The sequence below is a fragment of the Trachypithecus francoisi genome, unplaced genomic scaffold (genome assembly GCF_009764315.1).
Source record: "Trachypithecus francoisi isolate TF-2019V2 unplaced genomic scaffold, Tfra_2.0 Lachesis_group11, whole genome shotgun sequence".
Lineage (NCBI taxonomy): Eukaryota > Metazoa > Chordata > Mammalia > Primates > Cercopithecidae > Trachypithecus > Trachypithecus francoisi.
In genome coordinates this window covers 86,096,245-86,168,333 of record NW_022681456.1, presented here as the reverse complement: position 1 = coordinate 86,168,333, position 72,089 = coordinate 86,096,245, and the positions used below count along the sequence as shown (strand labels likewise).

At 40.2% G+C, this 72,089-nt stretch overlaps 2 protein-coding genes and 1 long non-coding RNA gene across 3 annotated transcripts in view; 1 reads left to right on the top strand and 2 right to left on the bottom strand.

The window, feature by feature from the left end:
- Window positions 1–16,524: 16,524 nt before the first annotated feature.
- LOC117090207 lies at window positions 16,525–50,594 on the bottom strand. Its single transcript, XR_004439931.1, has 3 exons — window positions 50,545–50,594; window positions 48,274–48,400; window positions 16,525–17,697 (listed from the first exon to the last, which is right to left on the bottom strand). It is a non-coding gene; the product is annotated as an uncharacterized LOC117090207 (long non-coding RNA).
- Window positions 50,595–61,397: 10,803 nt separating this feature from the next.
- LOC117090205 (testis-specific H1 histone) lies at window positions 61,398–62,686 on the top strand. Its single transcript, XM_033222257.1, has one exon. The coding sequence runs from the start codon at window positions 61,700–61,702 to the stop codon at window positions 62,630–62,632; it is 933 nt and encodes a 310-aa protein (XP_033078148.1). The 5' UTR covers window positions 61,398–61,699; the 3' UTR covers window positions 62,633–62,686.
- A 6,733-nt stretch (window positions 62,687–69,419) lies between these two features.
- ZNF641 (zinc finger protein 641) overlaps window positions 69,420–72,089 on the bottom strand; it is a 10,871-nt gene continuing 8,201 nt past the window's right edge. The window contains exon 6 of the mRNA XM_033222256.1: window positions 69,420–72,089. This exon is cut by the window's right edge and continues 987 nt beyond it. The gene's annotated coding sequence lies outside the window, so the exon portion shown is untranslated.

Sequence of the window (72,089 nt, the reverse complement as noted above, 5' to 3'; positions counted from 1 at the left end):
AAGCGGAGGTTGCAGTGAGCCAAGATAGTGCCACTGCACTCCAGCTTAGGTGACAGAGCAAGACTCCATCTCAAAAAGTAAAAATTTAAAAATAAAAATAAAATAAAATAAAATAAATAAAATATTTTAAAATTTTCTAGTGGAACTTTTTAAAAATTGTTACTTATTTATGGTTTTATTATGTTGAGATCAGAGAGTAATTTTTGTAATATTTCTACTTTATTTAACTTAATATTTTCTTTTTTTTTTTTTTTTTTTTTTTTTTTTGAGACGGAGTCTTGCTCTGCCACCCAGGCTGGAGTGCAGTGGCCGGATCTCAGCTCACTGCAAGCTCCGCCTCCCGGGTTTACGCCATTCTCCTGCCTCAGCCTCCCGAGTAGCTGGGACTACAGGCGCCCGCCTCGTCGCCCGGCTAGTTTTTTGTATTTTTAAGTAGAGACAGGGTTTCACCGTGTTAGCCAGGATGGTCTCGATCTCCTGACCTCGTGATCCGCCCATCTCGGCCTCCCAAAGTGCTGGGATTACAGGCTTGAGCCACCGCGCCCGGCCCAATATTTTCTTTATGACCTAATATATAATCAACTTCTGTGAATTTCCTTCTTTACTAGAGAAAAGGTGTAGTATCTATTATTAGGATGTACTCCAATATGTCTCCATATGATCTACTTACTAGTTAAGTTGTGTAGGTGTATTAGTCTCTTCTCACATTGCTATAAAAAAACTACCCAAGACCGCATAATTTGTAAAGAAAAGAGGTTTAATTGGCTCATGTTTCTGCAGGCTATACAGGAAGCACGGCTGGGGAGGCCTCAGGAAACTCATAAGCATGGCAGAAGTTGAAGGGAAAGCAGGCATGTCTTACATGCTGGAGCAGGAGGCAGAGACAGAAAGGGGAAGGCTACCTACTTTTAAACAACCAGATCTCATGAGATCTCAGTCACTGTCACAAGAACAGCAAGGAGGAACTCCCACCAGGCCCCCACTAGAACACGGGATTATAATTTGACATGGGATTTGGGTGGGGAGACAAATCCAAAACATATCAGTAAATCTTATACATATTCTTACTTGTTTTTTGTCCACTAGAGAAGAGTTTGTTAAAATCTTCTATTATGTGTTTCAATCTATGTTTCCTACAGATTTTACTTTATAAATGTTATATTAATAAATATATATATATATATTTGCTTTGCTTGCTATATATTTTCCCAGCCTTTTTTGTTAGCCTTTCTGAATCATGTTGTTTTAGGTGTGTCCCTTACATATACCATAGATTTAGGTCTTGCTTTGTGAGCCAATTTTAAAATATTTTTCTTTTAATAGGTAATTTAAATTCATTCACATTTATAAATAAGGCTGATAAACAATTATTTTATATGTCTTTCATGAGTATTATGTTTTTTCTGTATGTAAATGTTTTCTTTGTTCTTTTATTTAGAGGTTATTTTACCTTTTATTATATTTTTTCAGTTTTTAATGATAGTCTGATTCTCACCTGTTGCCTATGCAACTATCAGTGAGTCTATTCTACTCTTTTTTCCTTCTCCTTTCTCTTCTCCTTTTTTGCATTATTCTTACATCTTTCTAGTTTCCTTTGTTTTATCCTTAGTTTTACAATTAAATATGTTAAATACTCCCCATCAGGTTTTTTGATGATGTTTTACTGTTTATCCTTGATTGAATAAATCTCCCCCAGTAGGTCTCTCAGAAAGCACTCAAATGTACTGTATCCCCTGAGATTTTGCATGTTCAACATGCTTTTTTATAACATTGATACTTGAAGTACAACTTGGTTAGATATCAATGTTGGCTCACAATTTCTTTTCTTAAGTTTCTTGAAAATGCCACTCCATTTTTGCCTTGCTTTGTAAGTTGCTCTTGAGAAATTTAATGCCTAATTATCTTGTCTTTTCAGCTTATTTGGTCTTTCCTTCTGCTGGAGGCCCTGAGTATTCCTTCTTGATCTTTAAAGTTTACACTTTTTCTACTAGCTGACCATTGGTACTCTAAGGTTCTTTTGGTATGTAAATTCAGATTTTTCAAAATTTCTATAAGGTTTTCTTTAATTGTGATTTTAAATAAGTGTTCTATTTCATTGTCTTACTTTTCTTTCTTTCAGAGACTACAATTACACGCATGTTGAATCTTCTTTAGCATCCTTCCATTTCAGTACTTTTCTAACTCTTTTGTATTTATTTTACCTTTATTTTCTTGGCTGTTTTCTTGTCTTACCTTTTATTATGTTTTTATTTGAATCTATTATACTTAAGGCAACTTGTAACTTTATCCTTGTATTTGAAGCGATTTTGCCTTTTTCTTACATTCCTCTTCTGAGTACACACAGTTCTAGTTTCAATTAGCCCTATTTTTTGTCCATTTCTTAAGTTTTACAACTTCTGATTTAAGCTGATTTTTAATATTAAAAAATGATCGTTTGAGGTTATTTAATTCAGTTTAAAATGTTGTGCTACAGTTTTCTTCTGCTTTTTGCTTGTTTGAAGGGAATGACTTTTTTATAAGCTGAAATGTTTTGATTCTTATTTTCTGTGTTTATCCTGTAGTAATCATGTCTGTATTTAGACTGCTTCACCTATTCATTTTGTGGATTTATGGTGATTTACAAGATCACTAGCTGAAAAACATCTTCTCCTATCAGTGGAGTAAAGTATAAGTTTTGTTTTTGTTTTTGAAATGGATAGATTTTTATTTTTGGTGGTCATGGTGGGAGGAAATGAGGAGTTTGAGTATCCTGTTTATTTTGGTTTTTCTTTTATTTTTTTGTCTTTTAAGACTCTAAATTTCTCCCTTTTATCTGTTTTTCCTTTTACTCATATTTATAAAAGGTCTTTTCTCCCATATAAGCAATGCCTTTCAAAGACTGTCACTCTCAATTGCATGCATTTTTGAGTTGCTTCCTTGTAATCATTGCTGTGATCCATCAGTGCACACATCCTCTCTCCATTTCTCTCTCTCTCTCTCTCAACACAATGAGTTTATATTTAATATGGCATTTCTCACCATGGGGATGCTACTCAGTCAATATAAAGGTTTTAGTTTTGGGCTTTTGTTTTACATTAAATATCTTCTCCATTTCAATGCTAATATAAAGGTTTTTTACATTAAATATTTTCTCTATTTCATTAATAGATATATTGAATACATTTTCTAAATATTTTGTCTCTAAGGAAGTGAAACTTTCCATTTTTGACTGGCTCTATTTGATATACAAGTACAATATTAACTTGGGAGATAACAAAACAAGTATTTAATTAAAATATAAAGAAAAGACTTCTCAACAATTTAGTAGGCAGTGATTATAACTGAACGGTGGTGATTTTCTAATATTTTGGGAAGAGTTTTTTTTTTTCTTCCTATTTCATGTGCTTTCAAAACTATGAAATATTACTTATGCAAATTCCAGTCATCTTACTTTTTGATCTCTTTTCTAACTGTCAAATATAAATTATAGGTTGCATTTTTCAGCACGTTATTTGTTGTGAAGAAAACCTTTTTCCCCATTTAACGTATATCAATTGGTTCCCATTTATAGAGAAACATCTTAGAATGTGAAATTAGCTCCATTTGCTGTTTCTTGGGAACTTTCAGACACTGAAGCTCAGTTTTAACCTTAACAGTACAAAGGCTTTTAGGGTGAGATATTTACATTTCATCTGTCTATTTTTCTTTCATGCATAAACTCAAATAAGCATAATTGCCTGTAATGCTGAGAATCATACCAAACAAGAGTGATTTCCTCTGGCTTCCCCTACTTCAACAACAATCAACACCGAAAAATATGAAATGAGGATGTACAGTAATTATGTTAAAACGTTGGAATATCAAAGTGGCGGGATCTTGAGGACTTAAGGTTCCAAAAAAATGATATAATTCTATGTGACGTGAAATACTCCCTTCCTGGAACTCTGGATATGAGGTTAAGAGGTTCACTTGACACCTGCTTCCTTGAAGCAGCCATTATAGGAATGAGAAAAGAACAGTCTCCAAAATGCATTTCCCACAATCCCCTAACTCCTTTTCAGTATTTTCTAACCTAGAGTGGCCTTTCTTTTGTGGAAGTGATTTTAGATAAATCTTAGGTACTCCACTAATTTCCCTCTTCTTTTTTTCCACACACTTCTTCTAAATGGCCTTTATGCACCATAAAAGCTGCCAAAGGAGCATGAGTGATAGATATGTTTGGATTTGATATTTCTTTTTCTACTTAGAGCTATTTTGAAATTTGTGTCTTTTTTTTCTATTCACTGGTCCTTCCTTCCTTCCTTCCTTCGTTCCTTCCTTCCTTCCTTCCTTCCTTCCAATCCTATGTTGCTTTTGGAGTACATTTGGAGAGATTCAGTTTTAGGTAGCCATCATTATCCTTGGCTAGCCAGAATCCAGCCATTTTGGTTCCTATTTTTGCTACTGAAAAGTTTCTTTTGGTCTAATTATGTTTTCTCTTTATATTTGGTATTTTGAAATTTTACCAAATTGTTTATTTATTTTTATTTATCCTGTTTAAGATTTGTAGTTCCTCTTAAATTTAAGGACAAATGTTTTTCATTAACTTGAAAAAAATTACGCAGCCATTACCTTTTTTAATAGTTCCTTTTTCATTCTTTTGGTCATTACCACGTGTTAATTTTTTCTTTTTCTATCTTGTACATCTCTTAACTCTCTTTCGTTTTAGTTTTTATCACTGTTTTTTGAGTTGCAGCTGGATAATTTTTTAGAAACAACTAGAAATTTTCTAATTGTTTCTTGTTCTATGTGTAATGTACTGTTGAAATGTCTGTTAAGTTTTTTATTTCAAAAGTTATATTTTAGTTCTATAAGTCCTATTTGTTTCTTCTCAATATACCTAACTTCATTGGTAGTATCATGTTCCTTTCTCATGCTTTCAACTTCAGTCTTGCTTTCTTGAAACATCCTAAGCTTACTTGTTTTGTAAAATTAAGTCAAAAATTTTCACTGTCTGAGGTGTTTAATTTGGTGCTTCTTGTTTCTTTTAACTGTTGATCAAAGTAGTTGTTTTGTAACTCTGGATTCTTAGTTTGTGGTTGGCTGGACTTTAGATATAAAAGTCCTGTGCAGTCTGTTTTGTGAGAGGCTTTATGTTTGCTTCTGCCAGCTACCCCAGAAAGATACCAACTCAGAACTTCCTTATAATAATTATTTGGCTTAACATTTCTGGGACCATACATGAAGTGTAAATTCGTGGGAGAAGGTTTCTGGTTAGACATTTTCAAGGGAGATTTCTTTCCCCCAGAACACTGGCCAACAGGGACAAGTTTCCACATTGTTTTCCTCTGTCAATGGCAAGATGGGAAGTCATCTACCTCTTTCTTTTTTTGGAGATAGGATCTTGCCCTGTTGCCCAGGCTGAAGTGCAGTGGCACAAATGTACTTCACTGTAATCTTGAACTCCTGGGCTCAAGTGATGCTCCTACCTCAGCTTCCTGAGTAGCTAGGACTGCAGGCATGCTGTCACAACTGGCTAATTTTTAAAAAAATGTGTAGACATGGGGTCTCTACAAATGTTATGTTGCCCAGGCTGGTCTCCAACTTCTGGCCTCAAGTGATTCTCCTGCCTCGGCCTCCCAAAGCCCTAGCTTTATAGGCATGAACCATGATGCCCAGCAAATTTTGGCCATTCTTTAATTGGGTGTATAAGCCTTTGAGTGTACAAGCTTCAGTGAGTATCTCATTTTCAACTCCTTACATTATGTAGGTCTATGCCTTTGCCTCCTCTTCTAGCATAATTATCTGTAACCTCTTATTTGTTAAAATCTGCAAACATTTTCTGACAAAATGGCGTTAGCACCTGTCATTCTGACTTTCAGCTTTTTCTCTTTTTACCCACTGAGGACTTTTCTTATTTTCTTGAAAGCTCAGCAAGCATTTGATAGGATTTAATAAATATTTTATATAGCATTGCCAGGGTTTTATAGTTATGTGGAAGGCAGGATGGAAAGACAGTTTAGTAATGGAAAACTTTCCCCAAATCCTTTTCTTTATTGAGATATAATAATTGATGAATCAGTACCAATAAGTTTATTATTTGCTAAAGTCCATTGTTTACCATTAGGGTTTACTCTTTGTGTTATATTTTCTGTGTTTTGACAAATATATAATGGCATGTATACACTATTGTAGTATCATACAGAATAATTCCTATTCATCCTCCACCTATTCATCCCTCTTTTCTTCCTGCTAAATACCAACAACCACTGATATTTTTTAACCATTTCCATGTTTTGCCTTTTCCTGAATATTATATAGTTGGAATCATACAGGATGTAGTCTTTTTAGATAGTCTTCTTTCACATAGCAATATATATTTAAGAATCATCCATATATTTTTGTGGCTTCATAGCTAATTTCTTTTTATTGTTGAATAATATTCCACTGCAAAGATGTACCACAGTCTGTTCATCCATTCACCTACTGAATGACATCTTGGTTGCTTCCAAGTTTGGATAGTTGTGAAAAAAGCTGCTATAAACATTTGTGTGCAGTTTTCGTCTCATTCAGTAGATACCAAGGAGTGTGACTGCTGGATCATATGGTAAGAGCATGTTTAGTTTTGTAAGAAATTGCCAAACTGAATTCCAAAATGGTTGTACAATTTTGCATTCCCACCAGCCATGAATGAGACTTCTCATTGCTCCACATCCTTGCTAGCATTCGTGTTGCCAGTATTTGGGATTTTAGCCATCCTAATAGGTATGCAGTTGTATCACACTGATGTTTTAATTTGCAATTCCCTAATGACAGATAATTGAACATCTCTTCATACGCACATTTTCCATTTGCATATCTTCTTTGGTGAGGAGTCTGCTCAGATTTTTGTCCACTGTTTGATTAGGTTGCTTTCTTATTGTTGCGTTATAAAGGTTTTTTTATATTTTGGACACCAGTCCTATATCAGATACATGTTTTGCAGATATTTTCTTGCACTCTGTGACTGGTTTTATTCTCTGAGCACTGTCTTTCACAAAAGCACAAGTTTTTAATTTTGGTGAAACACAACTTAGCTTTTTCACTTATGCGTCATGCTGTTGGTGGTGTATCTAAAAAGTCATTGTCAAAGCTAAAGTCACCTAGATTTTCTTCCATATTATTTCCTAGTAGTTTTATAGTTTTGTGTTTTATATTTAGGTCTATAATTTATTTGAGTTAATTGTTGTGAAAGGTGTAAAATCTATGTGTAGATTCTTTTTTTTTTTGGCATGTGGATGTCTAATTGTTTTCAGCACTATTTGTTGAAAAGAATATCCTTTCTCTGTTTAATTGCCTTTGCTCCTTTGTCAAAGATCAATAGACTATATTTGTATGGGTCTATGTCTGGCTCACTATTCCATTTCATCAGCCTATTTCTTTTCTTTCTTTCTTTCTTTTTTTTTTTTTTTTCTAATACCACACTTCTATTTACTATAGTTTCATATTGTCTTTTTTTTTTTTTTAAGTTCCAGGGTACATGTGCAGGATGTGCAGGCTTGTTACATAGGTAAACATGTGCCATGATGACTTGCTGCACTGATCAACCCATCAGGTAGGTAGATATTAAGCTGCACATGCATTAGTTCTTTTCCCTAATGCTCTCCCTCTATAATGAGCTTTGAAGTTGGGGAGTGTCAGTTCTCCAATTTTGTTCTCCTTCAATGTTGTGTTGGCTATTTTGGGTCTTTTGCCTTTCTGTATAAACTGAAGAATCCGTTTTTTATACTTGCAAAATAGTCTGCTGTGTTCTTTTTTTCAAAATTGTTTTGGATACTTTAGTTCATTTGCATTGCCAAATACATTTTAGAATTCATTTTCTGATTTCTACAAAAATTTGTCTAGTATCTTTATGGAGATTGTGTTGAATCTATATATCAGTTGAGGAAGAAAGGATATTTTAAGAATAGTTTTCCAATTCATGAACACAATATGTCTTTTCACTTATTTATGTCTCCTTTGATTTCCTTTTTTCTTCGTAGTTTTTATCAAAAAGGTATTGTAGATGTCTTGTTAGACACAATTAATTTTGTACATTGACGTTGCTGAACTGACTTATTTTGCAGACTCTCTGTCAACAACCATGTCATCTGTGAATAGAGACAGCTTTCATTATCTCTCTCTCTCTCTTTTTTTTTTTTTTTTTTCCTGAGATGGAGTCTCGCACTGTCACCCGTGCTAGAGAACAGTGGCGCGATCTCGGCTCACTGCAATCTCCACCTCCCAGGCTCAAGCAATTATCCTGCCTCAGCCTCCCGAAAACCTGGGATTACAAGAGCCCGCCACAATGCCTGGTTAATTTTTTGTATTTTTAGTAGAGAGGGGGTTTCACTATGTTGGCCAGGCTGGTCTAAAACTCCTGACCTCGTGATCCTCCTGCCTCGGCCTCCCAAAGTGCTGGGATTATAGGTGTGAGCCACCACGCCCTGCCTCATTTATTTTTTTCTAATTTGTATCCCTTTTCTTCCTCCCTCTCCCCACCTTCTCTCTTTCTGTCACTCATATTTTTCTTTTATTTTTATTCCTTTTCTTCTTTTGGCATTATTTTACAGGCTAGATCTTCTGTATAATGTTAAATAAGAGAGGTGATAGCAGATATTTTTGCCTTTTCTCAGTCTTAGGATAAAAAGATTCAGTCCATCATTATTAAATATGATATTTTAAGGTACTCTTAAAATATCTACTACTGCAGATTTTTTAAGGTATTCTTTTTCAGTTCAGAAACGTTCCCTTCTACACATAGTTTCCAAGAGGTTTTGTAATAACTGGGTGCTGAATTTTTCTGCCTACTTTTGTATTTAACTTTTTTTTTTTTTTTTGAGACAGAGTCTCGCTCTGTTGCCCAGGCTGGAGTGCATTGGCACAATCTTGGCTCACTGCAAGCTCTGCCTTCCGGGTTCTCACCATTCTCCTGCCTCAGCCTCCCCAGTAGCTGGGACTACAGGCACCCGCTACTACGCCTGGCTAATTTTTTGTATTTTTAATAGAGACAGGGTTCACTGTGTTAGCCAGGATGGTCTTGATCTCCTGACCTCGTGATCCGCCTGCCTCGGCCTCCCAAAGTGCTGTGATTATAGGTGTGAGCTACCATGCCCAGCCATATTTAACTTTTTAAAATAATTTCATTTTATCTTCACTATTGGTTTATCATTTATACTTCTTCACAGTTTTTAAGTGGCTGCCCTCGAATCTTTTTTATTATACTTTAAGTTCTAGGGTACATGTGCAGAACATGCAGTTTTGTTACATGGGTATACACGTGTCATGGTGGTTTGAGGCACCCATCAACCCATCATCTTCATTAGGTATTTCTCCTAATGCTATCCCTCCCCTATCTCCCACCTCCTGACAGGCCCCGGAGTATGATGTTCCCCTCCCTGTGTCCATGTGTTCTTATTGTTCAACTCCTACTTATGAGTGAGAACATGCCGTGTTTGGTTTTCTGTTCTTGTGATAGTTTGCTGAGAATGATGGTTTCCAGCTTCATCCATGTCCCTGCAAAGGACATGAACTCTTCCTTTTTAATGGCTGCATAGTATTCCATGGTGTATATGTGCCACATTTTCTTTATCCAGTCTATCATTGATGGACATTTGGGTTGGTTCCAAGTCCTTGCTATTGTGAATAGTGCTGCAATAAACACATGTGTGCATGTGCCTTTATAGTAGAATGATTTATAATGCTTTTGGGTATACATCCAGTAATGGGATGGCTGGGTCAAGTGGTATTTCTAGTTCTAGATCCTTGAGGAATCACCACACTGTCTTCCAAATGGTTGAACTAGTTTATACTCCCACCAACAGTGTAAAAGTGCTCTTATTTCTCCACATCCTCTCCAGCATCTGTTGTTTCCTGACTTTTTGATGATTGTCATTCTAACTGCCGTGAGATGGTATCTCATTGTGTTTTTTATTTGCATTTCTCTAATGACCAGTGATGATGAGAATTTTTGCATGTTTGTTGGCTGCATAAATGTCTTCTTTTGAGAAGTGTCTGTTCATATCCTTTGCCCACTATTTGATGGGGTTGTTTGTTTTTTCTTGTAAATTTATTTAAGTTATTTGTAGGTTCTGGATATTAGCCCTTTGTCAGATGGATAGATTGCAAAAATTTTCTTCCATTCTGTAGGTTGCCTCTTCACTCTGATGATAGTTTGTTTTGCTCTGCTGAAGCACTTTAGTTTAATTAGATCCCATTTGTCAATTTTGGCTTGTGTTGCCATTGTCTTTGGTGTTTTAGACATGACGTCTTTGCCCATGCCTATGTCCTAAATGGTATTGCCCAGGTTTTCTTCTAGGATTTTTATGGTTTAAAGTCTTATGGTTAAGTCTTTAATCCATCTTGAGTTGATTTTTTTATAAGGCGTAAGGAAGGGGTCCAGTTTCAGTTTTCTGCATATGGCTAGCCAGTTTTCCCAACACCTTTTATTAAATAGAGAATCTTTTCCCCATTGCTTGTTTGTGTCAGGTTTGTCAAAGATCAGATGGTTGTAGATGTGTGCTGTTATTTCTGAGGCCTCTGTTCTATTCCGTTGGTCTATATATCTGTTTTGGTACCAGTATTATGCTGTTTTGGTTACTGTAGCCTTGTAGTATAGTTTGAAGTCAGGTAGCACAATGCCTCCAGCTTTTTTCTTTTTGCTTAGGATTTTCTTGGCTATGCAGGCTCTTTTTTGCTTCCATATGAAGTTTAAAGTAGTTTTTTCCAATTCTGTGAGGAAACTCAGTGGTAGCTTGATGGGGATAGCACTGAAACTCTAAATTACTTTGGGCAGTATGGCCATTTTCACGATATTGATTCTTCCTATCCATGAGCATGAAATGTTTTTCCATTTGTTTGTGTCCTCTCTGATTTCCTTGAGCAGTGGTTTGTAGTTCTCCTTGAAGAGGTCCTTCACATCCCTTGTAAGTTGCATTCCTAGATATTTTATTCTCTTAGTAGCAATTGTGAATGGAAGTTCACTCATGATTTGGCTCTCTGATTGTCTGTTATTGGTGTATAGGAATGCTTGTGATTTTTGCACATTGATTTTGTATCCTGAGACTTTGCAGAAATTGCTTATCAGCTTAAGGAGAATTGTGGCTGATATGATGGGGTTTTCTTTTTTATTTATTTTTATTTTATTTTATTTATTATTTATTTATTTATTTATTTATTGAGACAGAGTCTCGCTCTGTTGCCCAGGCTGGAGTGCAGTGGCGCGATCTTGGCTCACTGCAAGCTTCGCCTCCTGGGTTCCCGCCATTCTTCTGCCTCAGCCTCCTGAGTAGCTGGGACTACAGGCACCCACCACCGTGCCTGGCTAGTTTTTTGTATTTTTAGTAGAGACGAGGTTTCACCATGGTCTCTATCTCCTGACCTTGTGATCCGCCCGCCTCGGCCTCCCAAAGTGCTGGGATTACAGGCGTGAGCCACCGCGCCCGGCCTGATGTTGGGGTTTTCTAAATGTATAATCATGTCATCTGCAAACAGGCAATTTGACTTCCTCTCTTCCTATGTGAATACCCTTTCTTTCTTTCTCTTGCCTGATTGCTGCAGCCAGAACTTCCAGTACTATGTTGAATAGGAGTGGTGAGAGAGGGCATCCTTGTCTTGTGCCGGTTTTCAAAGGGAATGCTTCCAGTTTTTGCCCATTCAATATGATATTGGCTGTGGGTTTGTTATAAATAGCTCTTACTATTTTGAGATATGTTCCATCGATATCTAGTTTATTGAGAGTTTTTAGCATGAAAAGGTGTTGAATTTTGTCAAAGGCCTTTTCTGCATCTGTTGAGATAATCATGTGGTTTTTGTCATTGGTTCTGTTTATTTGATGGATTATGTTTATTGATTTGCATATATTGAACCAGCCTTGCCTCCCAGGAATGAAGGTGAATTGATTGTGGTGGATAAGCTTTTTGATGTGCTGCTGGATTTGGTTTGCCAGTATTTTATTGAGGATTTTCGCATTGATGTTCATCAGGGATAGTGGCCTGAAATTTTCTTTTTTTGTTGTGTCTCTGCCAAGTTTTGGTATCAGGATGATGCTGGCCTCATAAAATGAGTTAGGGAGGATTCCCTCTTTTTCTATTGTTTGGAATAGTTTCAGAAGGAATGGTACCAGCTCCTCTTTGTACCTCTGATAGAATTTGGCTGTGAATCCGTCTGGTTCTAGACTTTTTTTGGTTGGTAGGCTATTAATTACTGCCTCAATTTCAGAACTTGTTATTGGTCTATTCAGGGATTCAACTTCTTCCTGGTTTAGACTTGGGAGGGTGTATGTGTCCAGGAATTTATCAATTTATTCTAGATTTTCTAGTTTATTTGCATAGATGTATTTATAGTATTCTCTGATGGTAGTTTGTATTTCTGTGGGATCAGTGGTGATATCCCCCATATCATGTTTTATTGCATCTCTTTGATTCTTGTCTCTTTTCTTCTTTATTAGTCTGGCTAGCAGTCGATCTAGTTTGTTGATCTTTTCAAAAAACCAGCTCTTGCATGCATTGATTTTTTGAAGGGTTTTTCGTGTCTCTATCTCCTTCAGTTCTTTTCTGATCTTAGTTATTTCTTGTCTTCTGCTAGCTTTTGAATTTGTTTGCTCTTGCTTCTCTAGTTCTTTTAATTTTTATGTTAGAGTGTCAATTTTAGATCTTTCTGGCATTTAGTGCTATAAATTTTCCTATACACACTGCTTTAAATGTGTCCCAGAGATTCTGGTATGTTGTGGCTTTGTTCTCATTGGTTTCAATAAACGTCTTTATTTCTGCCTTCATTTCATTGTTTACCCAGTAGTCATTCAGGAGCAGGTTGTTCAATTTCCATGTGGTTGTGTGGTTTTGAGTGAGTTTATTAATCCTGAGTTCTAATTTGATTGCACTGTGGTCTGAGAGGCTGTTTGTTATGATTTCCATTCTTTTGCATTTGCTGAGGAGTGTTTTACTTCCATTTATGTAGTCAATTTTAGAATAAGTGTGATGAGGTGCTGAAAAGAGTGTATATTCTGTTGATTTGCAGTGGAGAGTTTTGTAGATGTCCATTAGGTCTGCTTGGTCCAGAGCTGAGTTGAAGTCCTGAATATTCTTGTTAATTTTCTGTCTCGTTGATATGTCTAATATTGACAGTGGGGTATTAAAGTCTCCCACTATTATTGTGTGGGAGTCTAAGCCCCTTTGTAGGTCTCTAAGAACTTGCTTTATGAATCTAGGTGCTCCTGTATTGGGTGCATATACATTTAGGATACTTAGCTCTTCTTGCTGCATTGATCCCTTTATCATTATGTAATGCCTTTCTTCATCTCTTTTGATCTTTGTTGATTTAAAGTCCGTTTTATCAGAGATTAGGATTGAAACTCCTGCTTTTTTTTTTTTTGCTTTCCATTTGCTTGGTAAATATTCCTCCATCCCTTTATTTTGAGTCTATGTGTGTCTTTACACATGAGATGAGTCTCCTGAATACAGCACACCTATGGGTCTTGACTCTATCCAATTTGCCAGTCTGTGTCTTTTAATTGGGGCATTTTGCCCATTTACATTTAAAGTTAATATTATGTATGAATTTGATCCTGTCATTATGATGCTAGCTAGTTGTTTTGCCCCTTATCTGATGCAGTTTCTTCATAGTGTTGATGCTGTTTACAATTTGGTATGTTTTTGCAGTGGGTAGTACTGGTTGTTCCTTTTCATGTTTAGTGCTTCCTTCAGGAGCTCTTGAAAGGCAGGCCTGGTGGTGACAAAATCTGTGAGCATTTGCTTGTCTGTGAGGGATTTTATTTCTCCTTTGCTTGTGAAGTGCCAAGACCAGCTCAGTTGGGGAAACCCTAACCCAGTGGCGCTAGAGGAATTAAAGACACACACACAGAAATATACAGGTGTGAAGTGGGAAATCAGGGGTCTCACAGCCTTCAGAGCTGAGAGCTCTGAACAGAGATTTACCCACGTATTTATTAACAGCAAGCCAGTCATTAGCATTGTTTCTATAGATATTCAATGAACTAAAAATATCCCTTATGGGAAATGAGATTAACTAAAAGTATCCCTTATGGGAAATGAAGGGATGGGCCAAAATAAAGGGATGGGTTTGGCTAGTGATCTGCAGCAGGAGCATGTCCTTAAGGCATAGATCGCTCATGCTATTGTTTGTAGTTTAAGAATGCCTTTAAGTGGTTTTCCACCCCAGGTGGGCCAGGTGTTCCTTGCCCTCATTCCGGTAAACCCACAACCTTCCAGCGTGGACGTTATGGCCATCATAAATATGTCACAGTGCTGCAGAGATTTTGTTTATTGCCAGTTTTGGGGCCAGTTTCTGGCCAGGTTTTAGGGGTCCTGTTCCCAACGATGAAGCTTAGGTTGGCTGGATATAAAATTCTGGGTTGAAAATTCTTTTCCTTAAAAATGTTGAATATTGCCCCCCACTATCTTCTGGCTTGTAGGGTTTCTGCAAACAGATCCACTGTTAGCCTGATGGGCTTCCTTTTGTGGGTAACCTGACCTTTCTCTCTGGCTGCCCTTAACATTTTTTCTTTCATTTCAGCCTTGGTGAATCTGACGATTATGTGTCTTTCAGTTGCTCTTTTCAAGGAGTATCTTTGTGGTATTCTCTGTATTTCCTGAATTTGAATGTTGGCCTGTCTTGCTCAGTTGGGGAAGTTCTCCTGGATAATATCCTGAAGAGTGTTTTCCAACTTGGTTCCATTTTCCCTGACACTTTCAGGTACATCAATCAAATGTAGATTTGGTCTTTTCACATAGTCCCATATTTCTTAGAGGCTTTGTTCATTCCTTTTTATTTATTTTTCTCTAATCTTGTCAGCTCGCTTTATTTCATTAAGTTGATCTTCAATCCCTGGTATCCTTTCTTCTGCTTGATCAATTCAGCTATTGATACTTGTGTATTCTTATGAAGTACTTGTACTGTGTTTTTCAGCTCCATCAGGTCATTTATGTTCTCTCTAAACTGATTATTCTTAGTTAGAAGTTCATCTAACCTTTTTTCGAGGTTCTTAGCTTCCTTGAATTGGGTTAGAACATGCTCCTTTAGCTCAGAGGAGTTTGTTATTACCTACCTTCTGAAGCCTACTTCTGTCAATTTGTCAAACTCATTCTCCATGCAGTTTTGTTCTCTTGCTGGCAAGGAGTTGTGATCCTTTGGAGGAGAAGATGTGTTCTGGTTTTTGGAATTTTCAGCCTTTTTGTGCTGGTTTCTCCCCATCTTTTTGGATTTATCTACTTTTGGTCTTTGATGTTGGTGACTTTCAGATGGAGTCTTTGAGTGGACATGCTATTTCTTTCTGTTTCTTAGTTTTCCTTCTAACAGGCCACTCCACTGCAGGTCTGCTGGAATTTGCTGGAGGTCCACTCCCAACCCTGTTTGCCTAGGTATCAATAGTGGAGGCTCAGTTGGAAATGCAGAAATCACCCGACTTCTGCATTGATCTCACTGGGAGCTGCAGACTGGAGCTGTTCCTATTCAGCCATCTTGCCAGCAATCTACCCTAGGATTTTTAATAAACACATTTAATTAATCACAATCTACCTTCAAATAGTATTATGCCACTTAATATGTAGTGTAATAACTTTCCTAATTTCTCTCTCTCATTCTTTATGCAATTGTTATATGTTTTACTTTTACATGTGCTCCAAACCTAGAGTAGATTGCCTTTATTTTTGCTTTAGACAATAAATTATCTTCTAAAGTTATTAATAACAAGAAAAAATATTTTATATTTACTTTGAGTTTAGCAGTTCCCAAAGATCTTTGCATAGATTCAAGTATCTGTCTGGTATTACATTCCTTCCTCCTGAAGAACTTCCTTTTTTTTTTTTTTTTTTTTTTTAATTTTTTGAGACAGAGTCTCGCTCTGTCACCCAGGCTGTAGTGCAGTGGCATGATCTCGGCTCACTGCAAGCTCTGCATCCTGGGTTCACACCATTCTCCTGCCTTAGCCTCTTAAGTAGCTGGGACTACAGATGCCCACCACCACACCCAGCTAATCTTTTTTGTATTTTTAGTAGAGACAGGGTTTCATGGTGTTAGCCAGGATGGTCTCAATCTCCTGACCTCGTGTTCTACCTGCCTTGGCCTCCCAAAGTGCTGGGATTGTAGGTGTGAGCCACTGCACCCGGCCAAGAACTTTCTTTAACATTTCTTGTGGCATAGGTCTGCTTCGTTTCTCTTTCATTCTGAGAAGTATTTTCACTTGGTGTAGAATTCCATGTTAACATTTTTTTCTTTTAACATTTTAAAGATGTCACTCTACGTCTTAGTTTCTTGTGATGACTATGCTGTAAATTTAATTTTTTTTTCCTTTAGGTAATGTGTCTTTTTTGTCTGACTGCCTTCAAGACTTTCTCTTTCTCTTTGATTTTCACATGTTTAAATAGGATGCATCGTGTGTGTGTGTGTGTTGGTATTTATATCACTATGATTCTCTGAGCTTCTTGGATCTGTAGTTTGATGTCTTTCATTATTTTTTGAAAATTCTCAGCTATCGTCTCTTCATTTATTTTCTACTCTGCTCTCTTTCTCTTCTGGAATTCTAATTGCATGTATGTTAGGCTGTTTTATATTGTCACATAACTCATATGTTCTGTCCTTTTTTTATATTCTTTTTCTTTTTTTCTTTCAGTTTTGGTAATATCTGTTGACATATCTTCCAGTTTACTAATTGTTTTCCCTTTGGCTATGTTCAATCTACTTATGAACCCACTGAAGGCCTTCTTCACCACTATTACCATACATTTCTATACATTCAAATATTTTCTAACATTTCTTTGGCATTTTCTTCATTTCTAACTCCCTACTGAAATTACCCACTGGTAGATGAATATTGCTTATTGTTTTCATTTCAGACTTTTCTACTTTGGATCTTTTCTACTAGAATCCAGCTGCTGTTTTGCAACTAGTAGATGACCTTGAGGATTCTAGCCTATTATCACCTCTGCCTACATTCCAGTGGTGAAAGCAAGCCACGTGGTCATTCAATGGGCTGTATAGATCCCTAACATAGATAGAGATTATTATTCTGTTACAAGGAGAAAGAAAACAGTCTATTAAATTAACCTATGGAGTTGCCCATTTTAGAAACCTAGGAGTTACCTTTGATTCCTCCATTTTCCTCATTCCCCACAATTAATCAGAAAGTCCCAGTGAATCTTTTGTCAAAGTACATATAGAATCCATACATTTTCTCTGTGCCATCCTAATCCAAGATATCATCATCTCTTCCCTGGGCTCCTAATTGGACCTTCTCGCTTTTACTCTTCCTTCCTCCTATCAATTTTCCCAACTAAAGCGAGAATTATCTTAAAATGTAAATCAGTTTACATTGTTCATTCACTTAAAAAACAATATTCTATTGCATTTGAAATGTTAACAAAAGAGCAATGAGATCTCTTGTGCAGACAAAAGGAGAACTTTATTTTCTAAAAGCAACCTGCAGATTGAGGAGACAGCCTTCAGTGCAAAACAAAAGTGCACTCTAAGGAGAGGACTGGAGAATTACACATTATAAAGATGAAGACTGCAGGCTAGGAGAGGAGTCAGGGGAGTGAGGAACAGAGTCTTGATTGGAAAACCTTTGATCCCCCAAATCACCAGTCTCTCTTAGTTGGCTGATTCCAGGTAATTGGCTGGCACCAGGTGACCTGTTGGTGGTCAGTTGGGGAATTTCCAGCTGTAGTTGTTTTTGACATTGTTTTCAGGAACTGTTCTTTGACTTGACTGCAAAAATACTTTTCACAGATACAGAGTGTATGATCACTCCCTCACTCTGCTATAGCCTCTTGGTTCTGTTTTTAGCTTTTGAGCCACAGGGAGTCTGCCTTGTCTGTCAACTGGGGGCATAATTTAATACATTTAAAATAAAATTTAAACTTCTAATAAGAGCAAGGTCATCCTCCCTCTGCCTCTCTTTCCAACCTCATCTCATTCTAGTTTCTTCTTTATTCACATTTCAGAAACTTGATCTCTATAAGCTCTTCCTTATTTCATAGCTTTTGCATATGCTGTTTCATCTCTCTAGAATGCTCTTTCTCTAACTTTTGCCAAGCCTTGTTCATTCTCATGCCTTAAGTCTTAGCATGTGTGTCACTTTCTCAAATAGGCCTTCCCTGACCTTCCTCTCTAAAGCTGATTCCCTGCTGTTCTCTAACGAGCTCTTTGTTTGGTTCTATCATCATTCTAATTTGTCTGTTTACTTATCTCCCCCACTAGACTGTGAGGATCATGAAAGAACGGGCCATTTCTGTGTTGTTTGCTGTTGTAGCCCCACAGTTGGCCTTGACCTTGGTACTTCGTAAGTTTTTTAAAAAAGTGTTGAATGAGTGAGTAAATAGGCAGATGAAATAATGAGGGTATAATCCAGGGCAGCAACCATAGGGAAAGAAAAGAGAGAACACTGGAAACTTTTAAGGCTCCGATTAAATGCCCAGTCTTCTCTGAGGTCTCTCCTTATCTTTTCAGCCAGAAATTGAGTATAGTGTCCCACTTCTGAACCTCTGATTTTGTTCCTGCCTCATTTGTTGTGTTTAACATTCTCTACCTCTTGTAATGATTGTTTTTAATGACAGCTCTTTCCTGCCAGGATTTTACCCATCTCAAAGGAAAGATCATATTTTACTCATCTGTCTCCCATAATAGTCAACACTCTGCTTGGCACATAATAAGTTGAATATATGCTTTGAATGAAAGAATGAGGGAATGACTTGAACACTTTTGTATTCTAAGGTGTGGAGAAAGGGTCTGCATAGATTGGGTCCTTGGATAACTTCCCTGTGATTCAGCCTCTCAGGGAGGGGCCCAACCTTCTTGAAATAAGCTTTTCAATCTTATTACAAGGGTTATTTTTCCATGGTATGAGCTTGCTATACTTCACTTTCTGAAGGAGACCAAAAAAGACACAATGTATTGACTTTTTCTGGATTTGATAATCTCAATTTATAGTGCAAAGCATTGCCCGGCACATGCCTGTTAGGCCAATAAAAATGATTTCGAACTTCCAAACTTTTCTCCCTGGAGAAGCAGAGTAATAGTCTTGATCATACTCTAAGGAGGCACTTGGGTCCCAGCCAATCTCTGCCCAGTTGGGCCCCTCATCCTTCCTCCTTCTCTGGTATCTGGGGAAACAGGCCTGAGGGGAGGGGAAGGTAGTGCTGAGCTGGGACCCTCAGGGTCTCCTTAGCATTTGCCACTTAGATAATCCCAGCGGTTCCATGTGTGGAAATCTCTACAGGCAGCTTTACATCAGATCAATTAAGGCCAGCTTGAGGTTTGCTTTTACTCTAAATGAGTCTCAAGAGTTTAGTTAGGAAGATACCTACAGGGACTGCTCAGTGACAATCCAAGGAGGATCACTGGAGCAGCTGGGATTTATTAAAAGAGTGAGCAGAGGGCCCATGTCCAGGAGGTGTCCCTGCAGATCTTGTTCCAAGCATCATGAGTAAAATGGCAACTCCAGCACCAGCTCTCCCTGCTGTGTAACTTAAGTACTAACCCTACGAAGTCCTGTCTATTCTCACCCTAAATCTTACCCTTGCAGTTATTTCTGGATTAGTCAGGGAGGGTTGGTCCCTGACTCTGGGACATATCTATTAACATACACTTCTCATTTAATCTATCCCAATCACTGATTGGGATAAAAATTAAATCCCCCTCTGGGAAAAAAAGACATTCATCTCATTGCAACCTGCATCATAGAATGTTTCTAATAATAAAAAATGGACAACAATCCAATTATTCTACAAGAGATAACTGTTAAATTAAATATAGAACACCTATATAATGGCATTTTATGCATTCAATATATCTATCATGAGTTCTTTATACCATGGATACATACTTACCTATAATTTTAAGTAAAATTCAGGATGAAAATTCTACATATCATGTGAAAAAGGTATGTCAAATCACATTTAGGCAATGGAAATATACCAAAATGATAACTACAGAAGTCATGAATATTTTTGAATTGTTATTCTTCCTTACAGTGTTTTTGTAGTTTCAATGTATTACTATCATAATCAGGAGAAAACACATTAAAATTGTAATAGGTCCACTCTACACAGATATTTCTAACATAGCACCAGAGAAAAATGGCCAATCAATCTATTCATCTCCTAGGGCTGCCATAACAAACGACCACAAATTTCATGGCTTAAAGTGGCGGGAATGTATTCTCTCACAGTTTTGGAGACTAGAAGTCCAAAATCAACGTGTTGGCAGAATTGCTTCCTTCTGGAGACTCTGAGGGAGAGTCTATTCCATGCTTCTCTCCTGGTAACTGCCAAAAATCCCTGGCATCCTTTGCTTTATCATTACCTCAATCTCTGCCTCTATCATCACATGACATTCTCCCTGTGCAGCTCTGTGTGTGTTCAAACTCCCCCCTTCTTCTAAGAATTAGTCATTGGATTAGGGACCGCCTTTATTTAGTTTGGCCTCATCTCAACTTGATTGTATCTACAAAACAATACTTCCAAATAAAGTCATATTTACGGAGAGGTTTGCTGGCAGAATAATTCCTAGACCTCACTCCAGTGTCCCCCTTGGCAGAACCTAAATGGAAGCCAGAGGACAAAGGAGCTCCCTGATGTAGAACATACAGATTAACTACCACAGGGGTTCCCAGTCCCCAGGTCACAGACTGGTACTGGTCAGTGACCTGTCAGGAACCGGGCCACAGAGCAGGAGGTGAGTGGTGGGCAAGTAAGTAAAACTTCATCTGTATTTACAGCTGCTCCCCATCACTCACATTACCACCTGAGCTGTGCCCCCTGTCATATCAACAGTGGCATTAGTTTCTCATAGGAGCATGAACCCTGTTGTGAACTGCACGTGTGTGGGGTCAAGATTGCATGCTCTTTATGAGAATCTAATGCATGATGATCTGTTTCTATTTCCCATCACCCCCAGATGGGACCATCTGTTTGCAGGAAAACAAGCTCAGGGCCCCCACTGATTCTACATTATGGCGAGCTGTATAATTATTTCATTATATATTGAAGTGTAATAATAATAGGATATTAACAGAATAATAACAGAAATAAAGTGCACAATAAATGCTTGAATCATCCTGAAACCATCCCCAACCCAGTCCAGAGAAAAATTGTCTTCCACAAAACTGGCCCCTAATGCCAAAGAGGTTGGGACTGCTGAGCTACTAGAAGCATGGAGCAGGATGGAAAAGAGTGGAAAATGGATTTTTGAGGGCAAAAGAAAGTTATCCAGCACATTGAGTTATTATGTAGTGTCATGTATATTTGTATGTTTGGGCTTAGGCCTCAGTGCTTCCCCAGTGGTTGGCTAGAGGCTGCCCTCAGTTCCTTGACATGTGAGCCTCTCCCTTTGGCCTCATCTAGTATAAGCACACAAGAGCCAGTGAGAGAAAATGCCACTGATGTGAGAGTCAGAGTCTCTTATGGCCTAATCATGAAAGTGACATTTCATCATTTTCTGCATCCTATTTATTAGAAGCAAATCATTAGGTCCAGTCCACACTCAAAGCAAAGAGATTAAACAAGAATGTGAACAACATTTCCTTCATTCTCTTTAATAGGTTTCTAATTTTGCTCCCCCTTCTCCTGATGACCAAATGCTTACAAGGTATCTGGACCCCTTTCTAGTCCCAGAAGTTCAATCTTAGCCTAAACCGTACATGGTGATCCTAGTTCCCTTGTGAAGGATTACTTTGAGTACATCATGTATCTCTCAATGAGGATGCTTTTTTTTTATTATTTTATTTGAGACAGAGTCTTGCTGTTGCCCAGGCGGTGTGCAGTGGCATAATCTCGGCTCACTGCAACCTCTGCCTCCCAGATTCAAGTGATTCTCCTGCCTCAGCCTCCCAAGTAGCTGGGACTACAGGCATGTGCCACCACACCCGGCTAATTTTTTGTATTTTTAGTAGAGTCGGGATCTCACCGTGTTAGCCAGGATGGAGGATACATTCTTAAAAATGCCTCATTAGGTTATTTTGTCCTTGTGCAAACATAGAGTGTACTTCCACAAACCTAGACAGTATATCCTACCACACACCTAGGCAATATGATATCCCTATTGCTTATAGGCTACAAAACTGTCCATGTTACTGTACTGAATACTGTGGCAATTGTAGCACCCTGGTATTTGTGTATCTAAGCATATCTAAACATAGAAAAGGTACAGTGAAAGTATGGTATTATAATCTTATAGGACCACCATCATATATGCAGTTTATCATTGATCAAAATATCGCTATGTGGTGTGTGACTTATAAGACCATGATGAAATTCTAGTAAAAGTATGTGAGACTAATCTGGAAGGCTCCTGGGAAAATTTATTCTCACTCTTAAAAGGGACACAAACACAGGGATGATTCCTGGTTCTCTGAATGTAGTGTTTTGCATTTGATGCCCACAACCATGTCACTCAATTTGGAAACATAAGGGCATCCAGTCTAAGAAGGCAAATCAATACCCCATGAAGAGGGCACAGCAGAAAGATTTAGAAAATACCTGGATTTTGATGAGGTTATTGAGTTGCTGACTTAACCAGCCCTGGATATCCTCATCGCTGTAGTCCTTGTGATGTAATTTAACAATGTACTCATTGTTTTGTCACTTTTGGTTGGATTCATACTGCATGCAACTGAAAGGATTATAACAGTTGTGTGCCTTATTTCTTAAATAGCAGCTGTTATACCCAGAGTATCTAACTATTATTGGAAGTTGTAACCATGGGAAAGTTATTTAAGCTCTTTTTAACTCTGTCTTCTCATCTGCAAAATGGGAGTAATAATGGTACCTATACCAAATATTTTTGGGGAAGAGTAAATTCATCAATATATGTATGCAAACTGAACAATGCCTGGCACATTACAGGGGTGTGATAAATGTGAGGTATTCTTATTACTTACGTCAGACATTAAGTGAGGCTACTTATACAGTATTTTTTTCTGCAGGCAGACATCACTACTTTTATTTTACTGTTGAAAAAACTGGGGGTCAGTTGAAAAAATTACTGTCACATTAGCAGGCCAAACAAAAAACAAGGGGTCAGGTAGATAAAATAATTTACTCAAGGTCACACAATAACCATACTATGTGGGAACCAGTATACCTCCAGTTTATAGATATAGAAATTGAGATATAGTCACATAACTGGTAAATTGCAGAGCCAGAATTTCAACCAGATGTTCTAGTTCCAGACTTCATGCTTTTAACCACTATTCCATGTACTGCCTCTGCAGGTATATCATAATTTATTAAACTATTCTCCTACTGATGAATAATTAGGTTTTTAAACTTTCACTGTTATAAGTAAATGAACATCTTGTACGCATATGCTTGGAACAGATGAACAACTATTTCTGTATGATAAATTCCTAAAGGTGGAAGATGATCTGCTTTTTATTACTCAAGAATGCCTTGCATAATCAGTGGAGCAAAAATTAAAAATTAAAAAAAGTTTTTAACATGACCTAGAGTAAACCATTTGAGCTGTACAGGAGAGAGATTTTTGTGTATGTTCTAAATTAGACTTGGACATGCAAATTAGGAGCAGATCTGTTCTTCCAGCCCCCCTGCTCCCCTTTTTTTTGGTTGATGGAGTCTAGCTCTGTCACCCAGGCTGGAGTGCAGTGGCGCAATCTTGGCTCACTGCAACTTCCGCCTCCTGGGTTCAAGTGATTCTCCTGCCTCAGCCTCCCGAGTAGCTGGGATTATAGGCGCACACCACCATGCCACCCAGCTTTTTTTTGTATTTTAGTAGAGATGAGGTTTCACCGTGTTACCCAGGCTGGTGGCGAACTCCTGAGCTCAGGCAATCCGCCCACCTTGACCTCCCAAAGTGCTGGGATTACAGGTGTGAGTCACTGCCTGGCCCTTCCAGCCTGTTTTTTTTTTTTCCCACCAAAGCTGTGACTAGAGTCACCCCAAAACTGAACCTAAAAATGTGTGCTTGCTTTTGTCTTGAAATGCCTGAATGTGAGAGGCTTGCTGGAATAACCTGACCCCATGGGAAAATAGGGGCAATGAGGTAATGAGCTTTGGATGAAATTATGGGAGCAATCCACCAAATCCCCAAGATCCTAGTAAATCAAGAAAGGAATTCAGTGGTGCCAGTGGCTTTGATGCAGGACAGGGGAACCCTAAAATTGCAGTTTAGCCCAGGAGGGTTCTTGGCTTCACCAAAGGAAGAATTCAAGGATGAGCTGGTGGTGTTAGACAACAATATTTTATTAAATGGTACTACTTCTAGCAGAGCAGGGCTAACTCATAGGCCATGTGCCCAGAATCAGCAATACATGGGCTCTTGGCAACTATACTTTTATTCACTTATACCCACTTTCAATTACATGCAAATTAAGGGGTGGTTTAATGCAAATTGAGGAGTAGATTATTTAGAACTCTCTACCAAAGGGGTGGTAACTTCCAGGTCATTGCCATGGAAAGGGGTGGTAATTTCCAGTAACTGCCATGGCATTTGTAAACTGTCATGGTATTGGTGGGAGTGTCTTATGCTAACGAGCAATGAGAGCTGCTAGGGACTGCTTTCAGTCACCATCTGCTGGGTTTTGTCCAGTTTCTTCACTTTATCCTGTCTGGACTAGATCCTGTTTTGGTCAGCAGAATTGTGACCAGAAAACAAGTTCTGCCAGTCTCCTAGCTCACCTTCGTGTAAAGATGAGATGAAGAAAAGGACAGGAAACAGGGTTGCCTAGGCAGTCACATAGATAGGAAATATCCTGTCTAGAGAGAGAGTTGGGTCACGAAGGCAGATGCCAAATAGAGGCCTCAATGTATCTCTCTGGGTTGGGGTGACTTTAGAAAAGGAGGAGACCAGTTTAAAGCCAAATATCATCCCCAGAAAAATATATATAGCATCTATATGGAAATCACCACATCCGTGGAGGCCACCAGTAGGAAACAAAACCAAATTGAGTCCAAGAATAACTAGGAATATTTTTCTATCTTCAGGAGATCCGTTACTGCATAACAAACTCCTGCTTCCCTTCAATTTCCCCTTCTAGGGCCTGATGTCAGATGTGTTAGGGTGTTGAAAATGAAGGCAAAAGCAATATCTCAGAGGCAGACCACTCTCCATCCAAAGGGCCCACTAGAAGGTGCTAGAGTGGGAGAAAGGGTGAATGAACAGATCACGCCTTCCCTCTTCTCTGAGCTATTACAAGACTGATAGGCACTGCAGGGTAGGAGAGGTATCAGCTGTTTTTATTTTTCATTTTTATTTTCTAAAGATAGGGTCTTGCTCTGTGGCCCAGGATAGAGTGCAGTGGTATGATCATGACTCACTCGTTGAGCTCCTGGGCTCAAGTGATCCTCCTCCATCAGCCTCCTGAGTAGCTGGGACTACAGGCATGGACCACCACTCTTGGCTAATCTTTTAATTTTTTGTAGGGATTGGGTCTCACTGTGTTGCCCAGACTGGTCTCAAACTCCTGGCCTCAAATGATCCTCCCACCTTGGCTTCCCAAAGTGCTGGGATTACAGGCATGATCAGCCTCAGAAGCCAGCTTTGAATTGACTGTAAGATAAGAATAGACTGTAAATCTCTGCAAGTAACCAGGCAGTTATGCAATATTCATCAAAGGATCTGTTATCCAATAGAAAGGATTATTTGGCATATCACAGTTGGTGGCAGTAACTAGAGAAACATAAAACCATTTCACGATTCATACTTGTGCCTCATAGTATGAAATTGTTCAATAAACTAGTTACATATACATATGATATAGTAAATTCCATAGATATTTTAGTGTAACATTCTATATTAATACTATATTAATCTAATATTAATTATATAATATATGTAATCTATATTATTAATAACACTATATTAATCTAATAGAGATATTAGATTCTAGTTGTGGCCAGGCATGGTAACTCACATCTGTAATCCCAGCACTTTGGGAGGCCAAGGCAGGTGGATCACTTGAGGCCAGGAGTTCAAGACCAGCCTGGCCAACACAGCAAAACCCTGTCTCTACTAAAAATACAAAAAAATTAGCCAGGCATGGTGGCACTTGTCTGTAAGCTACTCAGGAGGCTGAGGCAGGAGAATTGCTTGAACCCGGGAGGCGGAGGTTGCAGTGAGCTGAGATTGCGCCACTGCACTCCAGCCTGGGTAACAGAGAGAGACTCTGTCTCAAAAAAAAAAATTTCCAATTGTATGTTTAATGAACTTTTTATTTAATAATACTTTTAAATTACAGAAAAGTAGCATATGGAAGTAGAGGGTATAATTTGGATATTAGGGGCTGGGAATGAAAGAGGGGAGGAGGAGAGGTTGGTTAACAAATTCAAAATTGGCAGGGCATGGTGGCTCACGCCTGTAATCCCAGCACTTTGGGAGGCCAAGGAGAGCAGATCACGAGGTCAGGAGTTCGAGACCAGCCTGGCCAATATGGTGAAACCCCGTCTCTACTAGAAATACAAAAACTTGCCAGGTGTGGTGGTGTGCACCTGTAGTCCCAGCTACTTCAGAGGTTGAGACAGGAGAATTGCTTTATCCTGGGAGTTGGAGATTGCAGTGAGCTGAGATTGCACCATAGCACTCCAGCCTGGGTGACAGAGTGAGACTCCATCTCAAAAACAAACAAACAAACAAACAAAATCAAATTCAAAATTACAGATACATAGGAGGGATTAGTTCTGGTGTTACGCATAATTGTAGGATAAATATGGTTAACTATAATTTATTGTATATTTTCAAAAATCTAGAATTTCGTATGTCCATAATACAAAGAAATGATAAATATTTGAGTTGATATACTAATTACCCTGAGTTGATTTTTACACATTGTATACACGTATTGATACATCATTCTATACCCCATAAATATGTATAATTATTACATGTCAACTGAAAATAAAAGACAGCATTTCTGAGTAAAGGGGGAAACAACCCTGAGCAATGACATTTTGCAGATAAACAGATAGAGGTGTAGTATTTGATTTTGCAAAGCTAAGAAAAATAATTCCAGTACAGCAGCTACATGGGGGAATGGGACCAAGAACCAACTGTGATGTACACTGTAAAATCCTCTGGAAATTAGGAATGAAGGGTGTGGGGGTGAAAGTTAACAAAGAAGAATTGGTTGAAAATTTTTTTAAATTTTTAAAAAACATTTAAATTCCTTCATCCCTTCCCCTATTGCACATAGCTGTGAGAACAATCTGTTATCCACCCTAACAGAAAATTGAAAATTTATTCTTTTGAGAAACAGAGTAATTTTGTTGCAGATACACCAGGTCTACTTGAAGATATTAATATTATGTGCAAAACAGAGAGATGAAAGAAACATACACCTTTTGAGTGCTAAGATTTCCAGATCTCTTCTCCCATTTGAATTGCAGAATGTTGGTAATCAGGTATTTAACCTCCAGGTAAAGGACTGGGAGAGTCTTAACTGAGGAATCAGAACAGTTCAAGAGGAAAGACCTAAATATATTTATATTAGGGCTTCTCAATAAAAGAATCTACCTGATTAACCAATAAAACAGTTCAAAGTTGATAGGTTTCACCAAAGCACTCAGAATTCCAATTCATATTACAGTCTTCCACTCTAATTGTAAACAGACAACCAAGTATCACCAGACAAATGAGGAAAGCCTCCAATATAAAAGATAAAGACCAAATCAAACTAATAGAAAAAAAAGCACTTTGTAGGAAACAGAGAATATGCAGAGAGAAGAAAACAAAAGTCAAAACTGAAAGATACTCAGAGAGATAAACTGCATCCACAAAACAAGTACAGGATGCTATACGAATGATATTTATAAAACAAACAAAAAAGAGTTCTTAGAATTAAACATGATAAGAGAAATGGAAATCTCAATAGAATAGTTGGAAAATAAAGTTAAGGATATCTCCTAGGAAGTAAGAAAAAGAGCCAAAGAGACTTCCATATGGGAGGAAACTATCACCACAATATAGCCATGTGTTGTTTAACAATGGGGAAAAGTTTTGAGAAATGTGTCATTAGGTAATGTTGTCATTATGCAAATATCATAGAGTATACTTACCATGTCTTTTAGTACTTACAATGTCTTTTAGTACTATTTGTCTTTATTCTTAGTGCATATATTCTGTTAATCAAGAGGGGCCACAATGTCTGATTTAGTCCTATATTTAAGTTGGATATTCACTTGGAATATCCAGCCTTCTCTCCCCTTGTAAATGCTGACAGTTGACACCACTACCCACACCCTATTTCTTCCCAAATGCACAATGAAATTTTGTAGACTTAGAAAAACTCTTAAGCTAACTCAGCCTGCTGCCAATTTTTGTATAAGAATAGTTTTACATTTTTTAATGGTTGAAAAAAATCAAAATAATATTTTATGATACATAAAATTGTATGAAATTCATATTTCAATATCCATGCTCAATTGTTTACATTTTGTCTCTGGCTGTTTTTGTGCTACAATGGCAGGTTTGAGTAGTTGTGACAGTGACCAGGTGGCCAGCAAAGTAATGAATATTTACTAACCGGTCTTTTAAAGAAAAAGTTTACTGTAAAACTTTTTCAGTGTGATGATGACTTAAAAACTCAGCATCACAAGATGGGTATATATCTGAGCGTATCTCCTCTTTTAGCACCCTTCTGAGATCATACTCCAGAAATACACATTTACAAGCAAACACACACTCCAAACTGTCAGAAAATCACCTCCCATAGCCTCACACCATCAAAGCTTTTTGTCAAATTTTATCATGACATTTCATGGCAGTCCCCATTCTTCAGCCTTATTATTTCTGAATCATGAACTTATACTGTTTTTTTTAATAGAAACAAAGATAATTAAAACTTACTTAGGATTTGACTATAAGAAAATGCCATCTGGGGATGTCATATTCCAGTCTCTAGAATTATTGTCAGTGGGACGAGAGGAAAACTAGGAAGGTGGATGATTCAGAAAAGAAAAAAGTCACTAGAAACTAGTAATATCTTGATTTTCCTCATTACTATTCTATCTTCCCAAAGGTAGTACTAGTAACAACCCTAGAAAAATGAAAGCTAAAATGTATTTTTTCATCATTAACTTGAAATCTGAATCTATTTTCCATAAAATTTAGTTTAGAAAGGTATTTTGCTTTTGAGAACTTCTCTTGGTGGGCCTTGAGAACATTGAGACTTAGGGTTGTCCCAACCTGAATTTGCCTCAGAAGGTGAGATTAAGAAGTTTTGGGTGGATACAGAGGGATAGAAGTGATAAACTATTCTCTGCCCCATTCATCTATATTGGGATTAACCTACTGAAATGTTTCCCTTCGTTTACCTGGGCTGTCTCTGTTCCCACAATCTGGGATGCAGATACTGTAACCCCTCTTTTTAGGGCAGTTCTTCAGGTTAGGTATCAGTTTTCTCTACTGTGGACTCAGTGATGCCAACCAACCCCATCAGAAGGACTTCCTGGTCCTGTTTCTAGATTGCAACCAGAAGACCATTTCTTGTTACTATAGCATTCAGGATTAAGACTTCTTGTTAAACTGAGTTAAATTTTGCATAACCCTAAGAAACAAGAGGAAGGGGAAGAGGCAAAGTCCTGTTTTCAGGTGTTGTTAGTGACATTAAAGTCACTTCTGAAAGATTCTGGCCTAAAGCCTAGGATCCATTGAGATACACAGTACAGAGAGTTAGCTGAAGGACCTTGCAATCTCTACTCGACTTTGTTGCCCTGGCTTCTACTTCCAGTTTCATCCTTTACTATCATGACCTCTGCTGTCCTACCATAGTTTATAACTTCAGGCAAAGAGGCAGATAAGTATTCGGAAGTTCCATAGCAGATAAGCTATGGAACCTCAGGAAAGAATCGCTAACCTGTCTTGCAAAGGATTAGGGGTCCAAAGGAAATATAAATCCTCCGAAGACAAAGAAGGGATGCTAGCCCCATCATAAACTCCTTCCTCACTGTTCACTACTTTGTTTTCTGGCAGATAATTCTCAAAAACCACCTACCAGTATTCTGTATACCGAATTTGTGTGTGTTTCCTTATAAACAGAGGCAATGAGCCCCATTCCTTCTCTCCAGCTCTGCCCTTCTAAACTCCCTATCTCCCTGATCACCCAAGTGCCCTATCTCACCTACTTTGTGAACTTCCAAGACTCTTACAGATTCAAACTCTTGGAATTCCAGGATCTGTTTCTGACTGTGGTTCTGGCCTCAACCTGCCGAGACCAGCTCCGTCAGGAAGACCGTAACCCAGCAGTGCTAGAGGAATGAAAGACACACACACACAGAAATATAGAGGTGTGAAGTGGGTAATCAGAGGTCTCACAGCCTTCAGAGCTGAGAGCCCCGAACAGAGATTTACCCACATATTTATTAACAGCAAACCAGTCATTAGCATTGTTTCTATAGATATTAAATTCACTAAAAGTATCCCTTATGGGAAACTAAGGGATGGGCCAAATTAAATGATAGGTTGGGCTAGTTAACTGCAGCAGGAACATGCCCTTAAGGCATAAATTGCTCATGCTATTGTTTGTGGCTTAAGAATGCCTTTAAGTGGTTTTCCACCCTGGGCAGGCCAGGTGTTCCTTGCCCTCATTCCTGTAAACCCACAACCTCCCAGCTTGGGCGTTAGGGCCATTATGAACATACTTCAGTGCTGCAGAGATTTTGTTCATGGCCAGTTTTGGGGCCAGTTTATGGCCAGATTTTGGGGAGCTTGCTCCCAACACAACCCCTTAAGGTACAGCTTCTAGAATTGAGTCACAGCTCATTCAAAAAAGCTACGGTAGGAAATCTTAGAACCAAAAGAGTTCCCATAGGTTGAACTCCTGATTCCAGGGGGAATATTCCTGAGTTTTACCACAGGGTACCCTTCTGTCTCCAATGTCTGTCCCTGAAGGCATTATGTAGCTCAGATTACAACTATAGGCCAGGAGACAGCCAGCTTCTAAGAAAAGAGATACAGATTTTCCTAAGTGTACCCTTGTACCTACAGGAGCTCTGTGGAAATTAAACACCATCTCAGTCTAGGTGCTAACATTCCCAATTCCTATCATATACTCCTGCAGACTATCCTGTCAGGGAGAAAGATGTTGCCCAGAACTTCCTCCAAAAGTGTCTATTTGTGCTCTTACTTTTTTAGTTCCTCAATTGCAATTCAGGTACTTTTGGGGACCTGAGTGAAACCAATGTCCCTTTTACCTTGTGGTAGGTGCTTAACTCCAGTAAAAATTTCATTTGTTTCATTTGTTTTCTACCACAGCCTTATGAAGTAAGTACTATTACCCCTTTAAACAGATAGAGAACAGATAGAGAAGTAATTTGATCATGTTAGTTTTAATTATAGAGTTTAATTACAGAGTTAGGACTTGAATCTAGGCTTTTCTAAGGCCAAGGCCTCTGTTTGTTCCATTTGCCATGAGGCTGGTCATCACTCAATTAGGAATTCAATTTCTAAAGGGATCCAGGAAAGAAAGAATGAAATCTTCTAACTCCATCATTCCAGAGGCTACTTTAGATCTGATGATAACTATCATTAAGAAGAGGAGGGCTGCTCTAACTATGAAGTATCCATTATTTTTTCCTTTTACTTTCTTTTTTTTTTTTTTTCTTTTTGAGACAGAGTCTCACTCTGTCACTCATGCTGGAGTGCAGTGGTGCAATCTCGGCTCACTGCAAGCTCTACCTCCTGGGTTCACGCCATTCTCCTGCCTCAGCCTCCTGAGTAGCCAGGACTAAAGGTGCCCACCACCACGCCGGGCTAATTTTTTGTATTTTTAGTAGAGGGGATTTCACCACGTCAGCCAGGATGGTCTCGATCTCCTGGTCTTGTGATCCGCCCCCCTTGGCCTCCAAAGTCCTGGGATTACAGGCTCCCTTTACTTTCTCAATAAACTTCTATCACTTTATGGATTTGGAAGAAGAAGAAGAAGGAGAAGGAGTAGAAGGAGGAAGAAGAAGAAGGAGGAGGAGGAGAAGGAGGAGAAATGGGAGGAATCAAATGGATTTTAGGATACAGTTGAATGTTTAAGTTTCCTGGGTTCCATGCTCCTTGTCATTGGCAATTCAAATAGTTATTCCTCCCTTTCTGAGACTCACAGGAAGGGTAAGCTCTCTTTGTTTAGCTATCCTACAGAACACATTACTGAAGAGCAGGAGACCTCAATCTGTCTTAGAAGAAAGGCCAGATTCTGGCATCATCTTTCCTTGACACTGCCTTCCTAGCATCTATTTGCCCTCAGAGGTGTGAGAAGCTGATCTCCACACTTCATTGTCTGATCTGGAGGTAAACCATGGCAGGGGAGCCCTGGGTTCTAGTTTCAATGCTGTTGCTGTGTAGTGGTGGACCTTGGGCAGGCAGAGCCCTTTTATCTCAGTTTTCTGTGAAATGAAGCAGCTGACCAAGATGTACTGTGGACGGTCAAGCCATGTGCCAGGACCACAGATCCTCTGACTCACGCGGTATATTCTCCCTCCCAAGTCCCTGTCCCACAGTGGGCAATCATTTTCCTCTCAAAGCCCTTTATCATATTAAGTTCAACAAACATCATATACCTCCTGTCTATTTTGCACCGAGCACTGTTCTGGGCACCTTTACATGTTTGGGCTTTCCAGTTTGCACTCTCAAGGAAACAAACAAACAAAAAGACAGAAAGAAAAACCTGACACATCCCCTCCCCGCCCACTTTCCCACCTACACACCTACATACCACCACACTAAGGCCAAGGCCTCTGCTCTTTCCATTTGCCATGAGGCGGGTCATCACTCAATTAGAAATTCAATTTCTAAAGGGATCCAGGAAAGAAAGAATAAAAGGCCCAGCCAGATTCTGGAACAGCTTTGAGGAAAGAGACAGAAGGAGAGTAGGGTCAGTTCTTCAGGAGGGTGAAAAATAGGAGGCTACCAAATTCTACCCCAGATTATCTATAGTCTCCCATCCATTTCTCATTCCTTTACGTCTCAGTAATAAGAAGCAGGGCAGTCTTTTCCCTCAGCGGTCAATGACTGAGTCAACATTTTGAGGCAGAGCCGCCTCTCAAGCTCCAGGACACAGGACGCCTTGAGACTACATTTCCCACAGGCCACAGCCCAGCCTCCAGTCTCCTAAGTCTTCCTAGAAAGGTGCGCATGCACCAATCATGCGCTGGTGCGCCCGGTGTCCGCTATCCGAGCACAGGGCAGGGCCGACCTAGCCAGGCCTCAGGGTGCGGGAAAGGGGTGCGCCGTGAGATAGAAGCTTTCTGCTTCTACCCACTCCAGGCGCCCAGTCACTCTCCAGCACCTCTTAAGCTAGCCCCAGGGCTCTGTAAGGTACCCAAGGACAGGAGTCACTGCTTGCATCCCCTCAGCCGTGGGGCAAGAAGAAGGAGCCAGAATCCAGGAAAGGGGCTTTGGCGAAACTGCACGGAAATTATTCCTTCCGTTTACGTAATTTTAGTTTTAAGTGTAGCAGCCGGGGAGAAAATTGTGAAGGGGAGTGAGACAAGTATTCGATTTCTTAGCCAATTGTAGTGCACAACTGACGTTGCAGACCTGAAGAATCCGCCGCATTGCCATGGCAACAGTACGGGGACTGAATCTCTGGTTTATTTCAATTTCATATCTACCCGGTAGACGCCCACCAAATACGATCTAGCCCCTGCTCTCAAGGAGACGAAGTAAGGAGGACAGTCAGTCAATCGATAAATATTGATTAAACTCCTACTGTGCAGGCAACCTACTGGACACGGAGATACAATTATAAACAAAACACTGCTCTTGCTCTCAAGCAAACTATTCTAAGTGATGACTGTTGCGATGTGTGCTACGGGAATAAAACGCAAGGACGCCTAACTCAGATTGTTGAGGTGGTGGGAGAGGGTCAAGGAAAGCCGCCCAGAGAAAGCGATGGGTGTGAATTAAGTCCTGAAGTGTCCTAGATTTAGAAAAAAACTTCGATCTTCCTTACCTGCACACAAAAGTAAAATCCAGATGAATTAAAGAGCTAAACATTTTTAATTGTAAAAATATTAAAAGAAAATATGGGATAATACTATTTATAATCTAAGGTAGGGAAACAAGTCACAAAGCTAAAGAAGCCATAAAGGAGAAGACTGATAAAATTGACAACATAAAATTAGAAACGTGTCAGTAACAGAGATACCATAAACAAAATTAAGAGACAAAAGAAAGGCCAGGAGAAAATATCTGTATTAAGCATCAGAGCAAAGGATTAACATCCAGAAGTCCAAAGATACCAGAAAACATACCTATAGGCATGTTGGATCTACTACTTGTTGCAAAAGAGATTGTGTGCCAGGGGAACATGTGAGGTATATTGGTAACAGGAAGTTAAGAGGGGGATTGTTTTGTCGTTTGGGCTTGTGTTAAATGTTGAGGTGAGTCTTTCAGAAAGTGAAGCAATTCCATGATTGCATATCTTAATTATTATCTAGGAGGTATCCAATGGAGCTAAAGTTGTAAATAGGTAAAACAGCAGCAGGCCCTCATTTTTTATGGTCATTTTGGTGATTTGCACAGTGTTCTTGTTTTTATCTTTGCTCAGACATAATTACAGAGTGGTCATATTTTTGTCTTACTTTATCACAGTTACAGAATAACCTTGTCTGATGTTGGTGTTCTCTGTTACTGTTTAAGTAGAAAACAACTGGACCAGCTCCTATCTGACACTATCATTTCTCTGTCTCCCAGAATATAAAGAGCTCCTACAAGTCAATAAATAACCCAGTGAAAAACTAGAGGATAGGAAGAACAATTCACAAAAGAAAAAGTAAAAATAAACAGATGAAAAGATGCTCAGTTGTACCAATAAGGAAATGCAAATTAAAACAATAAAACACAGCCAGGCATGGTGGCTCATGCCTGTAATCCCACCGAGGCTGAGGCAGGAGGATCCATTGAGGCCAGGAGTTTGAGACCAGCCTGGACAACATAGCAAGATCCCACTGAGAGGACTGCTTGAGCCCAGGAGTCCCAGGTTACAGTGAGCTATGATTGTGCCACTACACTGTAGCCTGGGCAACAGAATGAGACCCTGTCTCAAAACAAACAAACAAACAATAAAACACTGTTGGGAGTAATTTAAATTAGCCCAGCCTTTTTGGAGGACAATTTGGCAATATATAACAAAATATAAATGTATATACCCTTCGAGTAGGAATTCCATTTCTAGAACTCTCTCAGAGAATTATATATGCATATACACAAAGAAGAATATAAAAGGATATCCAGTGTAGCATGTTTGCAGTATTAAAAACAGGAAAAAATCTAAGTAACTGTCAAAGGGCAATAATTAAATAAACTCTGGAATACTATGCAGTAGTTTAAGTTTGATCTTTAAAAAATTTATTTACTTTTTTAAATACATGAAAGTTAATATTTATGTGTCTAACAACATAGTAAAATACTTACAATGTTTAGTAAAAAATCCAGCATTCATAATTATACATCAATATGATTTCAAGTGTCTTTTTTAACTTTACAAAGTAAAACAAGATTTAGAAAATACTTCTAAATTTGCATAAGGTATTGAATGGTGAAGCTATGAGCTATTTTTTCTTCTTTGTAATTTCTGGTATTTCCAAACTGTGATTAATAAGCATGCATTTCTTTTAAAAATGAATGAAAGCGTGTTGTAAAAGTAGCAGCCTGCATTACATAAGCAGGGACTAATCCAGACTATCTGACCTGGCTTGTCAAAGAATAGTAGCTATAGAGAAAAGAGCTCACATTGGAAAAAAGTTTTTCCAAAACTCCCTAGACTCTATGACCCACTTCAAAATTACATGAGGGCTTGCAATAGGGAGTCTGGTTACTCGTGTGCACAAATGCTGCCAGATTCCAAACTGATTTAATGACCTTGGTGACATATTAACACTGCTTTAAAAAGCCTTTATTACTTTTAATTACCAACCAATGTGAACATCAGGTGCCCTCGTATTTTATTCCTGAGACTTACCCCACTCCTGATCTTTTTCTCAATTTTGATCTTTGCCAGGGAAGGACAAGGATTGGGTGAGATTTCAGGAATGAGGTCAAGGAGGAATATATGATATATTCATATGATATATAATCTATTCATTATAAAAATATTTAAAACTTTCCTATACTTCACTTTCGCTGAAGCTTAATTTTCGTGTTTTCACTTCTTTCTGGTGTATCTTATTTTATCAGCTCAAATGCAAAATTCTCAAAATCAAATATAATCATTTCTTCTCAGAATGAGCCATTATTTCATAATTAATACAGAACTTTGAAATGAATATAACAAAAGCATAGGCCTATACCATATCAATGTACCATGACCAAAGCATGGTTGGCCTTTTAAAATGTTGACAAAACTGTATCCCACAGTTGCAGATCTCATTTGACCTTATTCGTGTAATTTCCCCAAAAGTAACTTTATTTTCTTTCATATGGTGACTATAGATTACTACAAAACTAAGAATGAGCGTACAAGTCTTAGCCCATATAAACCATTAACATGAAAACTACAGTAAAACTTATTTTAGCCCATATAAATTGTTAACATGAAAACTACAGTAAAACTTACTGGGTTTGAACCACAGTAAAACTTACAGTAAAAATTCCCTAAGTTTGTTTACTGTGAAAGAATGAAATAAAATCTGCAGGGAATGGGCTAATACATAAATAAATACATGTAGATAGAAAAGAATATTTGTAATTACTTTTTAAACTATTGGGGAATATTCAAATTTAATGTGGATTTCCAATTACAACCGACATTTGTTATGACGAATGGGTGCTAGGATATTTTATTAGTTGGTTCTTGAAGAACTCAGACAATGTTGTGAAAATTGGGCTCTAAGAATTCTTTCACTTGAAATTTATGGAAAGTTGTAAAAGTCTCTGACTTATAATATTAACTTGGTTACATTTATTGATGTCCTTAATTGGGTTAATAAAAGTTGGACTATTGCAGCACTGAACTAATATCCATGTTATTGGATAATATCCAATTATTGGTTATATTATTGGTTAATATCCAAAGGCCTTTGCAATGATCTACATGTTATATACCCCTAAAATTCATATGTAGAAATCTATTCCACAGTGTGATGATATTTGGAGGTGGGATCTTTGGAACGTAATTAAGTAATGAAGGTGGAGCTCTCGTGAATGGAATTAGAGCCCTTATAAGAAGAGGCCAGAGAGCTAGTTCCCTCTCTTTCTCCCATGTGAGGCTACAATAAGAAGTTGGCAGTCTGCAACCTGGAAGAGGGCCCTCATCAGAACTCCACCATGCTGGTATTCTGATCTCAAACTTCCAGCCTCCATAAATATTATATTAATATTTAATAAATAAATATTAAATTAATTACATAAATATTAAATAAATATCTGTTGTTTATAAGCCACCTAGGCTATGGTACTTTGTTTTAATACCCAGGCTGACTAAAACAGTGACCTTGGAGTCAAAGAACTGGATTTATTTCCTGACTTGTTGGCTTTGTGAGTTTTAGAAAGTTATTTAACTTGTCTGTTCCTCAGGTTTCCTTACCTATAAAACAATTTTAATAATACTTATAAGACATTGTTGGAAGACTTATATATGATAACCCATGAAATCCAATAGAAAATATACCAAATAGAGATATTTTTGGCAAGATGGCCGAATAGGAACAGCTCCAGTCTCCAGCTCCCAGCGCCAGCAACACAGAAGATGGGTGATTTCTGCATTTTCAACTGAGGTACCGGGTTCATCTCACTAGGGAGTGCCGGACAATCAGTGCTGGTCAGCTGCTGCAGCCTGACCAGCGAGAGTTGAAGCAGGGTGAGGCATTGCCTCACCTGGGAAGTGCAAGGGGGAAGGGAATCCCTTTTCCTAGCCAGGGGAACTGAGACACACAACACCTGGAAAATCGGGTAACTCCCACCCCAATACTGCGCTTTACCAAGGGTCTTAGCAAATGGCACACCAGGAGATGATATCCCACACCTGGCCAGGAGGGTCCCATGCCCACGGAGACTCCCTCATTGCTAGCACAGCAGTCTGCTATCTAAAGGCAAGGCAGCAGCAAGGCTGGGGGAGGGGCACCTGCCATTGCCGAGGCTTAACTAGGTAAACAAAGCCCTAGGAAGCTCGAACTGGGTGGAGCCCACAGCAGCTCAAGGAGGCCTGCCTGACTCTGTATACTCCACCTCTGGGGACAGGGCACAGCTAAACAAACAAACAAAAAAAAGCAGCAGAAACCTCTGCAGACGCAAACGATCCTGTCTGACAGCTTTGAAGAGAGCAGTGGATCTCCCAACACGGAGGTTGAGATCTGAGAACGGAGACTGCCTGCTCAAGTGGGTCTCTGATCCCTGAGTAGCCTAACTGGGAGACATCCCCCACTAGGGGCAGACCGACACCCCACACCTCACACAGCAGGGTACACCCTTGAGATGAAGCTTCCAAAGCAAGAATCAGACAGGTACACTCGCTGTTCAGCAATATTCTATCTTCTGCAGCCTCTGCTGCTGATAACCAGGCAAACAGGGTCTGGAGTGGACCTCAAGCAATCTCCAACTGACCTACAGCTGAGGGTCCTGACTGTTAGAAGGAAAACTAACAAACAGGAAGGACACCCACACCAAAACCCCATCAGTACGTCACCATCGTCAGAGACCAAAGGCAGATAAAACCACAAAGATGGGGAAAAAGCAGGGCAGAAAAGCTGGAAATTCAAAAACTAAGAGCGCATCTCCCCTCCAAAGGAATGCAGCTCATCGCCAGCAACGGATCAAAGCTGGACGGAGAATGACTTTGATGAGTTGAGAGAAGAAGGCTTCAGTCCATCAAACTTCTCAGAGCTAAAGAAGGAATTACGTACCCAGCACAAAGAAACTAAAAATCTTGAAAAAAGAATGGAATAATGGATAACTAGAATAATCAATGCAGAGAAGGCCATAACGAACTGACAGAGATAAAAACCATGACACGAGAAATACATGACAAATGCACAAGCTTCAGTAACTGACTCGATCAACTGGAAGAAAGAGTATCAGCAATTGAGGATCAAATGAATGAAATGAAGCGAGAAGAGAAGTCTAAAGAAAAAAGAGGAAAAAGAAAGGAACAAAGCCTTCAAGAAGTATGGAATTATGTGAAAAGACCAAATCTACGTCTGATTGGGGTGCCTGAAAGTGAGGGGGAAAATGGAACCAAGTTGGAAAACACTCTTCAGGATATCATCCAGGAGAACTTCCCCAACCTAGTAAGGCAGGCCAACATTCAAATTCAGGAAATACAGAGAACGCCACAAAGATACTCCTCAAGAAGAGCAACTCCAAGACACATAATTGTCAGATTTACCAAAGTTGAAATGAAGGAAAAAAATTTTTTGTTCAGGGCAGCCAGAGAGAAAGGTCAGGTAACCCACAAAGGGAAGGGAAGCCCATAGACTAACAGCAGATCTCTCGGCAGAAACTCTACAAACCAGAAGAGAGTGGGGGCCAGTATTCAACATTCTTAAAGAAAAGATTTTTCAACCCAGAATTTCATATCCAGCCAAACTAAGTTTTGTAAGTAAAGGAGAAATAAAATCCTTTACAGATAAGCAAATGCTTAGAGATTTTGTCACCACCAGGCCTGCCTTACAAGAGACCCTGAAGGAATCACTAAACATGGAAAGGAACAACTGGTACCAGCCATTGCAAAAACATGCCAAAATGTAAAGACCATTGATGCTAGGAAGAAACTTCATCAACTAACGAGCAAAATAACCAGCTAATATCATAATGACAGGATCAAGTTCACACACAACAATATTAACCTTAAATGTAAATGGACTAAATGGTCCAAGTAAAAGACACAGACTGGCAAACTGGATAAAGAGTCAAGACCTATCAGTTTGTTGTATTCAGGAGACCCATCTCACATGCAGAGACACACATAGGCTCAAAATAAAGGGATGGAGGAAGATCTACCAATCAAATGGAGAACAAAAAAAAAGGAGGGGTTGCAATCCTAGACTCTGATAAAACAGACTTTAATCCATCAAAGATCAAAAGAGACAAGGCCATTACATAATGGTAAAGGGATCAATTCAACAGGAAGAGCTATTCTAAATATATATGCACCCAATGCAGGAGCACCCAGATTCATAAAGCAAGTCCTTAGAGACTTATGAAGAGACTGAGACTCCCATACAATAATAATGGGAGACTTCAACACCCCACTGTCAACATTAGACAGATCAACGAGACAGAAAGTTAACAAGGATATCCAGGAATTGAACTCATCTCTGCACCAAGCAGACCTAATAGACATCTACAGAACTCTCCACCCCAAATCAACAGAATATACATTCTTCTCAGCACCACATCGCACTTATTCCAAAATTGACCACATAATTGGAAGTAAAGCACTCCTCAGCAAATGTACAAGAACAGAAATTATAACAAACTGTCTCTCAGACCACAGTGCAATCAAACTAGAACTCAGGACTAAGAAACTCAATCAAAACCGCTCAACTACATGGAAACTGAACAACCTGCTCCTGAATGACTACTGGGTACATAACGAAATGAAGGCAGAAATAAAGATGTTCTTTGAAACCAATGAGAACAAAGATACAACATACCAGAATCTCTGGGACACATTTAAAGCAGTGTGTAGAGGGAAATTTATAGCACTAATTGCCCACAAGAGAAAGCTGGAAAGATCTAAGATTGACACCCTAACATCACAATTAAGGGAACTAGAGAAGCAAGAGCAAACACATTCAAAAGCTAGCAGAAGGCAAGAAATAACTAAGATCAGAGCAGAACTGAAGGAGATAGAGACACAAAAAACCCTCCAAAAAATCACTGAATCCAGGAGTTGGTTTTTTGAAAAGATCAACAAAATTGATAGACTGCTAGCAAGACTAATAAAGAAGAAAAGAGAGAAGAATCAAATAGATGCAATAAAAAATGATAAAGGGGATATCACCACCAACCCCACAGAAATACAAACTACCATCAGAGAATACTATAAACGCCTCTATGCAAATTAACTAGAAAATCTAGAAGAAATGGATAATTTCCTGCACACTTACACTCACCCAAGACTAAACCAGGAAGAAGTTGAATCCCTGAATAGACCAATAGCAGGCTCTGAAATAGAGGCAATAATTAATTGCCTACCAACCAAAAACAGTCCAGGACCAGACGGATTCACAGCTGAATTCTACCAAAGGTACAAGAAGGAGCTGGTACCATTCCTTCTGAAACTATTCCAATCAACAGAAAAAGAGGGAATCCTCCCTAACTCATTTTATGAGGCCAACATCATCCTGATACCAAAGCCTGGCAGAGACACAACAAAGAAAGAGAATTGTAGACCAACATCCCTCATGGACATCGATGCAAAAATCCTCAATAAAATACTGGCAAACCGAATCCAGCAGCGCATCAAAAAGCTTATCCACCATGATCAAGTGGGCTTCATCCCTGGGATGCAAGGCTGGTTCAACATATGCAAATCAGTAAACGTAATCCAGCATATAAACAGAACCAAAGACAAAAACCACATGATTATCTCAATAGATGCAGAAATGGCCTTTGACAAAATTCAACAGCCCTTCATGCTAAAAACTCTCAATAAAATCGGTATTGATGGAACATATCCCAAAATAATAAGAGCTATTCATGACAAACCCACAGCCAATATCACACTGAATGGGCAAAAACTGGAAGCATTCCCTTTGAAAACTGGCACAAGACAGGGATGCCCTCTCTCACCACTCCTATTCAACATAGTGTTGGAAGTTCTGGCTAGGGCAATCAGTCAAGAGAAAGAAATCAAGGGTATCCAGTTAGGAAAAGAAGAAGTCAAATTGTCCCTGTTTGCAGATGACATGATTGTATACTTAGAAAATCTCCTTAAGCTGATAAGCAACTTCAGCAAAGTCTCAGGATACAAAATTAATGTGCAAAAATCACAAGCATTCTTATACACCAGTAACAGACAAACAGAGAGCCAAATCATGAGTAAACTCCCATTCACAATTGCTTCAAAGAGAATAAAATACCTAGGAATCCAACTTACAAGGGATGTAAAGGACCTCTTCAAGGAGAGTTACAAACCACTGCTCAGTGAAATAAAAGAGGACACAAACAAATGGAAGAGCATACCATGCTCATCGATAGGAAGAATCAATATCGTGAAAATGGCCATACTGCTCAAGGTAATTTATAGATTCAATGCCATCCCCATCAAGCTACCAATGACTTTCTTCACAGAATTGGAAAAAACTGCTTCAAAGTTCATATGGAACCAAAAAAGAGCCCGCATTGCCAAGACACTCCTAAGTTGAAAGAACAAAGCTGGAGGCATCACGCTACCTGACTTCAAACTATACTACAAGGCTACAGTAACCAAAACAGCATGGTACTGGTACCAAAACAGAGATATAGACCAATGGAACAGAACAGAGTCCTCAGAAATAATACCACACATCTACAGCCATCTGATCTTTGACAAACCTGACAAAAACAAGAAATGGGGAAAGGATTCCCTATTTAATAAGTGGTGCTGGGAAAATTGCCTAGCTATATGTAGAAAGCTGAAACTGGATTCTTTCCTTACTCCTTATATGAAAATTAATTCAAGATGGATTAGAGACTTAAATGTTAGACCTAATACCATAAAAACCCTAAAAGAAAACCTTGGTAATACCATTCAGGACATAGGCATGGGCAAGGACTTCATGTCTAAACACCAAAAGCAACGGCAGCAAAAGCCAAAATTGACAAATGGGATCTCATTAAACTAAAGAGCTTCTGCACAGCAAAAGAAACTACCGTAAGCGTGAACAGGCAACCTACAGAATGGGAGAAAATTTTTGCAATCTACTCATCTGACAAAGGGCTAATATCCAGAACCTACAAAGAACTCAAACAAATTTGCAAGAAAAAAACAAACCCATCAAAAAGTGGGCAAGAGATATGAACAGACATTTCTCAAAAGAAGACATTCATACAGCCAACAGGCACATGAAAAAATGCTTGTCATCGCTGGCCATCAGAGAAATGCAAATCAAAACCACAGTGAGATACCATCTCACACCAGTTAGAATGGCAATCATTAAAAAGTCAGGAAACAACAGGTGCTGGAGAGGATGTGGAGAAATAGGAACACTTTTACACTGTTGTTGGGATTGTAAACTAGTTCAACCATTATGGAAAACAGTATGGCAATTCCTCAAGGATCGAGAACCAGAAGTACCATATGACCCAGCCATCCCATGACTGGGTATATACCCAAAGGATTATAAATCATGCTGCTATAAAGACACATGCACACATATGTTCATTGTGGCACTATTCACAATAGCAAAGACTTGGAATCAACCCAAATGTCCATCAGTGACAGACTGGATTAAGAAAATGTGGCACATATACACCATGGAATACTATGCAACCATAAAAAAGGATGAGTTTGTGTCCTTTGTAGGGACATGGATGCAGCTGGAAACCATCATTCTCAGCAAACTATCGCAAGAACAGAAAACCAAACACCACATGTTCTCACTCATAGGTGGGAACTGAGCAATGAGATCACCTGGACTCGGGAAGGGGAACATCACACACCGGGGCCTATTATGGAGAGGGAGAAGGGGGAAGGGATTGCATTGGGAGTTATACCAGATGTAAAGGACGAGTTGATGGGTGCTGACGAGTTGATGGGTGCAGCACACCAACATGGCACAAGTATACATATGTAACAAATCTGCATGTTATGCACATGTACCCTAGAACTTAAAGTATAATAATAATAAAAATAAATAAATAAATAAAATTTTTTAAAAAAGAAAATATGCCAAATAACAGCAGGAATCTTGTCTGACTTGTTATCTATCCTATTCTCAATTAGAGTAATGCCTATTAACACATATTTGGTGCTTAAGAAATATCAGTTCAGGCCGGGCGTGGTGGCTTAAGCCTGTAATCCCAGCACTTTGGGAGGCCGAGACGGGCGAATCATGAGGTCAGGAGATCGAGACCATCCTGGCTAACACGGTGAAACCCCGTCTCTACTAAAAAATACAAAAACTAGCTGGGCGAGGTGGCGGGCGCCTATAGTCCCAGCTACTCGGGAGGCTGAGGCAGGAGAATAGCGGGAACCCGGGAGGCGGAGCTTGCAGTGAGCTGAGATCCAGCCACTGCACTCCAGCCTGGGTGACAGAGCAAGACTCCGTCTCAAAAAAAAAAAAAAAAAGAAATATCAGTTAAATGAATAAATGTAAAATAAGTGACCTTTGGATATATTAATCACTCAAGAAGATTGATTATTATATTTATTATTATTATTATTATCTCATAAGGGTTAAAAGTAAAACTCAAATGAAATCTGCACCATTTTCTCACTCTTCTAGAGATATACCACCAATCTAGTTTTAATACTGTCTGGATCCAATTATATTATAGCAGCTGCGCTTCGCTTATATCTTCTAATTGGTTCTAAACTCTTGAGTATATTCAAAACTTTCTAACATCAATCTTACATGTCATCACAGTGTTATACACTAAACTCCTACAGTGGACCCACAGAAGCCCTCATTCTTACTCTTCTCTATAAAACCACTTCAAAGTCTATGTGGTGATTTCACTTGGAGCCTGATCCTTATCAGACCGTAACCTTGATTTATGTGTAAGTCCTGTTCGTACTCCTATTTACCATGTAGGCCTACTTGAACTTGCTTATTCATTACATTTTTTAACCTCTTATTCATTAGTAACTAAATGGCCCATCAGAGACTCAGTCTTTCGCCAGCTTTGTGACACATGAGAACACTTTGTTGTGGAAAAGAGGTACTGTGTTTATTAGGTATTACAAAACTTCATGGTTATTCAGCTATAAAGTTGGAAATGCTAACCCATCTAATCATCTTACTTTTAAAATAGTAAATAAGATGTATTCTTAAATTATTTTAAATTAGTTACTAGATACATATTAGATACCAGGGCCAGTGTTTGACAGTTTATTATAAATCATTACTAATGTCATGACAACCCTGCCAGGCTGGTATTAGTACCTCAATTTTATAGATAAGAAAGGTGAGTAACTTGTCACGGGCTGTGTAGCTAATACATCTGACATTTATTCATTGGTTTACTATATTCCAGGCACTACACTAAATGCTTGACACACATTTTCTCATCTACCCTCACAACGACCTTAGAGGTAACAGTGACACACATCCTTGCACTTTTCATTCCCAAACATTTCCTAAATGATGAAGACGTTGTTCTTGTGACCAAGGACTAGTGGAAGCCAAGGTCAGGGAATATCTGTATCTGGAAATGTTTGTTGCACTAACAAGAAAGGTCACATAATAAGATTTCACATGTTGTGTGTTTCCCACCAGTAAATATTTCTTTGATTTAGCAATTTTCCTCTGTTATCCTATTGAGGCAGGAGAATAGGGTATGGAGGCAGTGAGCCTAAGGACTTCCTAGAACTAAATCAAATGGAAAAAACCCCAACTTTCTATGCCCAAGTAAGTAACTTTGTAACTTCACTTCAGCTATGACAGGAAACATCCTCTTCATTTGTATAGGGTGTACACCAAGTAAATAACCTTGTAAGCTTACTTCATCCTCTTCATTTGCATAGGGAATACACCAAGTAACCAATGGGACACCTCTAGAGGGTATCTAAACCTCAGAAAATTCTGTAACTGGTGCTCATGAGCTGCTTGCTCAAGCCTGCTCCCACTCTGTGGCATGTACTTTCTTTTAAATAAATCTGTGCTTTTCTTTTGTTGCATTATTTGTGCATTTTGTCCAATTCTTCGTTCAAAATGCCAAGAACCTGGACACCCTCCACCAGTAATACTTTTAGTAGAATTATTTATTAGATCATATTTTGCCTAATATAACTTTTCAATACTTAAGTAAATAAAAAAAGAAATTTATTATAACATAGTGAGTCTAATAATAATGGTATAATTAAATTTTGGTAAGAGTATGCCCTTAATTCTTTTATTCAATCAATTAAAACACCAATCAATAGCTGAATTAAGTTTGGGAATCCAAATAAAGAGGAAGTCTCAAGAAGTGACTAATTCTATCACTGAATGATAAAACATATTCTTTTATTTAGAATGGAAGAGTTTCTAGAAAATTAGCTGGTTTTTCACCAGGGAGGGGTTAAGGAGAAGGTGATTTCAGGGACCAGTGGAATACAAGAGGGAACAAGGAAAAGGTTACAATCAAGGCTGGCCTGGGGATACTCAAGGTGAATCAATTAAGGATATTAAAAATGGTATCAACAATACCAATTTGGTTACTTCGCCCTTTATTCTACAACTATATAGATTTGGCCTATGTTGCTCTGCAGATAATTAAGATTTCATTTCGTTTGTAAAAGTATTTGTATTTAGTCTGTGAAAGTATTAGTTACCTATCCATAGCACCTCACAGGATACATCCTTTACATAGTGGGTTCCCAAGAAGATGTAACACCCTTATCTCAATTATTTCTTTGCATATCAATTGACAGTGATAATACATAAAAGCACTCTGTTTTGTTGATGGCATTTTATGTCTGCCTGATAATCAAAAGAAGGTAGTCTGCTACATTAATAGTTAGAATAGAAAATTTCCAACAGTGAGATGCATTGTATTCAGACTTCTCATCCAGCACTTTTGAATGGTGTGAATTATCAAGGATACTTGCTATGGTCTGATCCAAAAAAAAGCCAGTGAGGAATTTCATAAAGCGTTCTTGATTAGGACCCAGTCACTGTGTTGGAGTTAGTGATATGGTGGCACAGACCTCTCTGGGATGGAGGCCTCAGTCTGTGAATGATGTTATTGAAAACAACTCATAAGGGCTCAATAACATGAGGTAATATTATCATTTGTAGTCTACTAGTCTTTTAAAGTCTTGAGGGCAAAAAAGAACAAATGGATGGTCCCTTCCCTTGACTGTTTTATAAGGGCCTAACACAGTTTTGCTGTTTAATGCGGCCATTATGCTTATTTGGGCAAATGGTTATCTCAAATACGTGATATGTAGTACAGTCAATTTCTTCCTTAAAAATATGTCTTTTTTCTCAACTCCTCTTGCATTTTGAGGATAGTGCAAGAATTATTTTACATGGAAAAATGTATGGATTTTGTATTGAGTCAGTGGCATAACACCTTCAATGCTTCTCTTTTTATACTTTTGCCAAGGAATGAAATGGGAATACCAATACTTATGCTACTACCGCTGGCAATAACAACATGCCATCTCCAATGGCGAACAAAGCATTATCTATCTTAAAAGAGAGAAAGTTAAGTTTATCCACAGTGAAATATTTGAAAATATAGAAACACAGAGAATGTAATATCATAGAAAGAGCCCCACAGAATTAACAGACATTAATAATGAAAGGGACAGCAGTGTGTTGGTATTAAACAGAACCTCATTTTCCTGAACTCCATTTCAACTTCTCATTCCTATTTCATCTCTTGGCAAAAGTATAGAAACAGAGGCATCGAAGGTGTTATCCCACATACTCAAGCACTGGTCAAGGCAATGATGACTGCTGTGGTACAAGTTTCCACACCTTAAATCAGCACTGAGTCTTACAGATGCATTTAGTATTACAAGAAAGAACCTTGAAAACAAACCATTTCTATTGTGTTGAGCCTGTGGTCTACAAACCTCTAGGCATTCATAAACAACTCTCAATATTTCAGTGTTCTAAGAGAAATCACATAGCTACCTAAGTTTGTGCATGCTAAATAAAACCTTGTTTCTTTGTTTTTGGCTGAAATACCAACTCAGGGTGGCAGCCATGGTTATCTTATGCTAACAAAAACGTCTTTGGCTAATATAATAAAAATTGTTCCACTTTGGGAGGCCAAGGTAGGCGGATCACGAGGTCAGGAGATCGAGACCATCCTGGCTAACACGGTGAAACCCCGTCTCTACTAAAATATACAAAAAATTAGCTGAGCATGGTGGTAGGCGCCTGTAGTCCCAGCTACTGGGGAGGCTGAGGCAGGAGAATGGCATGAACTCGGGAGGCGGAGCTTGCAGTGAGCTGAGATCGCACCACTGCACTCCAGCCTGGGCAACAGAGCGAGACTGTGTCTCTAAAATAAAATAAAATAAAATAAAATAAAATAAAATAGTAAATAAAAATAAAAATCGTTCAAAACATGGGACCCAACGGGGGAAAATAGTAACAGGTTAGGGCTCTTGATGGCCTAACTACAGTAGTCCAATCTGTCCCCCATTTTGAGGACACTAAGACTTGCAGAGGTGAAATTATTTGCCCAAAACCACTACCCGAGAGAACACCCTGTTCAGCAAAGGTATTTTAAAACCATAGCACATAACATTCTATGCCTGCTTACTTTTTAGATAAAAGAAGAATGTGAAGCCGGTGGCCCGCCTGATGGTGGATAGGTGTGTTTTTCTAAACTTCAGCAGCCTTCTCTCACAGTAAGTAATCTCAGTCATTATCCTCAGCCAGGTTTCCTCCTATAAGATAGAAATATCAACCCCTATCTGTTATGGTATTGATAAGAATTGCATGTTAAGTCAACCACTCCTTTAACACACTGCAGAAACTTCAGTAAATGCTACCTATTATTATTAGATATGCTAGACCAGTAGTTCTCAAAGTGTGGTCATCAGAACAGCAGCATCATCTGGAAATTTGTAAAAATGCAAACTATTGAGCCTCACCCTAAACTTACTAAATCAGAAACTTTTCAGGTAGGGCCCAGCAATCTGTTTTTTGTTTTGTTTTGCTTTAATTTGAGATGGGGTCTCACTTTGTCACCCAGGCCGGAGGGCAGTGGTATGATCTCGGCTCACTGCAACCTCCACCTCCTGGGCTCAAGTGATCTTCCCACCTCAGCCTCCCGAGTGGCTGGGACCATGTGCCATCACGAGCAGCTAATTTTTTGTAAATTTTGTTGTTGTTGTTGTTGTAGAGATGGGGTTTCACCATGTTGCCTAGGCTGGTCTCAAACTCCTGAGCTCAAGTGATCTGCCTGCCTCGGCCTCCGAAAGTGTTGGGATTACAGGCATGAACCACCATGCCCGGCCCAATGTGATTTTTAAACCTTTCAGATGTTTCCAACGCACAAAGTTTGATAATTAGGTCCCACCATGACAAAACAAAACTGAAATTCCCCTGAGGATATATTTGTACTTACAAGCATTTTGTTATGTTTATCATTTGCACATTTTAAGGCATAAATTAGCAGTAATATTGGGAATTAATTTTAATAATATGGCTAGCTAAAAACTTGATGATGGGCAGGATAAAGAGAAAGCCTGAACACTCAGTGCCACTCCCTAGGCATGCTAAACAGAGAGCCTGTAGCAGAAAAGATTGTCAGAAGAGAGAGGAAGCCCTTGCATATGGATAGAGGGAGGGAAAAAGAATTCTTCCTTAATTATTCAGAAATCTGGGGCCGGGCGCGGTGGCTCAAGCCTGTAATCCCAACACTTTGGGAGGCCGAGACGGGCGGATCACGAGGTCAGGAGTTCGAGACCATCCTGGCTAACACGGTGAAACCCCGTCTCTACTAAAAAATACAAAAAACTAGTCGGCGAGGTGGCGGGTGCCTGTAGTCCCAGCTACTCGGGAGGCTGAGGCAGGAGTATGGCGTAAACCCGGGAGGCGGAGCTTGCAGTGAGCTGAGATCCGGCCACTGTACTCCAGCCTGGGCGACAGAGCAAGACTCCGTCTCAAAAAAAAAAAAAAAAAAGAAAAGAAAAGAAATCTGGGCCGGGCCTGGTGGCTCACTCCTGTAATCCCAGCACTTTGGGAGGCCATGGGGGAGGACTGCTGAGGCCAGGAATTTGAGACCACCCTGAGGCAACGTGGCAAAATCTTGGCCTCAGCAACAAAATAAATAAATAAATACATAAAATCAATCTCTTTCTCTCTCTCTCTCTCTCTCTCTCTCTCTCTCCAACCGATTACCTGGAGTGTTAACAACAAAAATTCCAGATCCTTGGCCAGACAGGGAACTCACGTTTGTAATCACAACACTTTGGAAGGCCTAGGCAGGAAGATCACTTGCCCCCAGGAGTTCCAGAGCAGCCTGGGCAACACAGGGAGACCATATCTCTACATCAAAAAAATAGCCAGCTGTAGTGGCGCGCGCCTGTAGTCCCAGCTACCCGGGGAACTGAGGTGGAAGAATCGCCTGAGCTGGGGGAGGTCAAGACTGCTGCAGTGACTCGTGATGGCACCACTGCACTCCAGCCTTGGTAACAGAGGGAGATCCTGTCTCAAAATAAAATAAAAAATCTGCATTGTATGGTGGAGAAAGGCTGTCTCTGCCTATGCCATTCCTTCTAACTAAACGTCTTGCTTCCTGTTCTCTACCCAGCCTAGTCCTTTGGTTAGCATCTCCTCAACTCCAAAAGTCTCAGGCATCCATTTGGCCAGTATCTTTCAATCCAGAACCTCGCAGAAGTCTTCCCCTTTGTGTTCCCTTCACTCCAGGGCCTTATCCAAATGCGCACATTTTGCCCTTTGACAATTTGTCTTTTTTGTTATTCTGCTTCTCCTTACGGGAAACTGCTCTTTATGGGCTATTAAAAAAAGTGCCCCTTTCAGTAACTATCCCCAGCAAGGGTCTCAAGAGCCATTTCTCTCCCACCTCCGGAAATAAGACGGCACCGCGGTGGGGCGGAGCCAGGAGAACGGCGGCTCTCTCGGCCAACGGGCTTGCTTCCCACCGCGCGGAGACTCCTGGGAGGAGAATTTCAGTTTTTTGGCTTTTGGTTATGTTTTGTTTTGTTTTTCTTCTTGGATGGAAGCAGCACCCTAATTCTTGGGCTTCTGTGCCGTTTAGCATGTGCTTTCCTGAATCTCAAGGCCCATCCCCTACCTTTCTCTGTCCAGGCAGCTCTGAAAGAGTGGAAGGGTGGCTCACCCATCTCTGAAAAGGAGATTCCCCAGCACCGTGAGCTACTGTGTGATTTTGGGACTCTCCTGGCCTCCTGAGGGTCCCTCCAGCTCCCCTGGGGCCTTCTGCCCATGTCACTATGAGGTCTTCCTGTTATGAGCCCACACTTCTAGGGTGGGAAAGATTAAGAATTTTGGAAAATTCTTAATCTTTTAAATAATTCTTAATCTTAATTTTTGTTTTCAGAAGAACCTGGAAGGGAAGTTTTCTGAAGACAAACGTTTTCCTAGAAATGGAAGAGGTGGAAAAAGACCCATTATACAATCAGTGCAGGTAAAGTGAACAGAAGGAAGATGGAATAAGCAGAGGATGTGTTGCGTATTCCGTTTTCTTTGGGAAATTTTCCCTTTCTTTTAAGAAGTGAAAAGCCCCTACGTTTTGGTGACTATAAGAGGAGCATTCCTCCTTGCAGTCTTATTTGGGGGCTCTCTCCCTTCTCTTACTTTTTTTGTCTTTCTAAAAAAGGTCTTCCTTAATTTTTTCAGAGTAGGTGATTTCATTTATAAGGCCTTAGGAATATGCACACTTTGTTTTCCTTAGTCTGTAGCAGTGGTCCCCAACCTTTTTGGCACCAGGGACCAGTATTGTGGAAGACAATTCTTCCATGGACGTGGGAGTTGGGGAGATAGTTTCAGGATGATAGTCATCATCAGGCATTAGAGTCTCATAAAGAGTGGGCAGCCTAGATCCCTCACATGAGCAGTTCACAATAGGGTGCTGACCCTGTGAGAATCTAATGCCGCCGCTGATCTGACGGGAGGCAGAACTCAGGAGGTAGTGCTGGCTGCCCACCACCTGGTGTGCTGCCTGGTTTCTGACAGGTACCGGTTGGTGGCCTGGAGGTTGGAGACCCCTGCTCTGTAGCACTTTTTGTATTTTCTGCATTCTATGCAATGCACTTATATTAATGAGTCAGAAAAGTAGGATATAACTATTATTTAAAAAGAAAAATAACTGTTGAAGTTCAGGAGCTGCAGACAGGACAGAATTGTTTATCTAACATATTATTTCGAAGTTTTTAGGACTAGGGATACCTTCTTCAGTTTTATCCAACTGTAGGCATTGCTGTTATTATTGGTGCATGATGAAGAGACTTGGTACTTGTGTCTTAGGGATTTTAAGGCAAACGGATCATGGAGAAAAGACCCATTTAGGTGACAGGCTTATGAAGAATGGCTATATGTAAGCAACTAGTGGACTAGGAGAAAGTAGCAGCTGTATCTGAAAGTTTATAAAGCGTCAAAATAATAATTCTCAACAAAACAGACACTTTGTAAAGTAAATCACATGTAGCCTGCTCCTTGTCTTCTAGAAAGTCATATTTTAGAATACTAAGATATGAGATGAAGGAGATTTTACCATCTTCTGGTTAATTAAGGCCTTCAGATACTAGCCCTGAAATTCAACTTTTTTCTAATGTTTAAAAATACATTTTTCTCTCCAAAAGCTTCATAGAAGCCCTAGAGACTTTTTCCCCATTGGTTTTTAAAATAGTTAAAACATAATTATAAACTAAATTTTATTTATTCTTTTGATGGTTGAAGAAAGCAGCATATAAGACAGTGGGACAAGTATGATGAAGGCAAGTATTTCCCAAGCATCCAAAAAGGGAAATTAGAAATGAGTGGTGGAGAAAGAACATCTCAATGTTTCTGAAATCTGAGAAATATGGAGGCTGATAAGTGAACAGGAATCCAGTGTTAGAGGAAAAACTTACCAAATATTTCCGTATAGCAAAAATATTGGGTTGATTTTAAGTTGGAGTTGTCCTTTGAAGTATTGGCCCATCAAAGCTGCGACTATAGCAGAGCCGTTTGGTTTTTGAGGGACAGATTTGCTTCTGGTAGTGATGGAGGTGGGGGTTGAAATACGTGGGATTTGTTTCCAGGACTTGCTGTCATCCTGTAGCAGCTAGTGCTAGATCAATGTTTATGTAGCACAGTGTATTAATAGAATTCTCTGTTTTAAAGAGTATAACTTCTGAACCAACTTAGGTGCTTTGTTAAAGTTAACTCTTTTTTTTTTTTTTTGAGAGGGAGTCTGGCTGTCGCCCAGGCTGGAGTGCAGTGGCCGGATCTCAGCTCACTGCAAGCTCCACCTCCTGGGTTTACGCCATTCTCCTGCCTCAGCTTCCCAAGTAGCTGGGACTACAGGCGCCAGCCACCTCGCCCGGCTAGCTTTTTTTTTGTATTTTTTAGTAGAGACGGGGTTTCACCGTGTTAGCCAGGATGGTCTCGAACTCCTGACCTCGTGATCCGCCCGTCTCGGCCTCCCAAAGTGCTGGGATTACAGGCTTGAGCCACCGCCCCTGGCCTAAAGTTAACTCTTTTATCTGTTAAGTTTTGTAGCAGGCTTGTGGTTGCAGTATTGTTACATGATTCATATTTCTAGCCTAAGTCCATAGATCCATGAGTTTATTTATTTTAGGATTTGTAAAGAAGGCTGTGTCTCTATTTGGCATACTTGTATATATTAGAGTCAAAAAAACATTTTTGTATACTATTTATCTGTAAAAATAATTTTAGAGCTCTTGTGTATATGGTTATATAGAATCTTTCCCCAGTAATGGGGGAGGTAGCATGAGTTTTAAGGCTTCTAGTACATGCTACGTTGTTCCATAAGACTTCACTTACAAAACACGAATTCAAAAATAAATTAAGAATTGTAAGACAGCAACTTCAGCATTAAAATCCAAGCTTGAAGCCCTGTTTAGTAACGTGTCCATGAAGCCAGCCTTGCTGATTATATTAAAAGATTCTTCTCCAATGGATGAAGGATAGCCATTGCTTATATATTCCTGTTGTGTGATTTGTCTTGTGCACAATGAAAGGCTCACTCACATTGACGACATTCGAAGTGTTTCTCTTTGCTGCAACTGCTCATTGGTTAATTAAGGATAGAGAAATTGTCCCCTACTCATTGGCTACATTCATAAGATGTCTAATATAAATTGTCTCATGTGCCTAACAGATTAAAGATCAATACATGCTTTTCCACATTCATAGGGATTTTCCCCATTATATACTCTTATGTGCAGTAAATGAAGGATTATATTGGAAGGATTTTTCACACTGATTACATTCATAGGGCTTTTCACTAGTGTGGTTTCTCGTGTTTTCTAAGGGATGAAGTAACACTAAAGGCTTTCCCACAGTCTTTGCATTCTATTTTGTATTCTCTTGTACACAGTAAGGGAAAACCTTTCTAAATTGATTACAGTTTTCTGCAGTTCAAGCTTTCATGTGTACATCAAAAGTGAGTGTTTCCATCAAAAGTATTTTTCCAATATAATCATGACAGTTACAGGGTTTTTCCCCAGTGTGAATTCTCATGAACACAATGGGAGTGGAACTTATACTGAAAACGTTTCTCTATCAATCACATTTATAGAGATTCTCCTCAGTATTCTCTTCTCTCCTCTAAGGACAGATCTAATGCTAAAGACTTGAAAATGCTACTTACAGTCATTGTGTTTGTGAATTATAATGTGTATCCAAAGGGATGAGTGGTAACTGAAGGCCTTCTGCAGTCCTTACATTCGTAAGGTTTCTCTTCGTTTTGTGTTCACATGTACCTCAGAAATTAAGTTACTACTGAAACATTTTTCATATTAGTTATATGCAGAGCAGAAAATTCACCAGTTTGAATTTTCTTGTGTTGAATAAGGTTACATCTTGCACTGATGATATTCATTGAGTGTTTCTCTAAGATGACTTATTTCTATTTTTGTGCAGTTGTGTTGACTTTTACGTTTTACCTAAAAATGTCCTACTTAAGATTTGACCCTTTGATTTTTAAGTAGAACCTACAAATATGAACAGGTACTTGGGGAATTTCATCTTCTGTCATCAACTCATCTTCTTTCTCTAACCAAGAGATCAAACGGAGTTTGCCCATATAATGCCTGGATGATACCATGTTGGTAGTTCTCCTGTGTCTCATTCCTGGGCAGGTTTCACTGAGATGAGTCCAGTAAAGGCCTCTTCATTGAAGGTCACTGAGTCCTGTAATTAGCTTGTCAGCAGCCCAGCAGCCAACCCTTCCTTCCTTGCATTTCCCGTTTGGTGACAGGGAGGGTCCTGAGCAGACCAAATGCTAGTTAAGGACAGATAAACAACTGCCATCCTGTGAGTCTGACTGTAAATCTTGAAATTCAGAGCAGTGGGAACTCAAACATACCCTCTTTTAGTTCTCATAGTCCATTTGGGGCAAGGATCTTAGACTTTTTAGGTGGCATCTTCCCACTGAACTGTGATTTTTCAGATGAAGGCAGTACTCAAGAGTTGAAATTTAGTACAATTAATACTTTTTATTGTTTCATCAAGGATATTGAAAATCAAACTTGCTTTTTTTCTCTTCTTCCCAGTGAGTGTGTGGTGATGATGAATACAGTGATTTTTGCTAGGAGGCCAGAATTTTGCCCACTGTTGGTTTTGTGCCATCAGTGTAAATATCAACATAGGTGGGTAACATCTTAGAATTATTATGAAAATAGTTTTGACTTTGTGTTATTTCCTCCAAAGGGTTTGGCTTCCTCATGAGTATAAGGACAGTATTCTGAGAATCGCTTCCCTAGAGAATTGTAAGGCCTTTTCTTTTGCTTTCTAATCTTTTTCTTTTTTTTTTTTTTTTTTTTTTTTTTGAGACGGAGTCTCGCTCTGTCGCCCGGACTGGAGTGCAGTGGCCAGATCTCAGCTCACTGCAAGCTCCGCCTCCCGGGTTTACGCCATTCTCCTGCCTCAGCCTCCCGAGTAGCTGGGACTACAGGCGCCAGCCACCTCGCCCGGCTAGTTTTTGTATTTTTAGTAGAGACGGGGTTTCAGCGTATTAGCCAGGATGGTCTCGATCTCCTGACCTCGTGATCCGCCCGTCTAGGCCTCCCAAAGTGCTGGGATTACAGGCTTGAGCCATTTCTAATCTTTTTCATGCAGAGAAGGCATTAAGCTTTAGTGAATTATTCAGTATCTCCTTTTTTGTGTGTGTACAATTGCTTATCCAGTTGTATGGAAATATCGTATTCAAATTACAACCCATAGAAGAGATTTTACAAGCCATGTAGACCAATTACTAGACATTTTTTAAATGTTCCTCTTATTTCTGGCCTCAATACAATCATTTGAATCTTACCATATTTATTTGTCTGCTTCAGAGTTTTTTTTTTTTTTTCCATATCTTTTCCCAGTTATCTTACACAGTTTGATTATGTAGTCTGACTGTGGTTTTCTTTTAAATTGATATATTTTGGTTTTGCTGCACTTCATGGATCTGTAAGTTTATGCCTTTTACCAAATTTGGGAAGTTTTCAACCACTATTTATTAAAATATGTATTTTTTTCTATTCCAATGTCTTTCTCCTCTCCTTCTGGAACTTTTGTAACACAAACGTGTGTTTTTTAAAAATACTATCTCAGAGGTCTCTGATTCTTTTTTTTTTTTTTAATTATACTTTAAGTTCTGGGGTACATGTGCAGAACATGCAGTTTTGTTACATAGGTATACACGTGCCATGGTGGTTTGCTGCACCCATCAACTCATCTCCTACATTAGGTATTTCTCCTAATGTTATCCCTCCCCTAATCCCCAATCCCCCAACAGGCCCCAGTATGTGATGTTCCCCTCCCTATGTCCACGTGTTCTCATTGTTCAACTCCCAGTTATGAGTGAGAACATGCGGTGTTTGGTTTTCTATTCTTGTGATAGTTTGCTGAGAATAATGGTTTCCAGCTTCATCCATGTCCCTGCAAAGGACATTAACTCATTGCTTTTATGGCTGCATAGTATTCTGTGGTATTATGTGCCACATTTTCTTTATCCAGTCTATTACTGATGGACATTTGGATTGGTTCCAAGTCTTTGCTATTGTGACTAGTGCTGCAATTAACATATGTATGCATGTGTCTTTATAGTAGAATGATTTATAATCCTTTGGATATATACCCAGTAATGGGATTGCTGGGTCAAATCTGATTCTAAAAGAATTATTTTTTTTAACTTTTTTCTTCCGTTATTTATTTATTTATTTATTTTTTGAGACAGGATCTTGCTGTGTCTCCCAGGCTGGAGTGCAGTAGTTCGATCTCAGTTCTCGGCTCACTGCAACCTCCACCTCCCGGGTTCAAGTGATTCTCCTGCCTCAGCCTCCCAAGTAGCTGGGACTGCAGGTGTGTGGCCACCATGCCTGGCCAGTTTTTGTATTAGTAGAGATGGGGTTTCACCGTGTTGGGCAGGCTGGTCTTGAACACCTGACCTAAAGTGATCTGCTCACCTTGGCCTCCCAAAGTGCTGGGATTACAGGCATGAGCCACGGTGCCTGGCCTTTCTTCTGTTTTTCAGATTGGATACTTTCTATCTCCAAGTTCAGCAGCTCTTTCTTCTGTCATCTCTATTCTGCTATGAACCCCTACAGTGATTTTACTATTTCTATTACTGAAATTTCTAATTATGAAATTTATTTAGTTTGTTTTTTTTTTTTTTTTTGAGACAGAGTCTCACTGTCACCAGCCTGGAGTGTAGTGGCGTGATCTCGACTCATTGCAACCTCCGCCTCCTGGGTTCAAGCGATTCCTCTGCCTCAGCCTCCTGAGTAACCAGGACTACAGGCCTGTGCCACCACACCTGGCTAATTTTCTGTGTTTTAGTAGAGACAGGGTTTCACCATATTGGCCAGGATGGTCTCAATCTCCTGGCCTCGTGATCTGCCTGCCTCAGCCTCCCAAAGTCCTGGGATTACAGGCGTGAGCCACTGCGCCCAGCCCTGATTCTCATCAATCTTAGCATGTACAACTAGGGGTGAGATAAGGACTCCATACACTAACTTTAATGTGCCCTTTCTCCGGCCCCCTCACTTTCTTGGTTCTCTACTCACTCTTTGGTTCCTGGGGTTCCCCACTCCTGGGTTTCTGACCAGAGCATTAGCTTCCCTGCGCTGTTGATAGGGTTCTCTGCCGAATCTGCCACTGCCACACTTGCCTGTCCTAGGGTAGGAGGCAACAGGCTTTGCCTCTGAGGGGCCATCTCATTGCTGGTGAGGAGAGAGAGGACACAGATTAGTTGCCTGTACTTCCTTGGTGTACAGCAGGGAGAGTCTATAGGGCTTTCACCCACATATTGACCATCAGTTGACTGGTGGGAAGGGAAAGGTGTGCTGGTTGTTTGCTGGCAATCCCCTGGAATAGGATAAAATAAAAGATTCCTTATAAAAGATAATTGAGTCAGAAAGACTCAGGACCTTGGACTCCCAGGCCTGTGGATCCAGGGAGGGGCAGTGAGATAGACTAACGTTAGATCAGTATACTACTGAATTCTGCTATGCTCTGGCATGGAGTTATCCTTGATGAAATTAAATCAGTATAACTCGGTATGAGGGAGTGAGATTAATGAAACCTCTGATGTTCTTGGAATTTAGCATTTAAATGTTGCTTACTCTTTAAATCAACCAAGTTCCTCTAGAGACTTCCAAGAACAAAAACTTTTTTGCTCTGGAACTCAAAGCAGAAGGATATAGGTTAGACATCATTCCCAAGTATCCTTCTTCCTCCCTACAGCCCTCTCACCCCTGACCCACAAAGCTTCATTAAGTTAAGAGCTATTGCTCTTTCTCACAAAAGGTTGATGCCATCCTCTTTAAGTGATAACTTCTGAATTATAATCATAGACCATTAAAATTCAAAGAAATACTTCAGGCTTGCTTTTGTGGAGCTGGAGTTGGTATCTCTGGATTAGTGGTGTGGTGCTGGTTTTTACTGACTTTTTTCCTAAAGAAATCACTTTTCTGAAGTATCTTTTCCTTTTGGGATGTCAGAAGAAGAGAGTTAGTAAGTAGATTTCTTCCAAAGAGGAAGAAAAGAACTCTTAAGGGATTGGTGATTTGGAAAATATCTGTCAGCTAGCTTTCGTGCCCTCTGAGCCAGCTGAGTGGCAAGTGGGACATTTGTTTCCTGCTCTTATTAAAAAAAAAAAAAAGTATTCCTCTACTGCTTACAGCATATATATACAGAGCTCTATACAAAAATGAATGGTTATATATATAAATGAAAATGTTTGTTTTTTTGCTGTTGATGTTTTTGATTTTTTTTCATTTATTTGTTTTCCTTTGATTTTGGCCTCTCCCAAAGGATTCTACTTGGCCTCTCTTCTGATCACAGGGGCATCAATAAACATGGTTGGTTGATTTTGTTCATGTCTTTCATGACTATACCATTATGTACAGTCAGTCTATTTTTATCTGGATCAGCTGACTTTAAGGGTCTGACTTCACTCATTTTCTTCCTTATTCTCAAAGCAAACAGTTTTGCCTCTTTTTTATCTGGTGTTTGCCCCATCCTGTGGCCACTGGTCTCTGCAACCAGGAAGGGTAGCTAGACCAAGAGACTATACAAATGGGAGAAATCCTGCTCAGTGTGGTCCTGCCTTTCCATCTGGCAGTCCTTCCTGAGTGCACTCTCCCTGTGCTGATGCAGCAGTCCCCTGCCATGTAAATCCTCAGGGTCACATTACTGTGCCCTGGTTTTAAAGATGGGAAAAGGTACAGTGAGTACCTTTAGATACTCTTGAATCTGAGCAGTTCTGAACTGTGATTATGGAGATAACTAGCCCCTGCTTTATGGTGGAGTTACATAATAGGGAGAGGGTCAACCCTAGAGAAAAGGAAACCTAACACAGTACTTAAGAACTTAGGCCTTAGGATCAAGTAGACTTAGGTTTGGTTCCAAACTTTACCACTTGCTATTGTGTCACCACTTACAGCTCTGTCATTATCATTAGTTGTCCTTCACAACGTCCCTTACCTACCTTTTCGGTCCCATCTCCTGCTACTTCTTTCTCATTGTCTACCCTCTCGCTGCCCCTCAACACACACCTGTGTTTTAACCAGATAGAACTACATGGAAGCTTCTTAGAAGGTAAAACCTCTGGCCCTATCTTCAGACCTATGAATTGGAATCTGTACTTTATGAGTATCCCAGGGTACTAAATATGCACATTGAAGTTTAAGAAGCACTGGTCTGACTGGGCCTATAATCCCAGCACTTTGTGAGGCTGAGGTGGGTGGATTGCTTGAGACCAAGAGTTCGAGACCAGCCTGGCCAACATGGCAAAACCTCGTCTCTACCAATAAATAAATAAATACGGGCCAGATGCAGTGGCTCACACCTGTAATCCCAGCACTTTGGGAAGCCAAGGCGGGTGGATCACTTGAGGTCAGGAGTGATCCTGATTGAGATTGCACTACTGCACTCCAGCCTGGGCGACAGAGTGAGACTCTGTCTCAAAAAAAAAAAAAAAAAAAAGCACTGGTCTAAGCTACTTCCTGGAGCTTTGATTTTTAAAAGAAACGGTCACTGTCTAGCCTGTGACTGCCGAATGTATGTGATTGCCCTCTGGAAAAGTATGATATGCTTGGCAATTTGAAGTATTCTTAGAATAATTCTTTGAATTATTCCCAACTAAACTGTATCCAAAATAGGTCCTTGAGAAGCTAATCCTTACTTGGCCCCCTTCATTTCCAACCCTTTGAAATTCACTCTGCTCCTTTCTCCTGATCTTCTGGAAGTTTCTTTCTGCTCCTCACCAGAGAGGAATGATGTAAGCAGGCTTAATTAAATGCCCGCTATGTGTAATGAAGCATATTGTTAGGTGCAGCATGGGGCATAGAAGTTCAAAGCCTATAGCTCTTGGGGATATTTTTATTTAGTTGGAAAGACAAGACAGAAACATTCAAAGTAAAGTAAATTTATTCCTTATATTTAGGTAGCCCTTGCTTGTCTACCTCTTCTGAAACTCTGCAATAATTCTGTGATGTTGGTAGGAAGGGAATGTGATGTTAGGTAAGAAGTCAGATGGCTGGCACATCCATCCCACAGCCACACTGCTGATATTAAGGGATTTGTTAATGTCATATGGCTCCTAAAGAGCTAGGATATGCATCCATATCTTCCAGCTCCAATCCAAGTTTTTTTCTTTTTAAAAAATATTGTGTCACATTATACCCTCTAATGCCAAATTAGTTTAAAATAAAGAAAAAGCCATATAAGATTGCAGAAGGAATTTTTGTGGTTGTGGTAGTTAAGAGGCAAGAAATCATTTGAAAGAGTTTGGGGAGTCTTCAGTGAAGAAGGATAATGTAGCAGTACCTTGAAAGATGAGCAGGACTTAATCTGGGCAAAGAGGATGAGCAATCCAAGAGAGGGGATCAGAGGGAGAAAAACACAGTATGTTCAAAGAATAAGGATTAGACCAGTGTCCTCAGGCGATGTGAAATCTAGATTGTTTCAGTCCAATTGAATGCGTCATCTAAATGTCCCAGGTGTGGGAATCAGTGTTTAGGTTAGAGGGACCACACAGTTGGTTCCTTCTTTTACTTCATGCTCTTGTACAGAATCCACTGTGTAGAATTAGGGAGACATGACTTCAGATACCTGACTGGTGGAATTAAAGGTGGTAGTTTCTAGGCTGGGTTGTGTTTCCATGGACTAGCCCGTGTGCTTTCTACAGGCAGTGTGTTGCTTGTTTTGGATAGTTGGGAGCAGCTTCTCTCACCTTAAGGCACTGTGAGTAGATGGTGTGCGGGACCATATACACACACAAAATAGCCAACTAAAGAAAGCGGTGGAGATCAAGATCAGTAAGTTTGGTTTGGGAACAAAACCCTGGAGACTGTATAGGCGATTGTTGGGGGTGGACAGGCGCTGAAGACTTGGATTGGTTTAGACCTAGAAGGAAGTGGCATTTGATTGGTTATTTTAAGTGAAAAGGGCCCCTCCCTGGGTGAGATCTGCCAGCCTCATAATTAGGACCTGAAAATCTCTGCCAGCCCCGCCTTTGTGACGTGGCCCCGTCCACCTCGGTTATGCAACAGGCCTTGACTGGTGAGGCCCAAAGCCAGTGGCTCAGCAGAGGCGGGAGTGGGGCCATGGCTGAGGCGCCTGGGCCCAGTGGCGAATCTCGAGGCCACTCAGCCACTCAGCCGCCAGCGGAAAAAACTGTCGGGGGACCACGGAGGCGCTGTTCGCGGTCCGTGCTCAAAGTGTCCCAGTTGGTGCTCCGGGCCATCACCGCTCACAAAGGGCTGACTCTGGCAGCTCTCAGGAAGGAGCTCAGAAACGCCGGCTACGAAGTGCGCAGGAAGAGCAGCCGCCACCAAGCGCCCAGAGGGCAGGCCAAGGCCACGTTCCTCCGGGTCAGCGGCAGCGACGCCGCCGGCTGCTACATGGTCTGGAAGGTTTCCAAGCCCAGGAGAAAGCCGGGGCGCGCGAGGCAAGAGGAGGGCGCGCGCGCTACCCGGAGGACCGCAGCCGCGTCCCGGAGCTCACGGAGGCGCCGCCAGCCGCTTCGCAAGGCGGCCAGGAAGGCCAGAGAAGTGTGGAGACTGAACGCGAGGGCGAAAGCCAAGGCCAATGCCAGGGCGAGGAGGACAAGGAGGGCGAGGCCGAGAGCCAAGGAGCCGCCGTGTGCCAGAGCCAAGGTGGAAGCGGGAGCGACAGCGGCAGGCGAGAGGCGAGGACGGGCCGCGAAGGAACACACCAGGCCGAGGTCAGGGAAGGACAAGAGGCGAAGCTCCAAGCCCAGGGAAGAGAAGCAGGAGCCCAAGAAGCCCGCACAGCGGACCATCCAGAAGCCAACGCCGGCTAAAACCGACCGGACATCTAGCGGGCAGGGGAAGACTCCACTAAAGACTTCCACAAAGACCTTCCCTAAATCTGAAGGTCTTCGGAATGCAGTCGCGAGTGCATCTTGTGGGAGCAGCTTCACTCCCACCACGGACAAATGCTTTCCCCCATAGGCCCCAAGAAGAGCGGCTCTCACACTCATTGAAATGAAATGGACCTCTCGACCACCTTGTGTCTGTTTCCTCTTTGCCGCACCTGGAAGGGAAGGGGTGGGTGGTGGTAACGTGCAGCAAAGAGAGTAAATGAACAGATTCTGTTCCTGCTGCAAAACTCAGAGAAATGTCTTTTAGAAGGACAGAAAACAGAGGAAAACCAGCAGCTTAACAAGTGTTGAAATTGCTAGATACTCTAGCAAATTCAAATTGAGTTCTGGGGAGGAGGGCATATTGGGAAAAGAGTGGACAGTCTTTAAGTTGAGTGGCCCCACTGATTCGTAGTGTTCTTACCTGAAATTCCTTTTAGGACAAAGTCCTCCCAAAATTGATTATAATGAGTTTGTAGTTTTTGCCTTGAATTGATAACCTAGTTTAATTTTAAAAATATTCTTATGTTAATCCTCAGTTGAATAAGTGTGTGAAAGCATCCAGCATAGGGCCTGGCATAGGGTAGGTACTCATCACTGAGAGTTAAATATGTGTATAATTAATTCTCGATGGGGTGGTAATGTGCTACAGCAGAAAACTACTGAACCAGTATGTACTAAGACCAGGATTCTAGTCCAAGTTCTGCTAGTCTGACCTTTGCTGCGTCATTTCTTAACCATTCGTGGTCTTGGTTTCCTTCTTGGTAAAATGTTGGGATTGAGCTAAGATGATGTCTAAGTGATTTAAATGTCATTAAAATGAAAAGGGGACTTAAACATCATGGCATAATGGTTTGCTTGACAAAATTCAGCAATAAAGAAATTTTCTTCTGAGAAAGTGCCAACTCCTAAAGAGGAAATTATGAAGATTTACAGAATGCATAGCAGAAATACAAGGAGATGGAGAAGGCTAGATAATGAATAGGTCTTTTGCTTTTCTTAACAATAACAACATATATTGAGCACTGTGTAACAAGTATGAAATAAATGTATGATTTTAGTTCTGAATGCAGGGATCAAGAACAGTGCAGGAGTAGTTCTCATGCCATAGGCTGACAGGACACAGAAATGGTTCCTAGGGAAGTAAAACATCAAAGCAGCTGATTCAAGGAAAGGAGTAGCTGTTTTCAGCCGAAGTCAAAGGAATGGGGACATGGAAGTGGCTGGGAAGTGCTTTTTATTCTTAAAGAGGTAAGAGTGGCAGTGGGAAGGTATTAGAACCTCCTGGGAGCTTTCTCCAGGTATACCTGACCAAGCTTTTCCTTAGGAGAGTATGATATGTCCTACAAGGGTATGTGTATTTAAAACAGACAAAAAAACAAACAAACAAAAAAAACCACCCTTAAGTGATGCTAATATTTACCCTTTCACACCCTTGAGAATCACTGCTTTAAGCCTATGCAAAGCCTAGTAACTGCAGAATTCTTGTAGCATTATCTCATCTATAGATGATCAGAACTTGATATTTCCCCATGTTGTAATTAAGTTTATTATGCACATGAATGTGAGTGGAAGAAGGCCTCCGAAAAGAGGCAATGAGAAAATCAAACATTGTCTACTGAACACAATTAGAATAAAGTTAATCAAGTACCCTGATGATAGCCAGATGTATTACCCCCTTTCTAGTCTTAGGATGTTTTTACCTAAAGAACCAGTGAGAGAGGAGGCAATTAGAGGCTGGCTAGGTAGATAGGGAGGGTCTCGGGAGAGAGACAGCACCCGTGGGACTGCATCTGTATTGTCCCTACGGTGTAACTAGCAGATGGAAATGTGGTTAAGAATTTCCTCTTATACCAGGATGTCTGCTCAGAAGGGACTGTCCCAACTTAGGCACAGGCACAATAAATCAACTAAATGTCATATCATTAGCAGTGTGGTTTGGGCACCTCCCCACCACCATGGGTTTCACTAAGGCGCTTGGGTAACAACCAAGATGGAGTCACTATGGTGCAACACCCCTGGGGGAACTTTACCCCTCCCACTATGACAGAACCCACAGAAGACTTCTTTTTGCCACATAAAAAACCCATAACTCAGCGCCATTTCTGGCAACCCACTTTTGAGTCCCCTCTTGCTGCTAAGAGCTTTTCTGTTGCTTAGTAAATGCTACTCTGCCTTACTCACTCTCTGGTGTCCGCTTGCCTTCTTGGTCGTGGGACAAGAACTCAGACCTCACTAAACTGAGTAAGAAGGCTGCAATACTAGGTGGTCTAGTATTAGCCTTTTTCTTCTAAGGTAGGATGGGAATGATACTGGGAAAAATTTGTTTTCTAGATTTCCTAAAAACCATCATACTTATATTTGTTTTATGATGGTTTCTTCATTTCAAACTTCCATTCATTCACCAAAATGTATCCAATTTATTAAGTGCCCACCATATGCAGGAACAGTAGCAGGCATGAGAGACCCAGATCTTGACCTTATATAGCTAACAATGGTCATCTCAGATTATTTTTCATTGATAAGCTTTATGGTGGCTGTACTCCAGTGAAATATAAGAAATGACCATATCTCGTTAGCAAGCTACCCAGATTATCAAGATCATAATGTTGGCTGGGTACTCAGCCAGAGGCATTCTCTGCGAATCTCATCTCTAGTATTCATTAATGACTAAGTGCCTGCAAGATTCTAGGCCCTGTGCTGAGAATACTAAAATGGATAAAACATAATCTCCACTTTCCTGAGCTCACATTTGAGTGGCACATTTGGGTATTTAACTTTAGGCAGAGCAAATTGAATGACCCTGACCCAATGCTTTGCTTTTCTTTTACCTCAACTGCTTAGTGTAATGCTGATCACATCACTGTTGGACTTGAGTTGTAACGAATGTTAGATGTCCTGTAGAACAAATATTCAATGGTTGTTTGAAAAACACTTAACAGAAACAAAAATGTCCTTTTAAAAACATGAAAAGGTCCAATTTAGAAATGCATATTTAAACTATACTACACATTAATACCAAAAAAAAAAAATATTTTTAATCAGATGGGCAAAAATCCAAATGTTTGAGAGCCTACTCTACTGGTAAGGCTGTGGGGAAACAGGCACTCATCTACAGTGTTGGTGGGAGTTTATACCATCCCTGTGCCTGCCAGATTTCTAGCTAGTTGACAGTCATAGTGGTTGTGTTTCTCTTTTCCCTTTTCTCAATTCCCTTACCTCCTTCCCTTTTTGGTGATGGAAAAGACCAGACTCCAAGTGGCTGAGGGGAAGTAAGAGTGAACACAAGAAAATAAGGAAACTTATGAGGCCCGGGGCAACAAAACAATCTGGCTGGGGTAAGGAAAGCTGCAAGGCATCTGAGGAGCATTCATCCCCTAAGCAATAGGCTTGAGGCTTTTTTGTTTGTTTGTTTTTTGTTTTGAGGCGGAGTCTCGCTCAGTCGCCCAGACTGGAGTGCAGTGGCCGGATCTCGGCTCACTGCAAGCTCCGCTTCCCGGGTTCACGCCATTCTCCTGCCTCAGCCTCCCGAGTAGCTGGGACTACAGGCGCCCGCCACCTCGCCCGGCTAGTTTTTTGTATTTCTTAGTAGAGACGGGGTTTCACCGTGTTAGCCAGGATGGTCTCCATCTCCTGACCTCGTGATCCGCCCGCCTCGGCCTCCCAAAGTGCTGGGATTACAGGCTTGAGCCACCGCGCCCGGCCGCTTGAGGCTTTTTAAGGCAACTACTGTAGAGGAAGAGCCACACCTTTGAGTTGCACTCACCACATGCCCTTCCTGTCCAAGAGGGGAGGCTTTGTCACTGAGTTAATGTACAGTGCCTTCTGGCCCTACCTCCACACCTGCTTTCCATGTTTTCTCCCACAACCATTTCCTACCCTATCCTCTCAATCCCAGGAATATCCAATTACTGCGAACATCCTAAGGGGTCAAGTCGCACTCACTACCGCCACCACTTGGTGGCTCCAGACTCTAGCTCAGCACTCTCAGATCTTCAAGAGCAAGATCAGCCCTTGCAGGGCCTTGAAACTGAGGGCCTCCTTAAACTCACGTGCTGGGCAATCTCCCTAGTCCTGGCCCTGCTCAGTAGTCTGCTGCTGAAGTGCTTCCTGGGAGCAGACCACCAGCTCAATCCTCCAGCCTCTCCAGGTTGGATCGAGTGTCTGGCTGACTCAAGAGCATATGGGGGCCAGGATGCCAGAGGGAGGTGGCGAGGCCCAACCTGTTGTGTCTGGAGGCTTATGTTTCAGGCAGTGAGATGAGGTGGTTCTCAGAAGATTCTGCGACTTATCTTCCCCTGTTCTGTGGTAGTCTTTTTGTCAGGAGCAAAGAGCAGGAATGGAGGGAAAAGTGAGGGAGAAGACCTAGAGAAGAAATAAGTGACACAGCCAACACTTTTATTAAACTGACAGGGACCATAAGTCCCCTGTTGGGTAACCCAAGGAAGTTCGCAGTTCATCAGAAGGAACCAATTCAGATAATAGCTAGAAATCTGATAGGCACAGAGCAGTTGGGCTGCATGGCAAGTCGGCATTCATCCCCAAAGTTTCCTGGAAGAAGATGCCCAGGTGCCTGGTGGCAAGAGACGAGGCAGGAAAGTGGGGAAGGGCTTGACTGAAGAACACACTGAGAGCAGGAGCAAGGGTCACATTTGATTTCACAGGCCTGAAATTCCCAGTGCCTGGCACGTAATAAGGACACAAAAAATTGCTTGTAGAATTAAGAGTTTGATTCTCAGGAGTCACAGGAGACTGGAAGGAAGTAAAAATGGTGAAAAGTGGAAAACAACTTTGGAAGTTATCTGAAAGGAAGAAGAACGAAATCAGATTTGGCAGTACTAGGCAGGGGGTGGAGTGGTGGTGGTGTCCTGTGGGGGTGTGTATGAGAAAGGGGCAGAGTGGTGAGGAGGCTGATGAATTGCTACAGCCAAACCAAGAATTTGGAAGATGAGAGTGGGAAGTATGAATTGACCCCTGCTTAGTAGGCTTAAAGCTGATAGAAAAGAAATTGGACAGTAGGCAGAGGAATAGGTAGTAAGTGGACTCATGATGGAATAGAATTGGCCAGAAATTTGAAGAGATAAACTAGAATGGAAGAAGGATGGGGATTGGAGGGAACAAATGCCCTTGGAAAGGCATGTTATTGCTCAGTCAGAACAAGGCAAAACTCAAACAAACAAACAAAAAATCTGAAAAAGAGTAGGAACAAAGAGTAGAAGAAGAATGCTGCCTGTTGGGAAAATGGAGGTGGTGGCAGGAAAGAGGGAGAGAGCATAAGGCCTGGAGTTGAAGAAAGTCTCAGCCTAGGGGTCTAATCTTTTGACCGTGGACAAGCCCTGTGGGCAGAATTGTAACTGTCAGTTCAGTCTGTCCTCATAGGTGTGCCTGGCAGAGGAACTGGAGGAGGTAGCAGGGTCAGAGACTGCAAGGCAGGTTCCTCCCCACAGCCTGAATCTGTCAGAATCGTCTAAGCAACAGAATGCATTTTGGGTACCATGGCTTCATTGGTTACAACCTCTACCTAGTAAGCAGAGTCTGGATTTAAATCGTGCTTGTGTCAAAGCTTACTAGAAAAACCTAGTTCACTCTTGTGCCCTGGTTACTCTGATGTTCCTGCTGCCCTTGCCCATAGGGTATGCCAAATCATGGTTAGAAATCCCTTCCATGGCCCCTCGTTGGTCTTTAATCCAATTTTTATGTTGGAAAACATGGGTCCTTAAGGGCTTGGCATAGCAGGCCTTACTCTACCTTTGTGCTAGATGCCCACTCCACCTGCCTTTTATTAGAAGAGCCAGTGAAAAGGACAAAGCAAAGGGGAAACATTTCCTTGGATGTCAGTTTTTCATGGGATTTTCTATCTTTGAGTTGTTTGTTCCTTTCTGTCCTTTCAGATTTCTGGACCCAAGTATCCTCAGTGCCCATATTGGAAGCCCCAGCCCCAGGCCAATCAGAGGGGCTTGGTAGTTGCCCCACCACAGTTTCTGATATTGGTGACTAGCCCCAGTTCTTTTACTGAGTTAAGAGCAGAAGAAGACCTTGCAACTAAGGGGAATGGAACTGAGGTCTAGCCTAGTGAGGCTGCAGAGAATAAACCTGACAACAGGAGTGTGAAGATCCATTTGAAAACAGTGAGGTACCACTGCTTGAAATATGAATCCCCTAGCCAGTGGTTCTCAAACTTTAGTTTATATCACACATCCTGGAGGGCATGTTAAAAGACTGAATGTTGAGCTCCTTCCTGAGTTTCTGATTCAGTAGTTCTCCTGGGGCAGGGGCTAAGAATTTGCATTTCAAACAAGTTTCCAGGTGATATTTATGCTGCTGGCCCAAAGACTACATTTTGAGAGCCACAGTTTGGTATGGCACACAAGGGAACAGAGGAAAATTTTGCTAGCTGAGGCTCTCTAAGGCTCTAAATAAATGGATTTCACTTTTCTGTTATTGACCAGCCCCACCCACTCCCATTCAGTGCATCCATCCTAATACAGAGATGGAAAGAACTGGCCTTCTGGCCCCTCTAGGTCTGAGTCAGGACCTGCCCTTTATGGAAATAGGAAACAGTAGTTTGATTGCAGGAATGTTGGAAAGGGAGGAATTTTGTCCCAAATTATCACCTCTTTAGTTCTCTAAAGCCATAACATTACTTTGACAAAGGAAAAGTTTTCCCTTCTACAGTGAGAACTAAGGCTTAAAGTGTAAATAGCCTTGTGAAAAGCTAACACTTTGGGATACATTCTCCCGTGCAAGGAATTCTTTGAAAGATACTATGTTGGGGTGGAAAGGAGAGGATACTCAGAATAGGGTGGAGGCATCACAGATGGAAAAATGTGACAAGTTCCTGAAGATGGATGTCCCTGTTTTACATTTTGCCCAAAGAGAACATAGAGACTCTTTTTAAAGGGGACAGGGTGGAACATGAACATTTGAGGCTTATTCCCTGTGGGAAAAATCATTCAAATCTATTCACTCATCTGATGGCTGTTGCTTGTTTTATTTTTCGTCCAAGGGAGGTGGTGTTGGACCGAGGTAGAGAAGACAGCGGTACACCAGAAATAACCCAAAGGATTGCCCCTTCTGTAGAAGGTCCTTAGACTCCATGATGCCTTTCAGCTGGGTGCTATACTTGCACCTAACTCTGGGGGCTTCACTTTCTATCCCTACAATTACTCAAACAGATAAAAGGCTGGACATTAACATGTAGTTATTAAGAGGCGTGATCTAATAGTAAGGAATACCACTTCCCACAAGTCCTTCACACAAGATTTGTGAGGAGCTGGATTTGTCAGCATGTCAGATCTTTTTGAAACCCAGAGAGTAGAATGTAGTCAATACCCTTGTCATAATTAAAGACCAGACTATATCCTTATACATTGATGCCTCTGGTACCTTAATCCTTAAAATATTTAGTGACCCTTGCCTCTTGACACAAATATATAATGACTATTTTAGATCAGGGTAACTTCCTTTCTTTGAAGGCAGTTTAGGGATTCTACAGATGGGCTTTGAACCTGCTAAATGTGTATGGAAAACTGAGTGAATTACAAATGTCTTTTTCTCAAAAGTGCGTTTCTGGTTTCTGTCAGATTCAACAGGTCTGTACCCAAGACATGTTCTGAACCATTGTTTATGCAGAGCTTTTAGTCTTAAAGAGGGAGAGTAAAAGAAGTGGCAGAGTCCAGATTTATCACTGAACCCAATGCTTTCTTACTCCCTGGGGCATCTCCTAATACTGATCCTAAAATGCTCCTGATTCTGAGAACCTAGGGCAAGACCTGCCTTACAAAGGCCAGCCATTTTGCCTTATTCATAGGATCATAAACAAGAGAAGTGCATTTCAGGAAGAAGGAAGGCTGCTCAGAGTAGCAGGAGGCAGGAGCCAAGCTGCTCAAGTCACATAAACTCTAAGAAGCCCAGTCAGCAAAATAAGTCTATCTTCAATTCTAATTGAGTCCAGGACTCTGAGGAGCTGTGATTCACCCAGTTTTTCCTGCAAAAGGCACAGTCACTAAACTAAATTGTTGCAACTCACTTCCTCTTGCCTCTCTGGTTCACTCCACCAATTGTGGTTGCCAAACACATCTTAGGGAAGAAACAATATCTAAGCATTAAAAAGAAAATATCCCACTTTGCTCCTCTTCCTCCCTAACCTGAAACAGCTCTTGCATACAAGACAATTTTTAAGTTATAAGATTGATATTAACACAATCATTGATAAAGAGAAAAAATGACCAACTAACGATGCTAGAATACTTATGCAAGCCCTAGAGTTAAGGGTCTCAGTGTGGACATCTTTCCATAAATGGAAGGAAAACCAACCAGAAAGCTCATTACCCTGCATCAGCTGAAAAGCTAAGCCACAGCCATTTCCCCTAAGGTTCTGTTTCTGGGAGAATGAGATCTTCAAGAATAACTTGCCCCTTGATGAGGCAAAGTCAAACAACAGTGATGGCAACAACTTGCAAACATGGTAATTCCTGCTCTAATTTTCCAGCACTTAAAACAAAATCCCCACTCAATACAAAGTTTCTGTGCCTCTTGCCTGAAATCAACAAGAAACAGCTCACCTCCCCAGACTTTTCTCTGCCCAGTTAAAAGCAATCTGCAGCCCAGAGATTCAGACCTAGACACACACATTCACAACTGTCTTGATCTCAGCAATAACTGGGAAAGCTTTGTACTCAACTCCCACAACTTAACCTGTCATTTAACCCTTTCCACTAGTGCTCCCTAATCAGACTGCTTCCTGTCTTGAAACAGAAACCCATATAATCTCCACTACCCTCATCCCCAGAACACAGCCCCTAGAAAACCTAGCTTGTACAATTTGCACATAGCATGCTCTCTTCAAAGACCCTGCACACAAATACACAAGACACATAAAGACAGTCAAGAGGAGAGAGGGGTCTGCTCAAGGGGATAAATTTTTTTTTTTTTTTTTTTTTTTCTGTGTGGACCTGGGTTATTTGGGGGTATTAGGTCATCTCTTAGCCTCCTAGTGTGATTTCTCAGCTGGATATATGTATGTGCAGGATGAAGGGAGTAGGAATAAGGGGTAAAAAGGTTATTGTTTTTCAGCAGGTGAGGGTGAGAGGTATAGATGTATATACTGCTGACTGGGGTAAGGCAGACAGACCCACACAGAAACAATGCCTGGCCCCGCTGGCTTTCATATGGATAAAAGGAGGGGCTCTGGATGCCTGATCACTAAGTCTCATTTCCTCATTACTCTCTAACCCAGTGTTCACCAGAGTGTTTCATAGTCACCAGTTCTGTGGGATGCAAATAGGATACTGAGGTCAAATACATTTAGGAAACACTGCATTAATAGAATCTTCAGTTTGGTCTACTGCAGAAATTGTCAGAGCCTTTACTATGCTAAAATGGCCTTTCTCTATATAGAGAGAGAAAATATAATAGTAACAGTATGGAAAAGTGATACTCAAAATATTTAACAATTGGTATAGCATAGGCTCCAACAAATCAGAATGGATTTCAGCCATAAACTGCCGGTACCACTCTCTTGAGAATGGCTCAGGCTGAATATCAGC

Bases quoted from the DNA above. Each gene is read 5' to 3' on its own strand.
- LOC117090205 (XM_033222257.1), top strand. From the start codon at position 61,700: ATGCAACAGGCCTTGACTGGTGAGGCCCAAAGCCAGTGGCTCAGCAGA.